This window comes from Elephas maximus, chromosome 22 (assembly GCF_024166365.1).
Source record: "Elephas maximus indicus isolate mEleMax1 chromosome 22, mEleMax1 primary haplotype, whole genome shotgun sequence".
In the NCBI taxonomy this organism is placed as follows: domain Eukaryota; kingdom Metazoa; phylum Chordata; class Mammalia; order Proboscidea; family Elephantidae; genus Elephas; species Elephas maximus.
In genome coordinates this window covers 45,985,341-46,057,429 of record NC_064840.1, presented here as the reverse complement: position 1 = coordinate 46,057,429, position 72,089 = coordinate 45,985,341, and the positions used below count along the sequence as shown (strand labels likewise).

Below are 72,089 nucleotides of genomic sequence, written 5' to 3'. Positions count from 1 at the left end.
ACAAAGAAATATCTAAGGTAAGTCACAACTGAGTAATATGAATCTGTATAGATGAAATTTATTTATGACCTTTACCCCTAAACGACTTCAGACTGTAAAAATTTGTTTGTACACTTGAAGCAGCTAACAGAATATGGCCTCAGATATTTTCTCCCTGCGTTATGATAGAACTGTATGTATAAAATCAAACATGTGAAAAGGGCCTTGAATTGTATCGTAAATCTAAAAAGTAATGACTTTGGAAAGGGAGTTTATCATTCTAGAACACTCTTCCTATATGTAAAATAGCTGAATGTGTAGATCATTGATTCTTATTTAGGCTGATAATTGAAGCCATTAAGCTGATCCACTAAGTATGAAAAAGAGTGATATGTTGATCATCAATGAAATCTCAGAAAAATAGTAATGTTTAATTAAAATATCATAAGTAGAAGCCAACTATCAAGCTTCTAGTAAAATAACTTGAAGTTGTGATCAAAAAGAATCTGTGATCTAACACAAAAAGAAAGACTAGACTTTCTGGCCTAACAGAGACTGGAGAAACCCTGAGGGTATGGCCCCCAGACACTCTTTCAGCTCGGTAATGAAGTCATTCCTGAGGTTCACCCTTCAGCCAAAGATTGGACAGGGACATAAAACAAAACAAGACTAAATGGGCACACCAGACCAGGGGCAAGGACTAGACGGCAGGAAGGAACAGGAAAGCTGGTAATAGGGAACCCAGCGTTGAGAAAGGAGAGTGTTGATATGTCATGGAGTCGTTAACCAATGTCATAAAACAATATGTGTACTTTTTAATGAGAAACTAGTTTGTTCTGTAAACCTCCATCTAAAGTACAAAAAAAAAAGAATCTCTGAGTTTAAGATCAACTGAAGAATCTTTCTTTAAAAAATACTGATAGATAAGTACAATCAGTCCACTCAGCCCACATTATAAGAACAAGACAGGATGGCAACCGACTGAATGGAGGTGATTATGTATGATAAGCACTTTGATGCTTTATTACATGATCACTTTTGAATCTCAAATTAACCCATTGGGTGGATTTTATTATCACCATTCCAGAGATGAGAAAATGGAGGCTCAGAGGTACCTCCCTCTTTCTCACACAGCTTGTAAGGAATAGAAAGAGGTTTTTTAATTTAGATTTGTTTAAATCCAAAGTCAAGAAGAGGCTGCAATATTTGGAGAAGAAACCCCCTTGATAGAAGCAGCATAAAGTTATCCCAAGGAAAGGAGTCAGAAGGCCTCCTGTTTCAATGTCCTTGATGTCCTGACACAGATTTCAAAAAGAGCATTCCCCCATAGTTGTGTAGTGCCTGGGGTCTTAAAAGCTTGCAAGCAGACATCCAAGGCACAGCAGTTGGTCTTCATTCACCTAAAGAACCAGAAGATAAAGGAGAGTCAGGAATAGGAGGAGGATATGGAATGTGTGACTAATTGCCTCCAAGAACAACTGCCTCCTTTGCCATGAGACCAGAAAAACTGTATGGTGCCTGGTTACCATTACTGAATATTTTGATCAAAGATTACATAGAAGAATCCTGTCAAAAGGGAGAAAATGCAGAAAAGCATCTCAAATTCTCATGTACTTCAGACTTTCTGGAGCTATGAAGGGTGAATGAACCCCTGAAACTATTGTCCTGCGATAATCTTTAAACCTTAACCCAAAAATATCCCCTGAAGTCACCTAGAAACCAAACAATAGTTTAGCTTAACTAGTAAAAAAGTTCTGCCTTGAGCATTATGCTCTTTTAAAAGCTATCAATTTGGGATCATATTGACAACCAAAACCCAAAAACCCATTTCCCTTGAGTCAATTCTGACTCTGCCCCACAGCTGGTGGATTCAAACTTCCAACCTTTGGGTTATCAGACAAGCTCTTAAACACAGCGCCACCAGCAACTCAAAAGATTGGTTAGGAACCTTAGGGGGCAGTGAGTTTCCATTAATGGGAGGAATAACTCAGAAAAGGAGGGTGAGAGTGGTTGCACAACTTGAAGAATGTAATCCATGTCCCTAAATTGTACATGCATGAACTGTTGAATTGGTGTATGTTTTGCTGTGTAATTCTCAACAACACAACAAAATAAATAAAATTTAGGGGGAAAAAAAAAACATTTTCTCACGTGTGCCCATGATGTTTTTGTTTGTTTGCTTGTTTTGGGTTTTTTGTGTTTTTTTCCTTTGCTAGCCAGAGTATGTTCAGACATACATCAGATTACCGCGTTTTACATTCTCAGGGCTTTTAATGGGGTATGTTTTATCCATTATAAGCTGATTATTCACAAGGAAAGAAGTGTCTCTCTGAAAAACTGCTAGCAACATACTGATCTTAAAACACTGAAAAAAAGTGATGAAATGGAAAATAAATGGTGAATAGAGGTAAAAAACGCTTAAGCCCTTTGCCCTTTTTAATGAATGTGGTTGTCATCGAATACTCAGTTACACATGATTTATTGCTGATGTCATTGGCCATATCTTGTGTTTGTTGAATCCATTTGTCCACTAAAACTTATGGTTAAAGATCATTTATAAGGAACATTTGCAATTGATGGTATTCATGGACAGATGATTCAATTCAAAAATATTTTGGAGGAGCCCATAAACAACATTTATTGAGCTCCCCTTGTGCAGTAGACCTTTACCAAGACTGTGTTACAGAAAAGAACTCTCCACCTTGTGGAGGAGACCTGCATAAACATATTAAATTATAACTGAACTCATTTTTCATGAGATCTTTGTTAACATTTTAGGAACTAAAGGAGGGTAGATTCTCTAACTATTAATGAATATTCCATTAAAACGGGTTCAGTTGTCACATGAATTTGTGAAAATGAAATGGGACTTCTCTTAACTTTCAATATGCTGTTCTGCATTGTGAGTCTCCAAGAGGATTATGCACGCTATCTTGCCCAAATTTGTTAGACCAATGACACCTTTCTTCACGGATCATGTTTATGAAAACCACCTTGAGAACTGCTAGTGATAAAAATAAAACAAATACAGAAAATGGCAAAAATCCAATCTGAAATAAGATAACAAGCTAAAAGAAGTACATACTGTCACTCTTAATACCCCAGATATAGCCCATAAATCACAGAACAGAAAGAACAGCGACCACTGCAGATGCCACAATCTTAGAGGATTTTCATGACCTTGCTGTGCCAGTCACTGTCCTTGCAGGAAACAATCTGATAGCTCACAGGCACTGGCTCTTGTAAAGCCATAAACATCCCAAGACCCAATCATCCCATCACCATAGCAACCCTATCTGTAATTACCAACTGTAACAGCTTTGGTGTAGCAGCCTCTTCTGTGCAAGGCCACATTATTGCAGAACTAGTGCTCAAGCTCCCAAAATGAAGTAGCAATAGCACCACCTGGTGGCTATCACACTTTCCTGTGCAGTCCTGGCCTGCTTTGAGCCGCCACGCTAAGCAATCTGAATACCAAGGTCTCCTTGCTGCAGTATCCTCCCCATTTTCAGAAACAAAAGCAACACAATTACACAGAATTTGTACAGTAATAAACTTATATTTTTGTCTCAATGGAAAAAAAGCCTCAAATCCAGTGGCAAATTCTCGTAAACATAATAGAAAAGGCAAGGCAGGAAAGCAGGAACTAGAATGTGGAAATAGAATCATGTTTGGTTTTTAAGTTAATGTCAGGAAAAAAAGCCTCCCCATAGACTCCTTTTTAGGATCTACTTTAACTGAATTCAATACTGTCAATGAGTAGTGAGTAAATAAGCAGATAAATGTGATACATGTTTTTGGTAGCTGCTGGGGAGTCAACTCCAACTCAAGGCAACCTATGTACAACAGAGCTAAAAGCCGCCCAGCCCTGTGTCATCCGCACCATCACCGGCACGTTCGAGTTCATTGTTGCAGCTCTTCTGCCAGTCCATCTGGCTGAGGGTCTCCATGTCCTCGCCGGCTCTCTACTTCACCAAATGTGATGTCCTCCTCTAGCGACTGACTGGTCTTTCCTGATGACCTGTCCAAAGCAAGCGAGTCGGACAATGTTCTGCTGTGATCCCCAAGGCGTTCACTGGCTAGTTTTCAAAAGTAGGTCACCAAGCTTCCCAGTCTGGATGCTCCACTGAAACCTGCCATGGGTGGCACAGCTTCCAGCATTCCAGCAACACGCAAGGCATCACAGTATGACAAACTGACAGACAAGTGGTGGATTAATTCTAGTATGTGTCTTAATTCTGGTATACATTTTTATTTTCCTTAAATATTTCTATATTATGAGTATCTCCATATTTCTTTATTCTTCCTCTTAGCCCATTTCATCTTAATCTGTTCTCTTATCATTTTTATCTTTGATATGGTCCATAAAAAACCCAGTGCCGTCGAGTCAATTCCAACTCATAGTGACACTATATGGTCCATACAAATAAGAAAAATAGTTTTTCTTAGCTTCTTGAAATTCATTGAGACAAATCAGATTCTATTTAAATTTCATTTCTCTTTTCTGTGATAAATATTTCTCAAAACTACACCAAGTGTTCCTATGCCATTTGAATGCTATGTGTCATGGATTGAATTGTGTCCCCAAAAAATATATGTCAATTTGACTAGGTCATGATTCCCAGTATTGTATCGTTGTCTACCATCTTGTCATCTGATGTGATTTCCCTATGTGTTGTAAATCCTATCACTATGATGTAATGAGATGAATTAGTGGCAGTTATATTGACGAGATTTACAAGATTAGATAGTGTCTTCAGCCAATCTCTTTTGAGATATAAAAGAGAGAAGCAAGCATAGAGACGGGAGACCTCATACCACCAAGAAAGCAGTGCCAGGGGCCGAACTTCTCCTTTGGATCTGGGGTTCCTGCTCGGAGAAGCTCCTAAACCTGGGGAAGATTGATGACAAGGACCTTCCTTCAGATCCAACAGAAAGAGAAAGCCTTCCCCTGGAGCAGATGCTTTGAATTTGGACTTGTAGCCTGCTGGACTGTGAGAGAATAAATTTGTCTTTGTTAAAATCATCCACTTGCGGTATCTCTGTTATAGTGACGCTAGATGACTAACACACTATGAAAGCCTAATTTTGTGCTAGAGTCTCTTTTCACAGTCTCTGATTTGTTTTTCTTTGTTTTCATATCTTTGAACAAGGACAATCCTACTTTGTCCTGCGTTTGGTGACTTCTCCTTGGGTCCTTCAAAGTCTCTCTAGTATTTGTAGGGTGACTGTCAAATCAAAAGCTAAAAGTCTGGTTGATAATAATCTACATTACCATTCAGTGATACAGCACCCTGAAGTGACTGAAAGGAAAAATCAGTGGAGAGCCCCAGGAGGCAAAAATCTACCCCTGTGTAGTTTCTTCTCTGTGTTTTAAGCTTGTGACATGAAGGAGGAGACTGTCTCTACCAAATATTATCTTTGTTTTGGCCTCACCACAGATGTGCAGGTGGCTGTTCCAGGAGCAGCTGTCCTCTGTGTCAAGGAAACCCGTAAGGCTCCTCTGGCTTTCTGCTCAGTAGAGCTCTAACAGACCCTGGCTTCCCAGTCCCTTCCACTGCTTTCTGATTATGTTGTTCTTCACTGGAAAAAGGAATTCCAAGAGGTGTGTGTATTCCCCAATGTTCACCAGTCTATCATCACCTGTATCCCCTGACCGTCCAAATAAGAATATGCCAGATATGACAAATTGAGGAGCAATGGTGTTGCATTCATCATCAAAAAGAACATTTCAAGATCTATCCTGAAGTACAAAGCCATCAGTGATAGAATAATATCCATACGCCTACAAGGAAGGACAGTTAATACAGCTATTACTCAAATATACCACCAACCACTAAGGCCAAAGATGAAGAAATTGAATATTTTTACCAACTCTTGTAGTCTGAAATTGATTGAACATGCAATCAGGATGCATTGATAATAATTGGTGATTGGAATTTGAAAGTTGGAAAGAAAAAAGAATTGGTAACTGGTGAAACGATGCCAGAGATCTCATGATAGAATTTTGCAAGGCCAACGACTTCTTCATTGCAAATACCTTTTGCAAACATAACATAAGCAACATAAGTGGTAACTATAAATGTGGACCTTGCTGGATGGAAAACACAGGAATCAAATTGACTATATCTGTGGAAAAAGATGATGGAAAAGCTGAACATAGTCAGTCAGAGCGAGACCAGGGGCTACTGTGGAATAGATCATCAATTGCTCATATGTAAGTTCAAGTTGAAGCTGAAGAAAGTTAGAACAACCCCACGAGAGCCAAAGTATGACCTTGAGTATATCCCACCTGAATTTAGAGACCATCTTAAGAATGGATTTGATGCATTGAACACTAATGACCGAAGACCAGACGAATTGTGAAATGACATCAAGGACATCGTACATGAAGAAAGCAAGAGGTCATTAAAAAGACAGGAAAGAACAAAAAGACCACAATGAATATCTGAGGAGACTCTGAAACTTGCTCTTGAACATCAAGTAGCTAAAGCAAAAGGAAGAAATGATGAAGTAAAAGGCCTGAGCAGACGATTTCGAAGGGCAGCTTGAGAAGGTAAAGTATTATAATTACATGTGCAAAGACCTGGAGTTAGAAAACCAAAAGGAAAGAACATGCCTGGCATTTCTCAAGCTGAAAGAACTGAAGAAAAAATTCAACCTCGAGTTGCAATAGTGAAGGATTCAATAGGCAAAACACTGAATGACACAGGAAAAATCAAAAGAAGACAGAAGGAATTCAGAGTCACTGTACCAAAAAGAATTGGTCAACATTCAATCATTTCAGGAGGTAGTGTATGATCGAGAACCAATGGTACTGAAGGAAGAAGCTCAAGCACCACTGAAGACATTGGTGAAAAACAAGGCTCCAGGAACTGATGGGAAACCAGTTGAGAGGTTTCAACAAAGAGATGCAGTGCTGGAAGTGCTCACTCGTCTATGCCAAGAAATTTGGAAGACAGCTACCTGGACAGTTGACTAGAAGAGACTCATATTTATGCCTATTCCAAAGAAAGGTGATCCAACCAAATGTGGAAATTATTGAACAATATCATTAATATCACATCCAAGTAAGATTTTGCTGAAGACCATTCAAAGGCAGTTGCAGCAGTACATCAACAGAAATTCAAAACAAATTCAGAAGAGGACATGGAACAACGGATATCAATGCTGATCTCAGATGGATCATTGCTGAAAGCAGGGAATGTCAGAAAGATGTTTACCTGTGTTTTATTGACTATGCAAAGGTATTCGACTGTGTGGATCATAACAAATTATGGATAATATTTTAAAGAATGGGAATTCCAGAACACTTAGTTGTGCTCATGAGGAACTGTACATACATCAAGAGGCAGTTGTTCAAAGAGAACAAGGGGATAGATACTACATGGTTTAAAGTCAGGAAAGATGTTCATCAGGGGTGTATCCTTTCACCAAACTTATTCAATCTGTATCCTGAGCAAATAATCCAAGAAACTGGACTGTATGAAGAAGAACGGGGCATCAGGATTGGAGGAAGACTCAGTAACAAACTGCGTTACGCAGCTTTACACTAACTTGCTAGCTGAAAGTGAAGAGGACTTGAAGCACTTACTGATGAAGATCAAAGACCACAGCCTTCAGTGTGGATTACACCTCAACAAAAAGAAAACAAAAATCCTCACAACTGGACCAATAACCAACATCATGATAAATGGAGAAAAGTTGCGAAGGATTTCATATTTCTTGGATCCACAATCAACATCCAAGGAAGCAGCAGTCAAGAAATCAAAAGACATTTTGAATTGGGTAAATCTGTTGCAAAAGACCTCTTTAAAGCGTGAGAAAACAAAGATGTCACTTTGAGAATTAAGGTGCACCTGACCCAAGCCATGGTATTTACAATAGCCCCATATGCATGCAAAAGCTGGGCAATGAATAAGGAAGACCGAAGAATCGATGCCCTTGAATTATGGTGTTGGTGAAGAATATTAAATATACCATGGACTGCCAAAAGAACAAACAAATCTGTCTTGGAAAAGGTACAGCCAGAATCCTTCTTAGCAGCGAGGATGGTGAGACTTTGTCTCACACACTTTGGATATGTTATCAGGAGGAACCAGTCCCTGGAGAAGGACATCATGCTTGATAAAGTAAAGGGTCAGCAAAAAAGAGGAAGACCCTCAATGAAATGGATTTACACAGTGGCTGCAACAATGATCTCAAGCATAGCAACAATCATGAGGATGGTGCAGGACTGGGCAGTGTTTCGTTCTGTTGTACATAGGGCTGCTATGAGTTGGAACCAACCCGATGGCACCTAACGACAACAACATAGGCAGATTTCTAAAGATGGCCCCTGACATTCCCATCCCAAGGTTATTCAATCAAACACTAATCTAGGTGCTGCTGCAAAAGGATTTGCAGATGTTATTAAGACCTCTAATCAGTTGCTCTTAAGAGATGATTATTATCCAGGTGATCTTGATCTAATTACACGAGCCCTTTAAAAGCAAAAGGGGAAGTCAGAGAGATATGAAGCACAAGAATGATTCGATGCCTCATTGCTGGCTTGAAGATTGAAGATGCTGCATAAGAAGGAATGTGGGTGGGTTCTTAGGAGCAGAGAGTATGCCCCAGCTATAGCAACGAAGGAACTAGGAACTTCAGACCTACAGCTCCAAAGAACTAGATTCTACCAACAACATGCATGAGCTCCGAAGTGGAGTCTTTCCCAGGACCCACAGATAAGGGTCTAGCCCAGCCAACACCTTGATTTTGGCACTGTGAGACCCTGAACAGACAAGCCAGCAGAGCCTGTGCCAGACTTCTGGCCTACAGAAATGTGAGCTAATGAATGAGTGTTGTTTTTAGCAGCTATGTTAAAGCATCAATAGAAAACTAACACAGTATGTTTGTGGGGTTCTCTAGCATCTCCTCTGACTTCTTCCTGAGGCCGTGCAAATTTCCTGGGAAGAGAGGTTTAAGTCAGTCTTCTGCACCAGCCTTCGATCTAGTCTATCAGCACAAAATGTTGTTATGTGCCATCAGGTTGATTCTAACTCATCACAACCCTAAAGGACAGAGTAGAACTGCTCAATAGGATTTCCTAGGCTGTAATCTTTACAGGAGCAGATTGCCAGGTCTTTCTCCCACAGAGCCACTGGAAGGATTTGAACCACTGACCTTCTGGTTAGCAACTGAACACTTAACCAGTAAAGCTCAGAAATATTAACTAATTTGCACAATATCATATAGCTATTCACTTACAGAACTCAGATTTGAATGCAGGTCCAAAGCCAATCTTTTTCAACAATACTAAGTTTCAGGGATATGATTCTGCCTAAACCAAGAATATCAAATACATGGCAAGCATTTCACCACTTCCCTCTCTTGTACCCGTGGCAGACATCTCCAATCAATCATGGAATTCTTGCATTGAGTCCAGATGAAGACAGAGAATCCTTCTTAAAACAGGATTCCAGGGCCTGAGATTAGCTCCAATGTTTGAAGTTAGTATAAGAAGTGAAAAATTTGCCATTCCAGGCCTGATCCATTTAGGTTGTCCACCATCTTTTTTATCTGTCTCCTCCTTCCCTTCTTCCCCCAGTCCACAGAACACTTCTTTGACCTTCGGTTTTTAGTCATCTATCTAGACGCTTAACCTGAAATACTGCAAATCCAAAAGATCCTCATTTCTGTGACTACAGACCTTAGGAGACTTAAGAAAACAAAGACAACTTTTAGGGCAAACCCAGGTCTCTGTGAGGCGGAATCGACTCAAAGGCAATGGGTTTAGTTTTTTGTTTTTTTTTTTCTTTATTGTAGTAGGGTGAGAGAGCCACACAGAAGGCAGGTATTGTAGTGACACAAACATGCTTCAAGAGCTGCATTTTTTACCAAGACTCACTTAGATCCCAAGAAACTTCTTTCCCCAGCACAACAGTGCATAATCCTTTGCTAGTTTAAGCCCCGCCTCCAACATGGTATTGGAACCACCACAGCATGACAAAGGATGAGCACTAGTACTAGAACAGGTGTAATAAATCAGCCTATCACTGCAGTCCTATCCTCCCACACTAGACTGGGCCTACCAGATATGTGTTCTCATAGCACCATGTCCTTCGCCTCATAGAACTTACCACATTTATTATAGTTCTAATTTTCAGGTATTTGAGTCTATTTCCTTTTCCAGACCCTCTGTTCCATGAATGAAGGCTACCATTATATTTACTCACCATTGTCTCCTAGCACCTTGCAAAATGTCTGGAACATGGTAGACACCCAAAAAATTATTTGGTCATCCTTTATTCTAGATGCTTCATTTTGTCCCTACCCCCCAATTTTCCCCGTGTGAGCTTGGCATATTGTGGTATTATTTCCATAAGCACCGAAGAATCTAGGCTTTTCTAGACAGCTTTAACTTTTCGTCAATAGGCCGTCAGGTAGATTGTTGTTGTTAGGTGCCATCAAGTACGTTCCATCTCATAGCTACTCTGTAGGACAAAGTAGAACTGCCCTGTAGGGTTTCCTAAGCTGTCATTTTTACAGGAGCAGATAATCAGGTCCTCTCACCCATGGAGCCACTGGTGGTTTTGAACGAGTGACCTTCTGGTTAGAAGCCAAGCACTTAACCATTGTACCACTAGGGCTCCTTATATCAGGTAGATACTTAAAATTACTTAAATTTTACATAGCACCAATTATGGAAAAGGAGAAAACAGCGGAAGTACAAGAAGCAGGGGTTATGGCTGAGTGGCTCTTTTAGTAAATGAGAGCCTTTGAACCTGAGGTAGGGGCAGCTCCATGGTTACCAGGTACCCAGGCTCCTTCTCCCTTATTGGTCTGCCATTCATAACGTATTAACTCTCAGTGTAAAATGACTGTTTTACTTCTTGAAGATGCAGCTTGACATTGAGAAATGATTTTTGGATTAAGAGATTTGATTGTTTGAAATGTTGCTTTTGCCACTGTGTGATCTTAGAAAAGGCCTTAGTTTTCTCATCTGCCACATGGTCTCTAAGGTCTCTCCAAGCCCTGAGTGCTGTGATTTAATAAAGGAAATATTAAGTCAATAAATTTGTCAGGATTTTATCTTCGTGTGATTTTGACTCAAGAGTATTGTGTATTCTGGGCTCCCCCTTTAATCAGCACTATCTGGAGTAATAGCAGCTTTACAATTTCCAATCAGCAGGGAATAGTTTGATCACTGTCTAATCCTGACTATAAGAGCTGGAAGCTTTCTTTAATGGAGGAGGCGCTGTTGACTTCCTACTCCAATACCCATTCCACCTGCCGTTCTTGCTAACACCCTGACCCCTACTTCATCCTGATATGGAGGCTAATACAAAATTCTCACTCTCGCAGCCTCCCTTGCAACCAGAACATGGGAGTGTGACCACATGCTGGCCAACATGAGTCTGCAGGTTTGGGTTTGCCTCTCGAATAAAAAGAGGTGTCAAGAGAACTTCTGGCTCTTGTGGACATGGTTATATGAGGCTATACTTCTTGGACTAGCAATGGCAGCCATTTTGTGGCCCTGAGTACACCAACCTGAACAAAAGCTAGCTTGGTAAAGAAGACAAAGTGGAAAGATTGGGGTTTTAAAAAAGGTTTTTAATGATATTATTAAGCTGTTGAAACCAACTCTGGAACTACTTTCCCCTTGAAAACAGAAAAAAAGAAACCAGTTGTGAATCTTGTATCTGGCAAGTTCACACCAGCTAGCCTACTTCTTTTACTACCAAAATTGTGGTCTTTGCTGATAGTTTGGAGTCTACTGGAGAGGCTCAATGTGCAGAGCCACCAAGCTTTGGGGTCTATTAAAGTAAACATGCTTTAAAATGAGTTTCAGCACAGTGTTGTTTAACACACCTATCCAAAACCAGAAAATGGTTATGAGCATGGGCTCTGAGTAGGCAGTTTGGATTTGAAACTTGCTGCCACCACTTATTACTGCTGTGATGGCAGAAAAGTCACTAAACACTCTGTCTCAGTTTCCTGAAAAATGATGAGGCTATTACTGGTATCTACCTCAGGGATTGTTCTGAGGATCAAATGACTTAACATATAATGTGCATAGGACAGTGCCTGGCACAGAGTAGATGCTCCATACAAGCTAGCAATTACCTAATACTACTGGCTGTATAACTTTGGACAAGTTCCTTAAACTCTCAGAGTTCTAGTTTTTCATCTGTAAAATGAGAACAATAATGCTGCACTCAACTCTCGTAAGAGTTAATGATGATATCTAATACAGTGCTATAATGGAGTCAAGCTATAAAAAGTTCCCCATTCTCACTGAAGTCAGGATTTCTCTGTTGGCATATCAACAAAGTGTAAAATATTCTTAGAGAATTATTGTTATCACAGGAGATCTTGTACTGCTGAAAGAATTATGGGATGCATTTTTTTTATATTGTTACATTAAAGGAAATAGGAGGAGTACTTGGGCGATAGAGTTAACACACTTGTGGGCAGTGTAGCTGGAAGAGGAAAGAGTTATAATCTGATTGAGCAGTTTAATCAATGGTCCTCTGTTTCTGCATACTTTTGAACAAGTTACTTGTGACTAGTTTATGCACTGGTTAAAAAAAAAACTGAGAAGCATTCATCTCCTTTATTTTTAGAATTGACATAAATTGTGTATTTGAAATACCTGGAGCATAGTAGGCCTGCTATAAGTCAGAGATAATATTTACAACATTACTTTTAGTAGCTGATTTGGAAATATGGCCAGGAGGTGGGATGTACATAAAAAAGGGATGATGTTCCCTTTAAAATACCTTTTAGCTCTTTATCCCTACAATAGGCCCTGAGCTCATCCTGAAGAAAACCCAAAGGTTAAAGAGAGCTGAAGAAAGAATTGGAGTGTTCTTATCTCAGCCAGGAGCCAGTGAGATGGTCTGGGGCAAGTCACATAACCTCTCAGTTTTCGTATTCATCAAATGCTAACAACAGCACCCATCCTATTTACCAAAAAATCCTAACTTGAGGGTTCAAATGATGAAAGAAAAGGAAGAGGAAAGGAAGGAAAGGAAGGAAGAAAGAAAAAATCTTAGAAAATATTCTTAAACAAGTTATTTCACATGCAACCCCATAGAATATGGGAATTAAAATGATAGCCAGTTCATAAAAACCAAGCAGGATGTATTAATAAACAGAAGAGCCCATTAAGCTCAAAGAAAACAAAATGTTTATTATGTTGTTGTTGCTGTGAGATGCCATCAAGTCGGTACAACAGAACGAAACACTGCCCGGTCCTGCACCATCCTCATAATCATTGTTATGCTTGAGCCCACTGTTGCAGCCACTGTGTCAATCCATCTCACTGAGGGGCTTCCTCTTTTTCACTGACCCTATACTTTAGCAAGCATAATGTCCTTCTCCAGGGATTGATCCCTCCTGATATCATGTCCAAAGTATGTGAGACGTAGTCCCTTCATCCTTGCTTCTAAGGAGAATACTGGTTGTACTTCTTCCATGACAGATTTGGTTGTTCTTTTGGCAGTTCATGGTATAGTCAATATTCTTTGCCAACACCACAATCCAAAGGCATCAATTCTTCTTTAGCCTTTCCTTATTCATCATCCAGCTTTCACATACATATGGGGCAATTGAAAACACCATGGCTTGGGTCAGGAGCACCTTAGTCCTTAAAGTGACATCTTTACTTTTTAACATTTTAAAGAGGTCTTTTGCCCAATGCAATACATCTTTTGATTTCTTGACTACTGCTTCCATGGATGTTGGTTGTGAACCCAAGTAAAGTGAAATCTTGACAACTTCAGTTTTTTCTCCATTTATCATCATGTTGCTTACTGGTCCAGTTGTGAGGATTTTTGTTTTCCTTATATTGAGAGGTAATCCACACAGAAGGCTGTGGTCTTTGATCTTCATCAGTAAGTGCTTCAAGTCCTCTTCACCTTCAGCAACCAAGGTTGTGTCATCTGCATAATGCAAGTTGTTACTGAGTCTTCCTCCAATCCTGATGCCCTGTTCTTCTCTGATGCCACCTTTCTTGACTTTAAACCATGCAGTATCCCTTTCTTCTGTTCAAATGGCTGCCTCTTGATCTATGTATAGTTCCTCATGAACACAATTAAGTGTCCTGGAATTCCCATTCTTTGCAATGCTGTCCATAATTTGTTATGATCCACACAGTTGAATACCTTTGCATAATCAATAAAATTCAGGTAAACATCGTTCTGTTATTTTCTGCTATCAGCCGGGATCTGACATCAGCTATGATATCCCTGGTTCCACATCCTCTTCTGAACCTGGCTTGAATTTCTGGCAGCTCCTTGTCAGAAACAGCCAGGACAGGTTTTTCGGAAAAAACAGCTGCCCAAGGCCAGTGAGAAATTAGAAGTCAGAGTTGCCATCTCTTTGTGTCTCAAGGCATGACTCAAGCTAAAAAATCTTCCTGTAGGTTTATAGGAGGTAACCTAATAGTTGTCTCCTATTTCTTTGTAAACCTTGCAACAAAACTCAGCCTGAAGGCAGATTAAAGTGATCTAGAGCTCAATTTGATGTACAAAAGCAGATGTACTGTAAACTGTGTGCGATGGTATGGATTGCTTTCATATGGCCTTTCTGGCTATGATTTTATGACTCCCACCAAAAGATTGGGTGAGGCTATGTCAATGAGGTGCCTGTGGCCCATCAAGGGGATTGGATAACTTGCTAATAATGCAAATAAGCTACATGGCACACTTGTGGGGGTGGAACCATGCAAGTAAGGTGTACGGAACCCTAATGGGGGGATAGGTCAGTTTTGCCATGTGGCTAGGCTTAAAATGAGCCATCCCAGAGTCAGAAAGGGGGATCTCAATACAACCAAGAAAGAAGAGCTAGGAATGGATCATATTCTTTGGACCTGGGATCCCTGTGCTGAGAACCTCCTAGACCCAGGAGCAAGAGAGTGCTGTAACACTGGAGATGGTGAGAGACAGTGAGAAGCATAGGCAGAGAAATGGCAAAGCCCCAGAAGCAGCAGAACCAGGAGACCAGCAAGAGACAGTGCAGTGGCTTTTTGGCCCACAGAGTGAAAAAGCTGAGTGCCCTCGGGCAGAAGCCTTGCTGGGAGACTGAGGCTCCTCCAGGCACTTGGTGAAATGAGGCTCATGGGGTTAAAGACCTGAGTGCCTTCTGGCTAAGGCTTACTGGTGGTGTGGGGTGCCTCTGAACATTTATTTGTGGAGCTAAACAGCTTTGTAACACTTGTCAGAGCACACCAGGTCTGTAGGCAAGAAAATGATAGAAATCCAGTGTTGAGCATCATTCAGATCTGAAAGATCAGGGTCAGGAGAAATATGATGGTTGGAAATGCTTGAGGAAACAGAAGGCTGACAAAAACTAGGGGAGGAGAAACCAGAAATAAGAAGAATTAAGATAGAGCTGAGCCATAAGGAAGTCATTAAAGAAAAGAGGAAGAGGCAAGGCCAAGATGGCTGACTAGGTAAAGAACTAGCATGGATTCCTCTTGCAACAAAGACTCAGAAAAACAAGTGAATCGATCACATTCATGACAATCTATGAACTCTGACCATCAAACATAGAACTAAGGAGTTGATGTGAGTGACAGGGGAGTGAAAAGCCACGTGGTGAAGCAGCAACCACTTCTGGAACTGGCGCCCCCCACCACGGCCTTGAGCCCTCGCGGTTCCCTGGTGCCAGAGTGGTTGGGCTGATTGCAGCTTACTGAGACAGGGCAAGCACGGGATGCAGCCCTATCCCCTAACCCCCTGGAGTAACTTCGGCAGAGACTCAGCCAGTGCAATCAGGCTGCACACTGACGTGGCTGACAGAAGAATGAGAGCCCATGGGGAAGCAGTGACTGTTTTCAGAGCCTGGAGCCAGTGTCTCAGTCAGAAAACCTTGGCACTGGGCTTTGGACTAAGCAGTGAGGAGCAGATCATGGCTCCTTGAGACGGTACAAGCATAGGATGCAGCCCTAAACCCCTGGAGTAACCTCAGCTGGAAACCCAGCCAGCGCATGCAGGCTGCACACTGACGCAGTGGACAAGAGAAGGTGAAATCATGGGGAAGCAGTGACTGGTTTTAGAGCCTGGAGCACAGTGTCCCAACCAGAAAACCTTGGTGCTGGGTTTTGGACTAGGAGAGGAGGAGATGATCACAGCTTCCTGAGACAGCACAAGCACAGCATGGGTTGCAGGCCCGACCCTCAGGGGCAATCTCAACCCAGCCAGGGCACACAGGCTACATGCCCCTGTGGAATCTCAGATAAAACAGTCTTCACCAAACAAGATAAGCAACTTTGTCAATATTACCATGATACTCTCTCCTATCTATCTGATCCATTCCCTCCCTGCCCCAGGTGGCTTCATTAACATTGGAATTTCCTGGGCCAGGGAGTGAAGTGCTCTGTGGGTTTTTTTTCTTTTTTCTAACCCATTCTCCTGGCCTGAGACAAGTAGCAATTAACCATCTGGGAGAGAAAAATCCTTCCCTGACTTTCCTAAACTGTAATAATAATACACAACCAGCTCCAGCCAAGCAAAAAGATCCACAGTCTCTGGTTTTCATCCCTACAGGGAACCAGGTGGCTATTATAATGCAAAGGCAATAGATCTGACTGTAATTGTTTTAGAGAAGCAGTGGAAAGACAAGTTTTGGAGGTCTGATGTCTCTCTACCTATTAAACAGACCCCTCACTGATCCACAGCAGGGAACTGAGGGCTAAAGCTCCACCCACACCACCTAGCCACCTGCTAAAGGGGTCTGAGGAGAGTGATGCCTACGAATCTTTAGAGGTACAAGCATTGGGTGCCTAAGATACAGCTGCAGAGCCCACTCACCAAAGTGCTCTGGGAATAGAGACACTCCTACCTCACTGGCATGTGGGGAAAGGCTGTCAGCATCCTACCTTCCTCTGAGTGTGACCCCCTGCCGCTACTAGAATCTGGTGAATACAACCATCACCACTACTCCTCTAAGTTAATAGGTGACAGCCTACACCACACACTAGGTGACCCACAATCAGCACACCTAAGCTGATTCTATTCAAGAATAGTGAATGGACTCATAGGCTCATATATCTGGTAACAGCTCAAACCAGCTGGTAATAGGACATAAGTGATTCAAAAGCGACAACAATCAAGATAGCACAATCTAGTAGCCCATCTGGGTATATTGAAACAAAACAAAATAAGAAGATAAGACTCAGTGAGCAAATATAAACTAAATCATTACAATATCTTATGGATGGCTCAGAGACAGCAGTCAATATCAAATCACATAAAGAAGAAGACCATGATTGCTTCTACAAATCCCCAAATTAAAGAATCAAAATCTTTCCCAAATGAAGATACAATCCTGGAATTGCCAGATGCAGAATATAAAAAACTAATATACAGAATGCTTCAAGACATCAGGGATGACCTCAGAAATGAAATAAAGCAATCTACAGAAAAAGCCAAGGAACACACTGATAAAGCAGTTGAAGAACTCAAAAAGACTATTCAAGAACATAGTGGAAAAATTAATAAGCTGCAAGAATCCATAGAGAGACAGCATTCAGAAATCCAAAAGATTAACAATAAAATTACAGAATTAGACAATTCGATAGGAAGTCAGAGGAGCAGAATCAAGGAATTGAAATGCAGAGTGGGGGAGTTAGAGGATAAGGCAATTGACACCAATATAGTTGAAAAAATCAGATAAAAGAATTTTAAAAAATGTAGAAACCCTAAGAATCACATGGGACTCTATCAAGAAAAATAACTTGCATGTGATTGGAGTTCCAGAACAGGCAGGGATAACAGAAAATACAGAGAGAATAGTTGAAGATCTGTTGGCAGAAAACTTTCCTGGCATCATGAAAGAGGAAAGGATATCTATCCAAGATGCTCATTGAACACCATACAAGATACATCCCAAAAGAAAATCACCAAGGCATATTATCATCAAACTTGCCAAAAACAAAGATAAAGAGAAAATTTGAAAAGCAGCCAGGGATAAATGAAAAGTCACCTGCAAAGGAGAATCAGTAAGAATAAGTTCAGACTACTCGGCAGAAACCATGCAGGCGAGAAGGCAATGGGAGGACATATATAGAGCACTGAAGGAGAAAAACTGCCAGTCAAGAATCATACATCCAGCAAAACTCTCTCTCAAATATGAAGGGGAAATTAAGACATTTACAGATAAACACAAGCTTGGAGAATTTGCAAAAACCAAACCAAAGCTACAGGAATTACTAAAGGAAATTCCTTGGTCAGAAAATCAATAATATCAGATACCAACACAACACAAGGTCACAGAACAGAACATCCTGATATCAACTCAAATAGGGAAATCACAAAAACAAAATAAGATAAATTTAAAAAAGAAAAAAATGCTCAAAACAGGGAATCATTGAAGTCATTATGTAAAAGACGACAATAATAAAAAAAGAGGGACTAAATACAGGAGGCATAGATCTGCCATATGGAGAGGAAAACAAGGCAATATAGGATGATACAAGTTAGGTTTTTACTTAGAAAAATACAGGTAAATATTAAGGTAACCACAAAGAGGTCTAACAATTCCACACTTCAAAATAAAAACCAAGATAAACATAATGACTTAGCAAAAATAAATTCAACTACTATGAAAATGAGGAACACAATTTACAAAGAAAAACTTCTCAGCACAAAAAAGTAAAGTAGAAAAATGAAATTGTCAACAACGCACAAAAAAAGCATCAAACTCATACTTATCTATAATGACGCTGAATGTAACTGGACTAAATGCACCAATACAGAGACAGAGAGTCTCAGATTGGGTAAAAAAACACGATCCATCTATATGCTGCCTACAAGAGACACACCTTAGGCTTAGAGACACAAATAAACTAAAACTCAAAGAATGGAAAAAATACATCAAGCAAACAGCAAGCAAAAAAGAGCAGGAGTAGCAATATTAATTTCTGACAAAATAGACTTTAAAGTTAAATGCACCACAAAGGATAAAGAAGGACACTACATAATAATTAAAGGGACAATTTACAAGGAAGATATAACCACATTAAATATTTATGCACCCAATGACAGGGCTGCAAGGTACATAAAACAAACTCTAACAGCATTGAAAAATGAGATAGACACCTCCACAATTATAGTAGGAGACTTCAACACACCACTCTCGGTGAAGGATAGGACTTCCAGTAAGAAGCTCAATACAGACATGGAAGATCTAATTGCTTCAATCAACCAACTTGACCTCAGAGACTTATACAGAACACTCCACCCAAGAGCTGCAAAGTATACTTTTTTTTTCTAGTGCACATGGAACATTCTCTAGACTATATCACATATTAGGTCATAAAACAATCCTTTGCAGAATCCAAAACATCGAAATATTACAAAGCATCGTCTCAGACCATAAGGGCATAGAAGTAGAAATCAATAACAGAAAAATCAGGGAAAAGAAATCAAATACTTGGAAACCGAACAATACCCTGCTCAAAAAAGGCTGGGTTATAGAAGATATTAAGGGGGGAATAAAGAAATTCATAGAATGCAATGAGACTGAAAACACTTCCCATCAAAACCTCTGGGACTCAGCAAAAGCAGTGCTCAGAGGTCAATTTATATCAATAAATGCACACATACATAAAGAAGAAAGAGTCAAAATCAGAAAACTGCCCCTACAACGTGAACAAATAGAAAGCAAGCAACAAAAGAATCCATCAGGTGCCAGAAGAAAACAAATAATAAAAATTAGAGCAGAATTAAATGAACTAGAGAACAGAAAAACAATTGAAAGAATTAACAAAGCCAAAAGCTGGTTCTTTGAAAAAATTAACAAAATTGGTAAACCATTGGCCAGACTGACTGAAGAAATACAGGAAGGGAAACAAATAACCCAAATAAAAAATGAGATGGGCCATATGACAACAGACCCAGCTGAAACTAAAAGAATCATATCAGATTACTACGAAAAATTGTACTCTAACAAATTTGCAAACCTAGAAGAAATGGATGAATTCCTAGAAACACACTACCTACCTAAACTAACACAATCAGAAGTAGAACAACTAAACAGACTATTAAAAAAAAAAAAAGGATAGAAAAGGTAATCAAAAAACTCCCAACAAAAAAAAGCCCTGGCCCAGACAGCTTCACTGCAGATTTCTACCAAACTTTCAGAGAAGAGTTAACACCACTACTACTAAAGGTATTTCAGAGCATAGAAAAGGACGGAATACTCCCAAACTCATTCTATGAAGCCAGCATATCCCTGATACCAAAACCAGGTAAAGAAACCACAAAAAAAGAAAATTACAGACCTATATCCCTCATGAACATAGATGCGAAAATCCTCAACAAAATTCTAGCCAATAGAATCCAACAACATATCAAAAAATAATCCATGATGACCAAGTGGGATTTATACTAGGCGTACAAGGTTGGTTCAATATTAGAAAAACACTTAATATAATCCACCGTATAAATAAAACAAAAGACAAGAACCACATGATCTTCTCGATTGATGCAGAAAAGGCATTTGACAAAGCCCAACACCCGTTCATGATAAAAACTCTCAGCAAAACAGGAATTGAAGGAAAATTCCTCAACATAATAAAGGGCATCTATACAAAGCCTACAAAGCCAGCTTATATACAAAGCCAGCAGCCAACATCATCCTAAATGGAGAGAGTCTGAAAGCATTCCCCTTGAGAACGGGAACTAGACAAGGATGCCCTTTATCACTGCTCTTATTCAGCATTGTACTGGAAGTCCTAGCCAGAGCAATTAGGCTAGATAAAGAAATAAAGGTCATCCAGATTGGCAAGGAAGCAGTAAAAGTATCTCTATTTGCAGATGATATGATCTTATACACAGAAAACCCTAAGGAATCCTCAAGAAAACTACTGAAACTAGTAGAAGAGTTCAGCAGAGTTTCAGGTTACGACATAAACATATAAAAATCACTTGGATTCCTCTACATCAACAAAAAGAACATCGAAGAGGAAATCACCAAATCAATACCATTCACAGTAGCCCCCAAGAAGATAAAATACTTAGGAATAAATCTTACCAAGATGTAAAAGACCTAAACAAAGAAAACTACAAGATACTGCTGCAAGAAACTAAAAGGGACCTACATAACTGGAAAAACATACCTTGCTCATGGATAGGAAGACTTAACATTATAAAAATGTCTATTCTACCAAAAGCCATCTATACATACAATGCACTTCCGATCCAAATTCCAACTACATTTTTTAACGTGATGGAGAAACAAATCACCAACTTCATATGGAAGGGAAAGAAGCCCCGGATAAGTAAAGCATTACTGAAAAAGAAGAACAAAGTGGGAGGCCTCTCTCTACCTGATTTTAGAACCTATTGTACAGCCACAGTAGTCAAATAGCCTGGTACTGGTACAACAACAGACACATAGAACAATGGAACAGAATTGAGAACTAAGATATAAATCCAACCATATAAAAAAAATGAGCAATTAATTGGGGAAAAGATAGTCTTTTTAACAAATGGTGCTGGCATAACTGGATATCCATCTGCAAAAAAAATGAAACAGGACCCATACCTCACACCATGCAGAAATACTAACTCCAAATGAATCAAAGATCCAAACATAAAGTTGTAAATGATAAAGATCATGGAAGAAAAAATTGGGACAACCCTAGGAGCCCTAATACAAGGCATAAACAGAATATAAAACATTACTAAAAATGATGAAGAGAAACCAGATAACTGGGAGCTCCTAAAAATTAAACACATATGCTCATCTAAAGACTTCACTAAAGGAGTAAAAAGACCAGACTGGGAAAAAATTTTCAGCTATGATATCTCTGACCAGTGCCTGATCTCTAAAATCTACATGATTCTTCTGAAATTCAACCACAAAAAGGCAAACAACCCAATTAAAAATTGGGCAAAGGATATGAACAGGCACTTCACTAAAAAAGATGTTCAGGTGGCTAACAGATACATGACGAAATGCTCTCGATCATTAGCCATTAGAGAAATGCAAATTAAACTACAACGAGATTCCATCTCACCCAACAGGGCTGGCATTAATCCAAAAAACACAAAATAATTAATGTTGGAGAGGCTGTGGAGAGATTGGAACACTTATACACTGCTGGTGGGAATGTCAAATGGTACAACCACTTTGGAAATCAATTTGGCGCTTCCTTAAAAAGCTAGAAATGGAACTACCATATGATTCAGCAATCCCACTCCTTGGAATATATCCTAGAGAAATAAGAGCCTTTACACAAACAGATATATGCACACGCATGTTTATTGCAGCACTGTTTACAATAGGAAAAAGATGGAAGCAACTAAGGTGCCCATCAACAGATGAATGGATAAATTATGGTATATTCTCATAATGGAATACGACGCATCGATCAAGAACAGTGATGAATCTGTGAAACATTTCATAACATGGAGGAACCTGGAAGGCATTATGCTGAGTGAAATTAGTCAGTTGCAAAAGGACAAATATAAGACCACTATTATAAGAACTTGAGAAATAGTTTAAACTGAGAAGAACACATTCTTTTGTGGTTATGAGAGGGGGGAGGGATGGAGGGAGGGTGGGAGAGAATTATTTACTGATTAGATAGTAGATAAGACCTACTTTAGGTGAAGGGAAGGACAACACTCAATACAGGGGAGGTCAGCACAACTGGACTAAACCAAAAGTAAAGAAGTTTCCTGAATAAACTGAATGCTTCGAAGGTCAGCAAACCAGGGGCAGGGGTTTGGGGACTATGGCTTCAGGGGACATCTAAGTCAATTGGCAGAATAAAATCTATTAAGAAAACATTCTGTATCCCACTTTGAAGTGTGGCATCTGGGGTCTTAAATGCTAGCAAGCTGCCCTCTAAGATGCATCAATGAGTCTCAACCCAGCTAGATCAAAAGAGAATGAAGAACACAAAGCTCACAAGCTCATAAGCCCAAGAGACAGAAAGGGCTGCATGAACTAGAGACTACATCATCCTGAGACCAGAAGAACTAGATGGTGCCCGGCCACAACCAATGACTGCCCTGACAGGGAACACAACAGAGAGCCCCTGAGGGAGCAGGAGACCAGTGGGACGCAGACCCCAAATTCTCATAGAAATACCAGACTTAATGGTCTGACTGAGACTAGAAGGACCCCGGCGGTCATGGTCCCCAAGCCTTCTCTTGGCCTAGGACAGGAACTGTTCCCGAAGCCAACTCGTCAGACATGGATTGGACTGGACAATGTGTTGGAGAGAAATGCTGATAAGGAGTGAGCTACTTGCACTATCTGGACACTTGAGACTGTGTTGGCATCTCCTGTCTGGAGGGGATATGAGAGGGTAGAGGGGGTTAGTGACTGGCAGGATGGTCACGAAAGGAGAGACTGGAAGGAAGGAGCAGGCTGACTAATTAGGGGGAGAGTAAATGGGAGTATGTAGTAAGGTGTATATAAGTTTATATGTGACAGACTGACTTGATTTGTAAACTTTCACTTAAAGCACAATAAAAATTATTTTAAAAAAAAGAGGAAGAGATTTTAAGAACCCTACCACACAGCTGAAAGGGCCAGCTTTGCCAGGAGCACGATTTCAGCTGCCTTAGGATCTGAAAATCTTCAATGCTGAGAAAACAAAGAGGTGTAAGACGTAATGCTTGTTCTCAAATAACTTAATTAGAAGAAAATAAATTAAGGTAAGGGATGAAAAACAATGTGACGTAGCACAACTCTAAATTCCAAGGGAAAGGCAGATTTTAAGCTACGCGAAGCCTTCATGGTAGAGATGATCTTTGAGCTGTTCTATGAAAAAAAGTACAGCCAGAATGCTCCTTAGAAGCAAAGAGGGCGAGACTTTGTCTCACATACATTGGACATGCTATTAGGAGGAACTAGTCCCTGGGAAAGGACATCACCCTTGGTAAAGTAGACAGTTAGCAAAAAAGAGGAAGGCCCTCAAGGAGATGAATTGACACAGCAGCTGCAACAATAGGTTGAAGCAAAACAACAATTTTGAGGATGGTGCAGGACCTGGCAGTGTTTTGCTCTGTTGTGCATAGGGTCACTATGAGTCGGAACCAACTCAATGGCACAACAACATGAAAAAAGAACAGCACATAGGCAAGGAAATGAAATGAGAGTATATTCCAAACATGAGGGAAGATGCAGAGAAGTAAATACACCTTTTGTGATGGATAAATTGTGAGCAGATTACTATGGTAGGGAAGGAGCCTTTAAAAAGGAATACTAGAAATTAGGATTGGAGAGAGATATGCCAGCACGTGTGCATAGTTGAATTCCAGGCTGTAGGTCAACGTAAAATGTTCTATTTTTCCAACCATTCCTGTTTCTACTTCAGTGCCCTAATAACATGAAAACAGATTTATGCTCATAGTACTATTTCCACCTCAATAGTACTCTGAAATAAGCATGGAGAAAGGGGTGTAAGGAAACTAAATAAGTATTGTCATGAGTGTTAAAATATTTTTTTGAATTTTAGGAGTAAAAAAAAAGATTAATGTTCTGTTTATTTAAGATGTTCAAGACTTCTGAAACAAACTGTTTAAAAATAGCACAGTAATGAGATATTCCCATGGTCTTAAAACTTTCCATATGGATCAGGGGCCTTATCCTTCTGACCTTTTCATCAAAGCATATGGTTTATATGTGAAGAGTTTCAATGACTTACAGTGGCTTAAAGTTGCTCGGTTATTCTTCCTGTTCTAATGAGCTAGGACATTTCAAGTGGCTTCAGAAGACTTTCTTCTGCACAAATTCAAAGGATCCAAATAAATACCAAAAAGAAAAAAAATGTATGGGTAATACATTTCCTTCTCATGAGAAGCTTAGCCTGCAATGACTAGTGTGCCTTATTTCAAGGATATACAACTCGCCCAAATTCTCTCAGCCTGTGAAAGGCGGAGCCAACAGATTCTCGGTATTTTGGAAAAAATAATGGCTCTGGAATCAAACTGATTATAATTCAAAATCCTGTCTCTGCCACTTAGAAATCAATCACTCTACTGGGTCTCCAAGACCCTCAGCTCCTCCAGTAAAATGGGGACAATAGTGCCTACCTCATAGGGTAGTGCCCTGGTGGTACAGTGGTTAAGAGCTCAGCTGCTAACCAAAAGATCAGCCGTTCAAACCAGCCAGCCGCTCCTTGGAAACCCTATTGGGACAGTTCTACTCTGTCCTATAGGTTCACTACAAGTTGGGATTGACTCCATGACAACAGGTTTGGGCTTTTTGTTTTTGTCACAGGGTTATCAGAGTCCCTCGGTGGTACAAATGTTTAAGGTGCTACACCCAGCTGCTAACAGAAAGGTTGGAGGTTTGAGTTCACACCAGAGGCACTTCAGAAGAAAGGCCTGATGATTTACTTCTGAAAAATTAGCCATTGAAAATCCTATGGAACACAGGTCTATTCTGACACATGTAGGGTGACCACGAGTCAGAGTTAACTCAACAGCAACTGCCCCCCCAATAGAGTTATTATGATGATTAAATTAAAAGAGGATATATATATATATATATATGCTAAGGGCCAAAAAAAAAAAAAATTTTTTTTTTTTAAGGGCCAGCCATGTAATAAACACATTGTAGGCACTCCATGTTTTTTTTCTTTTCCTGTCTTCAGTATGAAATGTAATTTTAATATTATGAAATTTTCCTTTGGTATTTATAAAGAATAAATTTGAGATTAAAAAAAGACAACACATAAAATCTGTAGAAACTCAAACAAAAAGATATTAACTTCTATTATTAGTAACCTGCAGAGAAGCCACATAAAATAGACCAAGGAAAAAAGTGTGAAGATCTCATTGCAAATAAATATAGACACAGTTTTCTCCTTCCCTAAGGTGGAAATATTTCACAGTCTTAATTGAACTTTTCAAAACTCATCTTGATTTTTCCTTCCAATCCTCTGAAATCTTTTCTGAAACACAGCCTTCAGGCTTGCTTCTCTCCATTATCTATCATCTGGAGCTTCTATTAAACATGCATACACATACTTACACACATATTCTCTCTCTCTCTCTCTCGCCCTCTCTCCCTACCTTAATTCTTCTCTCTCCATTGTTCTGTCCTTCCTTCCCTTTCATCTCTCTTTCTCCCTCCATTCCCCTTCCATTCCCCCAAAACTCTTGTGAATGTCTTAGAAAACGCTTGCAATTATAATGTATTTCCATAGGGAGGCCTTTTGCTATTTGTTTGGCAACAAACTCTGATGTTCTGAATATGGAACTGTGTGATCTTCACATATAGGCAGTGAATAAACTCCTTGTCTTTTGCAGATTTATGGTTTTTAGTTACCTGTAGGTTTAATCCAAATCTTTTAGTTTGACATTCATGGCCCTTCCAAACAGCCTAATCATTTCAGAATTATCTTCTGCCAATTTCATTGCACATAATGCCCTGGTCACTCTGGGGAACTGACTATTTTCTGGACATATTAGCCTTTCAGAGAACATGCTATGGAAATTGAACATACCATCGCCTTTGCCCATACTGCACCCTCCTTAAAATGCCCTCTCCCCAAATGCCTTACCTACCTGGTGATAGTCTACTCATGCTAAGGGTGCAGCTCAAATGTCACCCTCACTTAGGCTGGGACAATGACCCTCTCTTCTGTGCCCTCTGAACCAATATTAATACAATCTATCACTAATTGTCTTGGTTGAACACGAGTTTTCTTCAGTAGAATACAAGATATATAATGATAGGGTCCTTCTTTTATTCCTATTCCTCATCCCAGTGCTTTTAATACATTATTAAAGGAATCTTTGGATGTGGGTAGGACAAAAATCGTATACTGCTTTTACTAATGATAACAACGATATCCAACAGGATTAGATACAATTGGGACTGACAGAAAAAAAAAAAAAGATAGAAGTTTATTTCTCTTTGTAAAACCTGAGTGTCTTGGGCTGGGTTTTCTAGAGGAGCAAAACCAGTGAAGCATATATAAAAATATGAAGAGAAAGACTTATTTCAAGGAAATGGTTCAAGCAATTGCGGAGGCTGACAAGTTCCAAATCCATTGGGCAGGCTGAAAATTTCTCCTGAATTACATGCACTGATGAACCCAAAATCTGCAGGTCAAGCTGCAAGCTGCTGGCTCATGGTTTTGCAAGGGCTGGGGAATCCCAAATCTGCAAGTCAGGCAGCAGGTGGAAGGTTTCACATGTTCCAAGAACAAGAGGTCAGAGGATGATGAAATGAATGCAGGATCAGAAAGAGAGTGTGATGATTTGCCAGAACATCCATATATATTGAATGCGAGCCACACCCCCAAGAAAATTCCCCTTCCAACAGATTGGCTGCTCACATCAGATCACAAAATGGAGGATGATTACATAATGTCTGCCATACCACTGAGAATTACAGTCTAGCCAAAGTGACAATGACATTAACTATCACAGTATACCTCTTGTTAACTTGTCACCTGTATACATCCCCTTAAACCATAAGTAATCTCTAAATAGAGACAATTATAAAGTCATATTGCACCTAACATGATACAACTAACCTGTGTACAAATGAAAAAGCACTAGCCCCATTTACATCTTATATTTTATAATAAGTAATGGGATAAGGTAGGAAAGAAAACAAAGATATTTTATACACACATACACACGTATGTGCAAACAAGGTAGAAATACCTATAACAACTACAGTCCTCATTTATGCAACTGATCACATGGTCATAAGTGGTATTCACAACTGCCTTCTTCCACCACGCATTCCTTATTCCCTTTGCCTTCAGTAAGCACTTCAGCTGGTCATAGTTCTTTCCCTGGTGGGACGACCCAAACTCTTATTCTTGAAGAGTCTGGCCATTAGTAGTCATGTTGGAATTGGGTTGCTGTAATTTTCCATTTTTTAATCCCAGGGCACGTGTTATGGAATAAATTGTGTCCCCGAAAAATGTGTGTCAACTTGGCTAGGCCATGATTCCCAGTATTGTGTGGTTGTCCACCATTTTATGATCTAATGTGATTATCCTGTGTGTTGTAAATCCTAACCTCTATGATGTTAACAAGGCAGGATTAGAGGCAATTGTGTTAACGAGGCAGGACTCAATTTAAAGCATTAGATTGTTTCTTGAGTCAATCTCTTTTGAGATATAAAAGAGAGAATCCAGTAGAGAGAAGAGGGACCTCATACCACCAAGAAAAGCTAGGAGAACAGCATGTTCTTTGGACCCAGGGTCCCTGCTTTGAGAAACTCCTAGACGAGGGGAAGATTGATGACTTCCCACAGAGCTGACAGAGAGACAAAGACTTCCCCTGGAGCTGGTTCCCTGAATTCAGACATCTAGCATCCTAAGTTGTGAGAGAATAAACTTTTGTTTGTTAAAGCTGTCCACTTGTGGTATTTCTGTTACAGGAGCACTAGGTAACTAAGACAGAATGGTGGTATGAAGAGACACCCTAAGGGATCTCCTGTATTCCAGACGTACTCTACTTCCATTATGTAATATCAATCTGATTTCCCCTTGGTAATCAGGATTAATCACACCAGCCAATATGGTAACTCCCTTCTTTGCCTGTTGATCCAAAGACATGAGGAGCCCAAAGTCGCCGGGTGGCATTCTTAACTTCCATTTAAAAGGCATCAATGTTTTGCTTCCTGGTGGGAACATTCCCCGCTTTGGAACTAAGACCTCTAGGCCACAGGAACAGGAAGCAAAAATTTTGCAAATGGGTCACTAAGGGTAATAGAAAGTGGTGCCACCGTCATTTCCATCCCCTTGATTCCTGAAACAGTGATTTCTGGCTATGGGAGAAACATATTTTAGACACTGGTTTACAGCATATACAACCTCCTGGAGAATATTAATCCAGCCCTGCAAGGTATTAGCACCTCACTGGCACCGTAATTGTGTCTTTAAGAAGCCATTCCATCATTCTATCAAGCCAGCTGCTTCAGGATGATGGCGAACATGGTAAGACCAGTGAATTCCATGAGAACAGGCCCATTGCTGAACTTCATTTGCTGTGAAATGAGTCCTCTGATCCAAGGCAATGCTGTGTGGGATACCATAATGGTGGATAAGGCATTCTGGAAGTCCACACATGGTAGTTGGATGGTAATGTTGGCAGAAGCATTGTGTTCAGGGAGGGTAAATCTGTATCCAGAGTTTCTATCTTAGTGTCATGGATTGAATTGGGTCCCCCGAAAATATCTGTCTACTTGGCTGGGTCATGATTCCTAGTATTACGTGATTGTCCACCATTTTGTTGTCTGGTGTGGTTTCCCTATATGTTGTAAATCCTCTGTGATGTTGATGGGATGGATTGGTAGGAGTAGTATTGATGGGTTCTACAGAATTGGATAGTATCTTGAGCCAGTCTGTTTTGAGGTATGGGAGACAGACGTGAGCAGAGAGGCCGGGAGACCTCATACTTCCAAGAAAGCAGCAACGGGAGCAGAGTGCATCCTTTGAACCTGGGGTTTGTATGCCTGATTGATGACAAGGACCTTCCTCTAGAGCCAACAAAGAAAGAAAGCCCTCCCCTGGAGATGTTGCCCTGAATTTGGACTTGTAGCCTACTAGACTGTGAGAATAAATTTCTCTTTGTTGAAGTCATCCACTTATGATATTTCTGTTATAGCAGCACTAGATAATCAAGACACTCAGTAAGAAAAAAATACTGCCATTTCCATGATGGAAGTGGTCCAACATAATCAACCTGCCACCAGGTTTCCAGCTGAACACGTTGAGGAATTATGCCATATCAGGGTCTCAGTGTTGGTCTCTGCTGCTGGCAGATTGGGCACTCAGCAGTGGCTGTAGTCAGGTCAGCCTTGGATAGTGGAAGTCCATATTGCTAAGCCCATGCATAACCTCCAACCCTGTCACCATGGCCACTTTGTTCATGAGCCCAATGGGCAATGATGGGAATGGCTGGGAAAAGAGAAAGACTGGTATCCACAGAACATGCCATCTTATCCACTTGATTATTAAAATCTTCCTTTGCTAAGATCAACCTTTGGTGAGCATTCACATGAGACACAAACACCTTCACAACTTTGGTCCAGTCATGGGGGTCTATCCACATACCTTTTCCCCATACCTCCTTGTCACCAATTTTCCAGTCATGTTCCTTCCAAGTCCCTGATCTTTAAGCCAAACCATTGGCCACAGCTCATGAGTCAGTATACGATCGCACATCTGGTCATTTCTCCTTCATAGAAAAATGAACAGCAGGTGCACTGCTCAAAGTTCTGCCCATTGGGAGGATTTCCCTTCACCACTGTCCTTCAGGGAGGTCCCAGAAAGGGGCCGCAGTGCTGCTGCTGTCTGCTTTCAACTGGTGCCTGAGTATCACATAGAACCATCTGTAAACCAGGCACAAGTTTTTTCTTCCTGAGTCAACTAATCATAAGGAACTCCCCCATGAGGCAATAGGTGCAGACTGGGAGAGGAAAGGTAATATGATAGGAGTGGGACCATGGGCATTTGGGCTGCTTCCTCATATAGCTTACTTGTGCCTTCAGGTCCTGCTTGAACCCGAGCTCATATATACCACTTCCATTTAATGATGGAGTGCTGCTGTGCATTTCCAACTTTATGACTCTGTGGGTCAGACAACACCCAGTTCATGATGTGCATCCCAGGCTGCATGGTAACTTGGTGGCCCATGGTTAAGCATTCAGTCTCTACTAATGCCCACTAACAAGCCAAAACCTGTTTCTCAAAAAGAGAGCAGTCATCTACAGAGAATGGCAGGACTTTGCTCCACAATTGTAAAGGCCTGCTCTGTGATTTCCAACACAGGCTTGCCAAAGACTCCAAATAGCATCTCTACCTGCCACCGACACTTCAACCACCATTGGATCAGCCAGATCATACAGCCCAAGTGGCAGAGCAGCTTGCACAGCAGCCTGGACCCATTGCAGAGCTTTCTCTTTTTCTGTGCACCACTCAAAACCAGAAGCTTTTCAAATCACTTGACAAATAGGCCAGAGTAGCACACCCAAATGAGGGATATGTTGCCTCCAAAACTGAAAGAGGCCATTTAGGTATTTTGCTTCTTTTTTAGCTGTAGGAGGGGCCAGACAGAACAACTTTTCCTTCACTTTATAAGAATATCTAGACCCTCCCAACACCACTGGACCCCTAGAAATTTCACTGAGGTGGAAGGCACATGAATTTTTTTCTGGTTAATTCCCCACCTTCTAGCATGAAACGGAGACCTGGTGGTGCAGTGGTTAAAAATTTGGCTGCTAATCAAAAGGTCAGCAGTTCAAATTCAACATCTGCTCTTTGGAAACCCTATGATGCAGTTCCATGCTGACCTACAGGATCGCTGTGAGTCGGAGTCGACTCAACGGCAACAGCAATCCATTTTTGATGGGTATAGCAGGCAAATGTCTTACCAGTAAGTCTAGAATCATTGATGGTTCTTCCTTACTAGATCTAATCAACATAATGTCATCAGTGTAGCAGATCAGTGTGTCATCTTGTGGAAGGGAAAGGTGATCACATTCCCTATGGACTAAATTATGAAGTGGGGCTGGAGAGTGGATATACCCCTGAGGTAGGAGTAAAGGTATATTGCTGGCACTGCCAGCTGAAGACAAACTGCTTCTGGTGGTCTTTCAAAACAGAGGTGGAGAAAAAGCATTGGCCAGATCAGTGGCTGCATACCAGGTACCAGGAGATATATTAATTTGCGCAAACAATGAAATTATATCTGGAACAGAAGCTGCAACTGGAGTCACCACCTGGTTAAGTTTACAATAATTCACTGTCATTCTCCAGGATCCACCTGTTTTTTGCACAGGCCAAATAGGTAATTTGAATGGGAATGTGGTGGGAATCACCACCCCTGCATCCTTCAAGTCCTTGATGGCAGAAATCTCTGCAATCCCTGCAGGAATGCAATATTGCTTTTGGTTCTATTTTCCTAGGTAAGGGCTGTTTTAATGGCTTCTGCTTGCCTTTTCCTACCATAAAAGCCTTTACTCCACATGTCAGAGATCCAACATGGGGATTCTGTCAGTTGCTGAGTGTCTATTCCAATTATGCATTCTGGGGAAATCACTGGGAAAATCACTACAGGATGGGTTCAGGGACCCACTAGACCACTGTGAGAAGGACCTGAGCTAAGACTACATTGATAACCTGATCTCCATATTCCCCTGCTCTGACTGGTGGGCCACAGTGACATTTTGGGTCTCCTGAAATTTGTGTCAGCTCAGAGCCACTGTCCAGTAATCCATAAAAAGTCTGATTATTTCTTTTTGCCAATTTTTGGCAGTGTAGTGGAGTCCTTCCTCAAGGGGACCTGGCCTCTCCTTCATTCAAGGGATTATGGGTCTATAAACTATCTCAAGTCTGGGAATTAATTGAGGGGCCATAACTCTATTCTGGCAATTCAAGTCAGATTGCTATTCACTTGCCTTTGAATTCCTCTGGTTATACAGACTAAGGAAATATTTAGTAGATTTCCAATCTATTTCACTCCTAGTGATACCATTTGAAGTTGGGAATTTAACTGCCATTGTAATTCAGCCACTTTTAGGATAAGACTCTGGTTTTGGTTTCCTGCAATATCAGTACTGTTATACAAAAAAAAAAAAAAAGCTTTCTTTCAGAGAACAAGTGGCAACTTTCAGGTCTTTTATGTGGTGCTTGAGCTGTGACTCTGAAATCTTAGCTCATTCCTTTCTTTCACGATCCCTTTCACCATTTTGTCTAGTGAAAACAGGACCAACCAACCTACCTCCATATACTTCTCAGTTTGACAGAAATGTTGAAAAGTATCTAATACCCAATCACCCAGAGCCTTGTTTCTCACAAATATTTGATCCAATGGTGGTGATATATTACATATTTCTATTACCATCTCATGCTATGGATTATTAGTTTCTTCTCCACTACTGGAATTAGAGTCATCAGAGCTTTTAAGTCTAGTCATACTTGAGAACCAATTCAGAAAACTCATCCTTAAGATTTTGTTCTAGAACCACTCTCAGTACAAATGTCTTAGGCTAGGTTCTCTAGAGAAGCAAAACAAGTGAAACGTATATATAAACACATAGAGATTTATTTCAAGGAAATGGCTCACACAACTGTGGAGGCTGGCACATTCCAAATCTGTGGCTCAAGCAGCAGCCTGGAGGCTTCTCCTGACTCACATGGTTGCAGGGTCTGATGAACCCAAAATCTGCAGATCAGGCAGAAAGCTGCTGGCTCACATGGTTGCTGGAGCTGGTGAATTCTAAATCTGCAGGTCAGGCAACAGGCTGAAGGCTTCTTACATCCTGAGAACCAGAGGTCAGAGGATGACGAGTCAAATGGAGGATCAGAAAGAGAGAGAGGAAGCTTTGCCAGAACCTGGGCTTCAACTGGTTTGAAACGATTCAGTCATGGCTGTAGTAAACAAGGGCAGCAGACACACTGCATAGCAACCAAATCTGTTGCCCATCGGATTTTGACACGAGTAAGAAACAAACGACTTGTCCCATTCAAAGACGGTGGCCAATCATGACTCTTTAAATATCTCAGGAGCCTGGTGTGGGAGACTGGATTATTGGCAGGACTGTGGAGAGCAACACACACTCAAAGTGGCACAGTCAGCTACCGTCTTTGAGCCAGGCATCGCTGTTTGTTTCTTACTTGGATCAAAATCCAACGGGCAACAGATTCGGTTGCTATGCAATGTGTATGCTGCCCTTGTTTACAATGGCCATGGTTTTAATCACTACACCAGGACTTCCCAAGTTTTTCCTCAGAATCTACCTAATAGAGAAGACTGAAAGTAGATGTTTAGGGGCTCTGGGGTATAAACAGAGCTAGTCCTTTCTAAGCAAGGGAATTCCTAGAAGACTTCATTTTTTTCTTTAAAAATCTGTGTACTTTTTTAATTCTATTTGATTTTTATATTGATTATAACAATATTTTCCCCCAACTTGCCAATAAAAATTATCGTCCAGGAAGATACACAGTTTTTGTCTTGTAGTTTTTCATATCCGTACATATCATGTGCTCAGTTTGAGAAGCATTATTGTTCATCACACTTCCAAGAAAGCCAGTCCCGGGTTTATCCATGGGGTACTGTGATCTTTATACCTTCATCCAGCCATACCCTTTGATTAATACCAGTTCTGACATAGATTAACTATAAGATACAGGTAAAGTTTTTCTTTGTACCCTTTTCAGTACCCTTTCTTCCCTCTTTACAAAACCCATTTTCGGGCATTGATTCATTGTCCATTCTAACTTTCATTTCATTTTAACTAAACCTTGTAATAAAAGGAAAATAACTTTAATGTCAGGCTTGAAAACGGCACCTTTCAGGAATAACTGAATTTTTAAAAAGAAAATCCTTTAAGATTAAATTGCTTCAGACCATAAGCAATGAAGATAAACCAGTAGGATGGGAAGTTGTGGAACTAACATTTCTGGCTTCTCTTTAATTACAAAACATGGATTCATACCTTCCCACTGCTTACCAATCAGCCCTTGTCTGATACAAGTATAAGCTGAGTGTTCTGTCAGTAAACCATTTATTTCATCAGTGCCTTGGGTGAAGACATTGAGAGCAAGCTGGTAGCCATGTGGAAGACATGAAGTGGGAAAGATGCCAGTACTAAGTTCTAAAATGACCTTGATAAGATGGAATGATCGATTGGATTTAAATTCAATATGAAATTTATAGGCATGAATGTAAATTTCTGTATTTCTGTCAAATAAAAAAAAGAAAAAATTCACTCAATAGATCCAAGATTGCCAAGCCCAGGGTAGCATAAGAATTCTATTAAAATAGAAAGTAGTAGAAAATGGGAAAGAGGAGCTTCCAGAAGACCCCAGAATTTCTATGGCTTTTCTTCAGACCTATGCCTTAATGGTATAAAAATCACTGAGACCATCCTATTAAGTGCCTGATGTTTTAGCACCTCTATTTCTCTCTAAGTTTTAAATATTTAGTATTTTTGACATTTCCTATTTTCAAATCTCAAAATATGTGTATTTATATAGTTAAAATGCCTATAGGCATTTGTTTGCAATCAACAAAGAGAAATCAAACCGAATACAGGTAGTTTCCAACTTATGACATATTTGAATTATGACAAATTGCACTTACCACCTTCTGGTTTTGTTCATTGTACATCTTACAGTTAGTAATATGTACTATATACAATGTTGCAGCACATAATTTGCTGATGTTCTCATTCTCAGATGTTCACTCACAGATGTTCAAATAACAGGTTTATAAAGATACTGATAATAAAAAGCAAACAATGAAAACAGAAAAAAAAAGAGTATTCGATTTAAGTCAAAACTGACTTACGAAGGAGTCAGAACAGAACCCCGTTGTAAGTCGGGGACCACCTACAATTCACAACAGAAAACATCCTATCTATATAGGAAATAAGAGGATAAACTCCCCTTGCCTACTTTTTTCCAGCCTGCCTGGTGACCCTAATATTAGACTTGGATGTTTCAAGGGTAATTCATGATGTAGCTACAAGCGCTTGACCCTCACTTCTTTGCTATGGTTGTAAAAGATATTGTCCTCAGATACTTAACAGACCCTTGCAGCTAAAGCCAGAATCCCCAGAAACTATTTGATTAGGCATCAGCACAGTTCCAACTTAGAGCAGGATTCCCATCAACAATATTCTTTTCCTTTTGAAGCCAGATTAAGATTTTTATCTGGGAAGCGACAATACATGTACACCAATGCTCGTGGCAGCACTATTCACATAACCAAGAGATAAAACAACTTAAATGCCCATCAACAGGTGAATGGATAAACAAAATGGGGCACATACATACCATGGAATATTATCCAGCCATAAAAAGGAATGAAGTGCCAATACACGTTATGATATGGACGAACCTTGAAAACATCATGCTGAGTGAAAAAAATTAGTCACAAAAGGAAGATTATAATATTCTTCTATGTATTTTTCAAGCCAAAGTTGATTAGCAGTTAGCAGGAGTGATAGGAAGGAGGGGGGAAGGGGATGCCTTGCTTAGGGAATACTGAGTTTCTATTAAGAGTGATGGGAAATTTTGGAAATGGAGAGGGGAGGAGCCAACATGGCACTATAGACAAAAGCACCACGCCATCCTTCCACAGCAAATACTCAAAAAACAAAGTAAAACAGAGACAAATATCAATGTTGGAACCTTAAGTGTCAAAAGAAGGAGTAAAGAACGCAACCAAGGAGCAAATAAAGTAAGAAACTGACAGAGAACAGAAAGCAAGGAGAGCTACAGAGTGCAGATTCCCTATCAGCTAACACGGCATGGATTCACCATCTTGGACCCTTCAGCCACCAAGAACGGCAGACAGGGAGTACGGGAAGGCAGTGTCATGGAGTACCCAGCAGGAGACAGAGCACCAATAATCAGCGAGACGTACTTTCCCACCTTCCACTCTTCTTCAATCTGCTTGGCCTCTGCCAATTCCTGGTGGGCCATGACCCTCCACTGGGCAGGTGCCAACTTTTTGCCACTTGGATTCTCCCTGCCTTCAACAGCCAACTCCTTCAGTGCCACTTTTTGTTGCTGTTACTGCTTTTTTTTTTTTTTTTTGGCTTCTTCTCTCTCTCTCTCTCACCCCCTTCCTTACCTTTCTCTCAAATACCTGGTTCCGTGTACCATCTCCACTCTTTTTTGACAGGCTGTGGAGCACTGCTCAGCTGGGGAGCCACCTCTCTGGTCCATGCCACCATGTCAGTGGGCTCCCAGGGGGAGGTTTTTTGTTTTTTTTTTCACTTCTTGATTCCTTGTCTCTACCTTCCTTCTTTTCCTTTCTCCTGAATACCTGGCATTGTGTCCCATCTCTGCCCCTTCTAGACAGGCTGTGCAGCACCACTCTACTGGGAAGCCAGTTCCCTGGTTTGTGCTGCCAAGCCAGGGGGCTCCCTTGGAGACTTTTTTTTTTCTTTTATCAATTTCTTGTCTCTCTCTACCTCCTTTCCTTTCCTTTCTCCCAGACACCTGGCACTGTGTGCCATCTCCACTCTTTCTTGATGGGCTGTGCAGCATCACTTGGCATAGATCTCCTTCCCTAGTCTGCACCGCCACACCAGTGGGCTCCCTCAGGATATGTTTTTTCTCTTCTTTTCTTTTCTCAGTTTCTTGACCCTCCCTACCTTCCTTCCTTACCCTTCTCCTGAACACCTGGTGCCGTGTGCCATCACCACTCATTCTTGAAGAGCTGTGTGCCGTGCTGCTCAGCTGGGGACCATAGCTGAGGGACTGGATCCACCCACTGGGCAAGGTGGAGAGAAGTATCATGCCCACAGATGAGAAAACAACTAAGAACACTCAGCCCGCCTGCTCAGACCTAACCAAATAAAACAAAGCAGGGCGAAACAAACAAATTTACAATCAATAAAAGAAGAAAATAATGACTGTCCCAAAGACAGCAGACAATGTCAAAACATAAAAAACAGGATGGGATGATTCCAGTAAGCATTCAAAATAAAACACAGATGATCTTCCAGCAGACGAAAAGACACTGTAACTACCTGATAGGGGATTCAAATCTCTAATCTTCAGGCCCATTCAAGAGATGAAGGAAAAAGCAGACAAAAATGAGGAAAAAATAGACAGAATCATAGAAAAGACAGACAAAATCATGGAAAAGACAGGCAAAACAATTGAAGAATTCAGAAAAATAATACAGGAACAAAATGTTAAAATAAACTCACAACTAGAAATCATACAAAAACAGCAATTAGAAATCTAAAAGATAAACAACAAGATTTCAGAAATGGACAGTGTCATAGGAGGTTTGAGAAGCAGGTTTGAAACAATGGAAGACTATGATAAGCAAAATTGATGACATATCCTTGGATGTCACTGTGTTAGAGGAAAAATCAGAGAAAAGGAAGAAAAATGAAGAAACTCTGATAATGATGTGGGATGCAATCAAAAGCAAAAATTTGCAAGTGGTCAGAGTTCCAGAAGAGGGGGAAAAATGGAAAACAAGAGAGGGTCATTGAAGAATTGCTAACAGAAAATCTCACTAATTTCATGAAAGATGAAAAGCTGACCATCCAAGAAGCTCAATGACCCCATATATGACAGGCCCCAAAAGAAAATCACCAAGACATATCAAAATCAATTCACTAAAACCAGGGACAAAGAAACAATCCTGAGAGCAGCTCAAGAAAAATGAAAAGCCACATTCAGAGGGGAAACAATAAGACTAAACTCTGATTACTCAGCAGTAACCATGCAGGCAAGAAGGCAATGGGATGACTATATAAAACCTAAAAAAAAAAAAAAACTGCCAACCAAGAATAATATGCCCTGCAAAACTCTCACTCAAATGTAATGGTGAAATTAGAACATTTTCAAACAAACAGAAATTAAGGGAATATGTAAAAACCAGGCTAAACTTACAAGAATTACTAAAGGGAGTCCTTTGGTTAGAGAACAAACAACATCAGACAACAGCCTGAATCTAGGATTCAAGACCACATCGGCCAGATGCCAACCTAGGTAATAAACTCTCAAGGAAAAAACAAACATAAAAGATTTACAACAGGGAAACAGAGAAGTTAATCTGTAAATGACAAAACATCGGAACAAAAAAAGAGGGACTAAATGGTGTAGGTATAGAACTTCCAGATGGTGAGGAAGGCAAGGTGATACTAAGTAATAAAAGACTGGTTCAAACTTAGGAAGATAAGGGTAAATTTCAAGGTAATGACAAAGAAAGCTAACAAAGCTACTCATCAAAAAGAAGAAAAACGTAAAGTCTCAGTAAACACAAAATCTACCAAAACAAACGAAAATAAAATCCACAAACAAAAGGAATTCAGCACGGCAGAGTAAAAGGAACAAAGAAAATGTCAGCCTCCCCCCGCAAAAAGCACTACAAAAAACCAGCAATAAACTCACACCTATCAATAATTATGCTGAATGTAAATGGCCTAAATGCATCCATAAAGAGACAGAGAGTGACAGAATGGATTTTTAAAAAGGATTCATCAATACGCATCTACAAGAAACACACTTTAGAAACAAAGACATAAATTTATAAAAATCAAAGGGTGAAAAAAATATATCAAGCAAACAGCTACCAAAAAGAGTAGGAGTGGTAATACTAATCTCAGATAAAATAGACTTTAAAACAAAATCCATCATAAAAGACAAAGAAGGGCACTAGATAATGATTAAAGGGACAATCCCTCATGTAGACATAACCATAATAAATATCTTTGCACCCAATGCCAGGGCTCCAAAATACATAAAACAAACTCTAACAGCATTGAAAAGAGGAAATGATAGTTCCACAATAATAGTAGGAGACTTCAACATACCACTTTTGGTAAAGGACAGAACGTCTAGAAAATACTCAACAAAGATACAGATCTAAAGGCCACAATCAGCCAATTTGACCTCATAGACATATATAGAACACTCCACCCAACAGCTACAAAGTACACATTCTTTTCCAACACACATGGAATGTTCTCCAGAATAGACCACATCTTAGGCCACAAAGCAACCCTCAACAAAATCCAAAACACTGAGATAATACAAAGTTTCTTCTGTGATCACAACATCATCAAAGTATAAATTAATAACAGGAAGAGAAAGGAAAAAAATCAATTACATGAAAACTGAATAACACCCTGCTTAAAAACCACTGAGTAATAGAAGAAATCAAAGATGGAATCAAAAAATTCCTGGAATCAAACAAGAATGAAAATACATTATATGAAAACTTTTGGGACACTGCAAAGGCAGTGCTTAGAGGTCAATTTATAGCAATAGATGCACACATCAAAAAGAAGAAAGGGGCAAAATCAAAACATTAGCTACACAACTTGAACAAATAGAGAATAGCAAAAGAAGACACAAATAACCCAAATAAGAAATGAAATGGTGTTCATTACAATAGACCCAACTGAAATTAAAAGGATCATAACAGAGTACTATGAAAAACTACAACAAATTTTAAAACCTAGAGGAAATGGGCAAATTTCTAGAAACACACTACCTACCCAAAGTGACACAAACTGAAGTTGAAAATCTCAACAGACCCATAACAAGAGATTGAAAAAGTAAAGAAAAAAAAAAACTCTCACAACAAAAAAAAACCCTGGCCCAGATGACTTCACCAGAGAATTCTACCTTTCAGAGAAGAGTTTACATCGGCACTACTCAAATTATTTCAGAACTCAGAAAAGGAAGCGATGCTTCCAAATTCGTTCTATGAAGCCACCATAACCCTGATAACAAAATCTGGCAAAGACATCACAAAAAAAAAAAGAAAATTATAGACCAATATCACGTATGAATATAGATGCAAAAATTCTCAACCAAATCCTAGCCAATAGAATTCAGCATCATATCAAAAATAATACACTACAACCAAGAAGGATTCATATCAGGTATGCAAGGATGGTTCAACATTAGAAAATCAACAAACATAATCCACCACATAAATAAAAGAATCACATGATCATCTTAATTGATGCAGAAAAGGCATTCGACAAAGTCCAACACAAATTCCTGACAAAAACTCTCAATAAAATAGGTATAAAAGGGAAATTTCTCAGCATAATAAAGGGCATCTATGCAAAACCAGCTAATGTCATTTTTAATGGAGAGAGGCTGAAAACATTCCCCTTGAGAACAGGAACAAGAAAAGGATGCCCTTTATCCCGTTCCTATTTAACATTGTGCTAGAAGCCTTAGCAAGAACAATAAGACAAGAAAAAGAAATAAAGGGCATCCTAATTGGTAAAAAAAAGAAGTAAAACTGCTTCTATTTGGAGATGATATGCTACTACACATAGAAAACCCAAAGACCCCACAAAAAAACTCTTGGAACTAATAGAAAGATTCAGGAGAGTGGCAGGATATAAGAAAAATATACAAAAATCAGTTGAATTCCTACACACCAATAAAGAGAATGACGAAAAGGAAATCAGGAAAACAATACCATTTATAACAGCCCCCAAAAAGAAAAAATACTTAGGAATAAAACCAGGAATGTAAAAGACCTATTCAAGAAAAACTACAAAACACTACTGCAAGAAACCAAAAGAGATCTACATGAATGTTCATGGATAGGTAGACTCAACATTGTGAAAATATCAATTCTACCCAAAGCAATCTACGAATAGAATGCAAATCCTATCCAAATACCAACAGCATTCTTTATAGAGCTGGAAAAACTAATCATTAACTTTATATGGAAAGGGAAGAGGCCCCAGATAAGTAAAGCACTATCGAAGAAGAAGAATAATGTAGGAGGACTTGAACTACCTGATCTCACAACCTAGTAATACAGCTATGGCAGTCAAAACAGCCTGGTACTGGTACAAAGACAGATACATCGACTAATGAAACAAAATTGAGAACCCAGATGTAAATCCATTCACCTACAGTCACCTGATCTTCAACAAAGGCCCAAAGTCCATCAAATGGGGGAAAAGAAAGGATGCTGGCAAAAAAATGAAACAGGACCCATACTTCACACCATACACAAAAACTAATTCAAAATGGATCAAAGGCCTAAACATAAAACCAAAAACTAAAAAGATCATAGAAGAAAACATAGGATCAATGTTGATTTCTGAGAGTTTATACTTCAATCAAATTTTGAATATTCTGACCATTATTTCTTCAAATAAATTTCTTACCTTCTCCCTACATTCTCCTCTACTTCTGGTACACAAATTTCACTTACGTTAAAACATTCTGTCTTTTCCCACAGGTCACTGATAACCATGTTCATTTCTTTAGCCTTTTTTCTCTCCATGCTTTATTTTGGATATTTTCTATTGCTTTGTCTTTGGTGATATCTAATCTGCTGTTAACCTCATACAGTGTGTTTTTTTCAGACACTGTATTTTTTACTCTGTAAGTTTCATTTTTTTTTTTTTTAAGTTTCATTTGGGTTATTTTATATTTTCAATTTCTTTCATGTTTTCCACTACTTCTGTGAACATATGAAGCATATTTATAGGGGCTGTTTTAAAATCTGTCTACCAAGTCTGTCTTGTCTGTCATTTCTATATTTGCATCCATAGAATTTTCTCCTGATTTTTTATTTTCCGCTTTTTTGTATGCCTGATACATTTTCATTGGATGTCAGACATTTTGAATTTTACATTGTTGGGTCCTGAGTTTTGTAGGATTCCTTTAAATCAGTTTGGACTTGGTTGTGGAATGTCTTTGTTTAGCTGAAATCAGTTTATTTCATGGCTCACTTTTAAGCTTTGTTAGGATGGGTCTAAACTAGTATTTTGACTGGGGAAAGATGATGAGTAGGGGATGACAGGGACTGAGAGTGAATGGAGGGGAATAGGACCAAGGAGCCAAGGAGAGCACACAGAACGATGAACCAGGTCAGGGGAAAAGGCTGAGCAGAGCTGAGGAGTTGCATTTCTGGAAAATTCGATGTATATTCAAAATGGGGGTGGGAAGTTTGTGTCTATGAAAAACTGAGTTAGGTTCTATGCTTAGATAATCATGAATAGACTTGTCATTTACATTAGAAAATTGAGCATGAAGTGAGGCATTTTCTCCATGCACACCTAGCATCCTTGGCTCTACCCACTCAGTGGAAGCACTCTGCCCTCCCCTTTTGTATTAGACAAATCACTGCCACACATTTCCAAAATGCTCTCTTGGTTTTTGGGGTCTCAGAAATTTAAAATATGTCTCTCTTACACTCTGCCCTTCATTGGCCCCAACTCCTCAGTTTATCAGTCATCAGAGGAATCCAAAAGACCCATTTCTTCATACATTCTTCTAGGATAATGAATTCATGCACTTCTGTGGCTGTAGTGATTGCACCAATAGTCATGGCTCCCACACCCACATCTCCAGCCCTGCCCTTTTGCCCCTGCCTCATCCTCTATGTTCTGCCTGTTCATCCTTAAAGGTTTCTCCAAAGACTCCAGTTAACAATACCTATAAACTCTATGGGGCAGTTCTATTGTCCTATAGGGTCGCTAGGAACTGGAATCAACTTGACAGCAGTGGCTTTATTTTTTTTTTAATCCCTTCTCTAAGCTGCTCTTGCTTTTGGAGAGACTGTGTGAGTCTGTTCTTAACTGTACAGAATTCCTCAAACTTTTGTGTGGTCATGATTGGGAAATGGCTTGTTAAATCGTAGGTTCTAGGGAAACAAGCTCAAAAGATATTTCAATAAGCCTGGTCAATTACCTTCATTTACAAACACCAAAAGCAAAGGAAACTACATTTTAACAAGCTCCCAGAGGGATTATAATATAAATTGAAAATTTAAGAACCTTTTCCTTACCAGTTTCATGTGTCCCAACTGTATTAAACCCTTTTTTTAATACAGGAATTTCATGTGTGTGGCAGGGGAGATTGGGGAGCTTGGAAGCTAGCCCCATGCTGAGCATATAATTGGAGTCTTTAGTTTTCAGTGTCAGGCACTGTGGGACCTGGTAGGAGAGGAGGTCTTGGAGGAGGATTTTAATCTTCTGGGTAATCATGATCACATGCCTCCATGTTTTGGTATGTGTAGTTGACAAAGTCTTCTCAGTCTTGTATACAGTGCTTATATAAGGTGCTTTATAATAAAGCTTCGAGACAGGTCCCCTGTCCTTTTTTCCAACCAGATTGTTGCTCCTAATTCTATTCTATACAGAAATTCTACAGGAATCACTGCCAGAGGCCCCAAAATTAATAAAACTAATTACTGTTTTCAAAGAACTTCAAGTCTAGTAGAGGAGACAGATACGTAACAAATAACTATCCAGTAATCAAAGTATATAAGAAGTTCAGAAGGACTAGTGGAGTCAGGGAACTTAATATCTGAGCTGAGGTTAAAAAAACTAAAAGGGATCAATTCAGGTAGTCAAGGAAGAGCAATCCAAGCAGAGAAAACTGCATGTGCAAAGGCAGAGAGATGTAGAACAACACTGTCTGGGTTTGTTGGCAAATGAATGCATGTGGTGGGAGTGGAACTTCCTCCCTGGCCATGAGTGGAAGGAATGAGACTCTGATGGGGTTAATTTGTGAAAATATACCCTTTATGCCACTCTCTGTCTCCTGTTTGCTCAGAAGATAGTTCTTGATGCCACGGCTACAGCCTCTTGCTTTCTCAAGCACAGCAGCTTCTTGAAACCCCCAGGGCTGCAACCTGGAGTCCTGGCTCTGGCCTCCATCCTTGTTCTAGAACAGCACCTTTCAAAGGGTTTTGACTGCAATCCTCATCAATAAAAACATTTTATGTTGTAACCTAGAACATACATACACAAATATAAATAACACTTTCATTACTACCTGCAATACACTTTGATGTCTTATGTCCTATTCTATTGCATCCCCCCTACCAAAAAAAAAAAAAAAGTTGTGTGACAGCCACTAAATCTCACAAATCTCGTGAGTCACCACTTACAGTTCGAGAAACAGTGCTCTAGGACTCACATCTTGTGGCTGATTCCAAGTCAAGGAGCAGTACAGTGCAGTGGCTAAGAGCGTGGACTCTGGAAGCAAACCGCTGAAATCCAAATCCTTGTTACCCACTTATTATCTGTGGGACCTTGGGCAAGTTACTTACCCTTCCTATACCTCAGTTTCCTAGTCTACAATATGGGATAATAAGAATACCTACCTCATAGCGTTGTAGTGAGGATTAAATGAGATAATATACATGTAAAAGCCTAGGAAATTGCCAGGCAGCTCCTAAGTGCTGCGTAAGTGTTGTTGTTGGTGTTACTAGTTGCTGCCAAGTTGACTGAGCCTCATGGCAACCACATGTGTGCAGAGTAGAACTGTTCCCTAGGGTTTTCAAGGCTGTGATCTTGCAGAAGCAGATAACCAGGACTGTTTTCCGGGGTGACTCTGGGCTGGTTCAAACCGCCAACCTTTCAGCTAGTAGTCAAGCGCTTAACCATTTGTGTCCCGCAGGGATTTCTGCTTAAGTATTAATGCTGCTATTATTATTATTTTACTATTATTATTTTTGTCTCTGATCCCTCCTGTAATACCATTCTAAAATAAAGCTAAATTGTGGTACCATTCATGAAAAAAATATTTTTGGGGTTGGGGGTCATGAAAAAAATATTAATACCAAAGGGTTTATTTGCAAAGCTGTACAAAACTACACCGTATGTGGGGCAGAGTGGGGACACCCCCTGTGGATCCTGTTCCCCGCAGACTATCCCACCCCTTCTGTTTGGGGATGGGGTAGCCTTCTTCCCCAGCCACGGCTCAGTGTTCTGGTGAAAATGGATCTGAAATGTCCCTCCCTGCTTTCCACTAACAAATACTTCTTCACGCACTTTTTGCGACCCACCTAGAATCCCAAACCCCCAAAGTGAGGAGGACTTTCTTCTGACTATGCATCTTGGGGACCGTATTAAAATGTCAGCCACAAAAAGGACAATTGGATTTCTAACCTCATCAATTCAGTGCACTCAATCCAACAAGGGAAAGCACACACACACACACACACAAAAAAAAGGAGTTCCAAAAAACAGTGCACACCTTTCAGTGACACCAAAGGCTGGCAGGGCTCAACCCACCCCTCTCAGCCCCTCAAGTGATCTGATGGCAAAACTAAAGGAACAAAAGTGGTATCGAGAACATTCTATTAATCATCCAAAGGACAAATTCAGGAAATAAAGAACTGGAGACTTGGAGTAAATGTTTCATTTGTCATGATGATCAAAAATGGATGGTTAAAACACACACACTCAGACCCTGGCACCCCAACGCTTCATCCCACATGTTCCAGGGTGGAAATGCCTCCAGGTCCCACCCCCCACATCCTGCTGGACTTGTGCGTCCATTGCTCCACCCCGGACTCTGCACTGCACCCCGAACTTCCACTGCTCCAGTTTTCAATTTCCCTCAACATGGCGCCTGGATGCTCAGTGTCCAGGCAGTGTGAAGAAAAGTAGAGGACGTGACCTGAGTCTGCAGTGGGCCATGTGGCAATGTCCATGAGTTCTTCTCCATCTCCGTTTTCCAACCTGTCTCCTGCTCTTCCCTCTCCCACCCCATCACCGTTCCCCCGAAACAAATAGGATGGCTTCACTGGTCAATTCTTCACGTTCACAAACACCAAAAGCAGAGGAAACGCCCCTGGGCCACCCTCCCCCTCCCCCCAAACCCCAGTGCTGGGAGAGCAGCCGGCGTCACAGGGCTGCCTCGGGGACTGCGGAGCTGCTGCTGCTGTCCGTCTGTCCTGGAAACTTCTTTGGCCTCTGGGCTTTACCTGGAGGCCTCTTCCTTCAGCTCCTTGTTTTTCCGCACCTCCTCCGCGTGCTTGTCCTGGGAAGAAATGGAGGGGAAATGTTGGGTCACACAAGCCTGCCCCTGGATAAAGGGAGGCGGAGGGGTAAGAGAACCGGAAGTAAAGGATGACCCACACCGGAAGTGGAGAGCAGTGTCTGCAAAGGCGGCCTGAGACAGGGCAGAAGGTGGTAGGCAAGACTCACAGGAGGCAGGTGGGCGAGGCCTGCTGGTGCAACTCCAGCAGAGCTCCGCTCATTGACTTGGGGCTAACCCCCTGTAAGGGGACCCTCTCTCAGTGCTCTCAGGGCCCACCAATCTCTCCCTCCTTCTGGCCCTTCTGGGGTTTGGAGACTGATTGTTGCGTGACTTGACACAAGAAGCTGCTCATGGCAGCTTGTGCTAGAGGAGCAGGTGGGGAGCGCACAGGCCTCATTGCAAGCTCCCCAGGCAGTTTGACTGCAGCTTTTGTTTCTTGACTATCTCCTTAGTAAGAGTTGTTTTAACCCCCTTGGTGAAAGGTTAAAGCAATCGACTGCTAACTGAAAGGTCAGCCGTTCAAAACCACCACTCTCTGGGGGAGAAAGATGTGGCAGTCTTGCTTTCATAGAGATTTGTAGCCTTGGAAACCCTATGAGTTCACTATCAGTCGGAATCAACTAGATGGCAGTGGGTTTGGCCAAAGGTGAAGGCTCTTCAAGTATGAATTGCCAGAAGAATTTTTGGAAATTTTGCCCAGCTCCGAAGAGTGGACTTTCTTACAAGTGTTGTGAAAAGAACCCTCTTTTGTTCCACTGCATAATGAAGCTCCAAAGACTGGAGATCTGAGTTGAGAGGCCTACCAGTTGTGTGACCTTGAGTGACTCACCTCATCCATCAAATCTCACTGTTCTGGTCTTTAAAAGAGGGGGATATATGGAAAGCTCTTTTACCTCTAGAATTCTGTGGCTTTAGTGTTCAGTTCAGGAACTTACTATGGTCTGCCTTACATTACTCCTCATTGTGCAACATCTGTTTCTTGTATTAAGTGGTCTGTTCCTTAAGGGTAGGGACCTTGTCTTTTTCATCTTTGTACCTCCCATTTTCTAATGTGGCTCCTTGCACATGGTGGGTGCTCAATAAATGTTATCTCTATAGAAGGCTGTCATCATTCCATCCAAATGTCAAGAATTAGCCTGGAGTAGACCCACAGAGACAATCCAAGTTCCCAGGGTATACCCTATGCTACAAACCTGTCCCTGGAGAAGCTCTAGAATTTTCCATAACCCAAATACTGGCACAGAAGGTATTGTTGAAGGTGTCCATGGCCTGGTATGGGGCAAAAACAGCACGCTTAGCTCCCATCCCACCTCCCACCTTCACCAGACTGAGTAGGGATCAGTGCCCCTGAGAAGTGATGCCCACTAAAATGTTTGCTTCAGACACCTTGCTTCTTTGAGTCTTAACTCACCTGCAAAGCTATTACTCCACAATATGGGCCTTTACAATCACTCCAACTCTAAATCTACCTCCATTTCCAGGTGAGCTCTATGTATAAATCCTAAAAGGTTTTTAGACTCCCTTTCCTTGGCTTCCAAAGCCCCCTGACAAAAGTCTAGTGGGACAGTTGTGTACTGGTCTCCCATGAGGCACTGAAAGAGCTCCATAGACTTGGAGCAAAAAAAGCTGTGTTTCAGTACCAGCTCCATTGCATATTAACTATGTGGCCCTGGGAAAATCATTTTACCTTCTCTGACATGGTTTCCTAATCTGTCAAATATGTATAATATTGGGTTTGGCCTCAATTATTTGTTTTGAATTTTGACTGAGAGTCCATGACTCGTCCTATCTCAACTGCAGTTTTTTGTTTTTGTTTTCTCCAAGAGTTTGCTCCAAATCATCCTTCAAATAGCTGGGGAGGCCTGCAGTCAGACCCAGATCACTTCCCTTTCATATGATACATTGCTTCCCCTTGGAGGACAAGCATGGGGGTGGGGGCTGCCACACACTGGCCAACTCCAGGGTCTATGTAACATTCAGATCCCTTGTGAAGAAAGACAGGTCTTTCTAGTAACTATTGCCAAAGGTCTAAGACTATTGGTAGATGGGCAGAAGGAGTAGGGACCACGCTGCTCACCATGGGACGAGGCCACCGATCGGGTCCCGGGAGTCACCGCGCAGCAGGCGGCTCCTGGAAATAAAACACAGAGCTGGAGCTCTCCCAGGAGCTGCAGGAGAAACTGGGGCAGCCTTGAGACTGAGGAAATGAGGCCAGCGTGTTCTCAACAGAATGGGCTGTTATTCTGCTGACATGTGGGACCAACCCCAGTCTCGCACGTTTCTCATATTTAGGTGACACCATTTGGTTTATTGACAAAAGGGAGCATATTGGGAAGACCTGTGCCTCATTCAGTCCATGTCAAAAGGATTGTAGAGAATCATATTTCCTGCTCAATGGGCAACTCAGCTCATCATCCCCTTGGCATAGAGCCAGAAACTCATGTCAGCATGTTTCATTAAATCAAATCAGTCCATTCAAGGATGAAGCTAGGAATGTACCATGCTTGTCTATCCCTGCTGCGTTGCATTATGCAGGCTTCCTCTAGAAGATAAGAGGTATAATTTCCCTAGGACAGTGAGAAGTTTCAATTATGTAACTGGACAGAGTGTACCCCGAGGAATTCTAATGGTCAGTTCACATTTCTTGCCTATGACCTCCCAAATCATTCCCTGGAACTCTCTAAGAATTCAGCCTAATAGAAATATCCCCATTCCTGCCTGAAGCTGCTTCCTCCCAAAATGACATGTAGATCCATGTATACTTGCCATGAAAGAAAGACAGAGTGGTCCAGGAGCCTCTTTTCTGCTCTGGGACTGCTTACCTTCTCCTGCAGGCGTTCCAACATGGCGGCAAGGTGGGCCTCCCGGTTCTCCTTATTGGATTCCATCTTCTGGGCGAGTTTTTCCTTAGCCATCTTGATGAAGTTGTTATTTTCCTCAATGGCTTTTTGGATCACTTCCCGCTCATGTTCTCGTTTTTCTGCCAGGTGCTTCAAGAGTTCAGCTTCCTGGTACTAGAGAAGCACAAAGGACGAAAGAGGCCCTTGAGGGTGAGCATCCTGGGGTATATTTTGATCATCCTGGCTTAAAAGCTCCACACCCCCAACACAGTCCTCCCTAAGCCTGGTCCCTAGCCCATTAGCAGAAAGCAAGGACACTTCCTGGATTCTCCCACAACCTTCTCAGCCTCGCACACTATTTGATTTTTCTCAGCCTTCTTTTAAATGCCCTTGGATTTCTTTTTCTCATCGCCTCACTTGTTCATTCATCTAAAAACACTAAATGACCTTATTATATGTGCCAGGCACTATTCCAGCAACTTGGAAAAGACAGTAAGAATAAGTTATATGTAAATAACTATAACCCAGAGTAGCATGAGACATAAGCCTTAGAGGCAGAGATAAAGTGCTATAGCAATCCAGGAGAGGAGATTATTTTCTGCTGAGGAAAAGCTTACACAAAGATGGCATCTGAGTTGGGCCCTGAGGAGTCAATAGGAAACATCAGAAATCATGCTAAACCAAAAAAACCAAACCCCTTGCTGCAGAGTTGATTCTGACTCATAGCAACCCCGTGTGTTATGGAATAGAACTGCTCCATACAGTTTTCTTGGCTATAAGCTTTACAGAAGCAGTTTGCCAGATCTTTCTTCCATGGTGCCACTGGGTATGCTCAAACTGCCAGCCTTTTTGTTAAAACCCAGCACAAACTCTTTGCACCATCCAGGGACCTAGAAGTCATGCTAAGGTGGTGAAAATATACTAAACCATGTCCTTCTCCTTGCATTCCTCAATTAAGGAACACTTTCTTTAATTGTGTAGCCTTTCCCTAATTCCTTAATATTTTTCAATGTCTTATTCTTATCACTGTGCATATAAAGGCACCTCTTGGTGGCGTATTGATTAAGAGCTATGGTTGCTAACCAAAAGGCTGGCAGTTTGAATTCACCAGGTGCTCCTTGGAAACCCTATGGGGCAGTTCTACTCTGTCCTATAGGGTTGCTATAAGTCAGAATTGACTCAACAGCAATGGGTTAGTGGGTTTTTTTCTTGGAGTTATGTAGTGCAGTGTCTCACCCACTAAACTGTAAGCTCCTAGAGGAGACAGGGCTTTTACTTCTTTGTTTCCCTCAATTATGCCTCATTTTCTGCCCTGCACATAGGAATTACTGTTTAAACATAAGTCGATGGTGACTGAACCTCAGCTCAGGGCCATTGCCTCTCTTTTCCAACTGTCTCCCCTTCATTCTGGGATGGAGGAAAGAAAGGGCAGCCCTTACCTTCCGTCGCTCTTCAGCTGCTTCTAGTTTCTTCTGGATCTCCTCCAGTGATGGATCTCGTCGCCGCGGCAGGGAGGCATTGAACTCAGGCACCCCATCAAAGGAAGGTGGCTTCAGGATGACTTCAAAGGACTGGCCTGAGGTGCATTTGTTCAGCTCAATGACTTCCATGTCAGAAATTACACACCAGTTCAGGTCCACTGTGTCTGCTGCAGAGAGCAGAAAAGGTGCTGCTCAGCCCCTGAATGAGATGTAATGTGGGTACCCGTAAATCATGCTCACCCTATGCATGGGAAATCTGGGGACCCCCAGGAAAACCTAATGACCAGGGTCCTGGGTCAGTCCTGAACATCGGTACCTAAAGTCAGTGGGCCCAGTTGTCTGTTGGCTCTGAGAAAGCTGAAGGAGTTTGTAACCACATAAGGCTTCAGGCTCTAAGAGAAGGGTTCCCAGAATATGTAATGTTTGAGAACAACTAGCTGCTTCGGCTTTTGTTTCTGCAGCAAGCCTCTTCCCATAGTTGAGCTCTTGCTCAAATTGTAATCTATGGTGACAAACAATGGTGGCTTTTATCCACCACCCACCACCCATCCACTCGTTGTTCAACTACCAATCTAATTGCTCAGCCTGTTTATATCTATCCCCTTAATTTCTCCTACCCTGCTCTCTTCTTTCTCTCCAGTCAGCACTGTCTTTCCGCTGGCTTTGATCTTTTCTCCTACACTGTCTCCCACACCAGCCTAAACAGAAAAAACAATCTCAGGTAATCAGAGCACTCCCATCTCTCATTTCCAGACCAAACCCATCCCTTTTCATTAACCTACAGGAAATTAAGAAGGGACCTCTTCCCTGATTTGGAGCCCTGGTGGCGCAGTGGTTCAGAGTTCTGGTGCTAACCAAAAGGTTGCCCGTTCAAATCCAATAGCCGCTCCTTGAAAACCCTAATAGGGCAGTTCTTCTCTGTCCTATAGTGTTGCTATGAGTCAGAATTGACTGCAATAGGTTTTTTTTCTTTTTTTTGGTTTGTTATCTAATTGGAGTTCATGGGTGGTTCAAACGATTAACGTGCTTGGCTGTTAACTCAAAGGTTGGAGGTTCAAGTCCACCCAGAGCCTCCTGGGAAGAAAGGCCTGGAGACATACTTCCAGAAAATCAGCCCTTGAAAACTCTATGGAGCACAGTTCTACTCTGCCACTCATGGGATCGCCATGAGTCAGAGTCAACTTGAGGGCAACTGTCCCCTACCACCCCCCGCCCCAATCATCCCTGATGAGGACATTGCCATTTTGTGCTTCCTGCCTTTGGGATTCTCCCTGTCACAAAGTCACCCACAGCATCACTATCACAGAGCCTCCTTGGGTTGCTGCAGACAGAAGTTCTCTTCCTACCTCTGGCCTCTCCTTCAGCATTATCTACCCATCACTGAGGAAAATGTCTGCCATGTAATCTAGCTATTTACACTGTTTTATAAGGTTGCTATGAGTCAGAATCAACTCGAAGGCAATGGGTTTTTATCTTCTTTTCTAGTCTAAGTGTTCCCTGAGGGCTGAATCCTTGTCTGGTTCATCCCTGCATTCTCCACAGCATTGATTTGTTAAATGAATGAACAAAAGTTAAGCTAAGATCAAGAGTACTCTGTGGAGGGTCTGACGCAGATCTTGAACTTGGCTGCCTAGTCCCCTAGGCTGCCGCCACACACCCTGCCTTCATCACTGTGCTTAGACCCTCAGAATAAGATGTGATGATCTTACTGGATCTGAGAAAGAAAACGTGACATGGGAAGGGTTTCATGAAATTGGGATAGAGGATACCGTCTGTACTCATGAGTATAACACACAGGAGACCTTCACCCCTTATTTTCCTAGTTTTTTTTTTTTTTTTTTTTATGGTCTTCACTTACCTTCATATTTATAGGATGACTTATTCAGAGGATCAGCCAAGAAACAGGAACAAAACAAGGACACCAGGGGGAGCTCTTTCATCTTCTCCTTGTAGGCTGCAGACACACCCCAGACAGATGAAGATGGTGAACCCCCCAGACTCAAAAGCCAGCATCTGTGTGAGTCTGGGTGCCTGGGCACCCAGGACTCCTGACACCACACAGGTGCCCAGACCACCCAGACCCATGCCTGGGCTAGGGATCTAGCCGCTCCGTTTGCCCCACGTTGCCCTGTTTAGGTTTTTTGGTACGATTCAGACCTACTCTGTTTACATACTAAAATTTTAGCCTTCCAGAACACCCAGATGACCTTATCTTTCTGCCCAGTTCATCTCTTCTTCTCATAATACCATAAGCAAAATGTCCTCAGAGAAAGGCCCCAAGCACCAGTGCCCTCACTCTACCCTGTCACCCTGGACTGAGCTCTCTACTCCCCACACTTGCCCCAGGATATCCACTTCTTTTGCTCCATGTTGCAGAAAATCGTACTTCATTTCAGTCAGAGTGCTTAGCATCCTGCCCCAAGGGTAAAGAAGCTGGCGGGGGAGAGGAGCCATCCTTGCCTCTGGGCCCTTCCCCCTCACCGGGTGGCAAAGTCAGGCTGTGTGCCTTCTCTGACCTTCCCAGCACAATGATCAAAGCCAGAGGGGCTGGTGTCCTCAAGGGCTGGGGTAATGTCCCCACCACCATCTATTGTGTCTCTATTTGGGAACATCATGAAAACCAGGAGGCTGCAGGTAAGAGCTGATGGTTTGGTGTCCTGACCCCCCTGCCCTGCCCCAGGTGTTTCACAGCCAGTTTTGTGTGTTTCTGTGAGTTAGTTCTCTTCCCATCCTGAGGTCACTGTTGCTTGTGACATGCTTGGCACTGCAGGCTCCTTCAGCGGAAGCTTACTCACAGCACAGTGGCCAGACTCTCTCCCTCATTTCCTTTTACAAATTTGAAAATAAAACTAACTGCAAAAATAATACATGCTTATTATAAAAACATTAAAAAACACAGATGAGCAAAATGAAGAAAAACTCAACTGTAATCCCACCCGCCATCTAGAGATAATCTTTTTTAACTCTTTGATGTAGTTCCTGTCAGTTGTTTTTTTTTTTTCCTGAGCACATATAAGTACATACAGGTATGTACAGAAGTACCCTATGCTACGGTGCCCTATCACAGAAACAGATTTTGTACCTACCAGCTAGGGTCATGTTTTCTGGGATCTGGTGGTTGAATCTGGCTGAAAGTCACAGAGTGGATCTGTCACCACCTCAAGAAGCTGCACACACCTGAGAAAAAGAAAGTATTTTACTGCTGGCAGGTTATTCTCCTAAGGAAGTTCTTTAAGCAACAGGGAGAGGATCTCCCACCTCAAGGCCCTCTCCAGACCAACTCTCACTTCCCCAAACGCTGATGCTCAAAGGAACTCAGACAGCCCTTTTCCACATTACACCAACCAGGCTCTGTTTCCATGCATTAATGATGGCTTCATAACTGACTTCCCAGTCTCAAGTCCCCCCAAAACCAAAAGCAAAACCTGTTGCCATCAAGTCAATTCCAACTCATGGCAACCCCATGTGTTATAGAGTAGAACTGCTCCATGGTTTTCTTTTGCTGTAATCTTTATGGGAGCAGATTGCCAGGTCTTTCTTCTGGGACATCGCTGGGTGAGTTCAAACTGCCAACTTTTAGGTTAGCAGTCAAGTGCAAACCATTTGCATCACCCAGGTGCCTTCATGCCACCCAGAGTATGCAAACATAGGTTTCCCAAAACTGCATTGGACAAGGGATATTCACCTGTCTCCCTGTGTAGCTCAGTGGCCTAGTCCAAATTAAGGATTGGTGTGAGAGACAAAATCCTAAATCAGAGTCACCTGAGAGTTTTTCTCAAAATAACTGTGTCCTGAATTTCTCCCTATATATACCCTAGGCCACTTCCCAGCCAATTCTGATATGGGGTGGTAGAGAATTGCCAGTTACTATAAAGGTGATCCAACCGAATGTGGAAATTATAGAACAATATCATTAATATCACATGCAAGCAAAATTTTGCTGAAGATTATTCAAAAATGGCTGCAGCAATATATCGGTAGGGAACTGCCAGAAACTCAGGCCAGTTTCAGAAGAGGACGTGGAACCAGGGATATCATTGCTGATGTCAGATGGATCCTGGCTGAAAGCAGAGAATACAAGAAGGATATTTACCTGTGTTTTATTGACTATGCAAAGACATCCAACTGTGTGGATCATAACAAATTATGGATAACATTGTGAAGAATGGGAATTCCAGAACACTTAATTGTGCTCATGAGGAGCCTTTACATAGATCAAGAGGCAGTAGTTTGGACAGAACAAGGGGATACTGATTGGTTTAAAGTCAGGAAAGGTGTGCGTCAGGGCTGTATTCTTTCACCATACCTATTCAATCTGCATGCTGAGCAAATAATATGAGAGGCTGGACTACATGAAGAAGAACAGGGCATCAGGATTGGAAGAAGACTCATTAACAACCTGCCTTATGCAGATGACACAACCTTGCTTACTGAAAGTGAGGAGGGCTTGAAGCACTTACTAATGAAGATCAAAGACCACAGCCTTCAGTATGGATTACACCTCAACATAAAGAAAACTGGACCAATAAGCAACATCATGATAAATGGAGAAAAGATTGAAGTTGTCAAGGATTTCATTCTACTTGGATCCACAATCAACAGCCATGGAAGCAGCAGTCCAGAAATCAAAAGACGCATTGCATTGGGTAAATCTGCTGCAAAGGACCTCTTTTAAGTGTTGAAGAGCAAAGATGTCACCTTGAAGACTAAGGTGCGCCTGACCCAAGCCACGGTATTTTCATTCACATCACGTGCATGTGAAAGCTGGACAATGAATGAAGAAGACCGAAGCAGAATTGATGCCTTTGAATTGTGGTGTTGGCGAAGAATATTGAATATACCATGGACTGCCAAAAGAACGAACAAACCTGTATTGGAAAAAGTACAACCAGAATGCTCCTTAGAAGCAAGAATGGTGAGACTGCGTCTTACATACTTTGGACATGTTGTCAGGAGGGATCAGTCCCTGGAGAAGGACATCATGCTTGGCAGAGTACAGGGTCAGCGGAAAAAAAGAAGACCCTCAAAGAGGTGGATTGACACAGCAGCTGCAACAATGAGCTCAAGCATAACAACGATTGTGAGGATGGCTCAGGACCGGGCAGTGTTTCATTCTGTTGTACATAGGGTCACTATGAGTCGGAACTGACTCAACAGCAGCTAACAACAACATCATCAAGTTGATTCCAACTCATGGCAATCCCATATGTGCACAGTAGAATTGCTCCATAGAGTTTTCAAGGATGTGACCTTTTGGAAGCAGATCATCAGATCTTTCTGCCAGGACGCCCCTGGGTGGGTTCAAACTGCCAACATTTCAGTTAGTAGTTGAGCACTTTACCATTTGCGCCACCCAGAGACTCTGAGAGAGAATTAGACAGAGGATATTAAAATACCTCTTCAGGTGATTTTTATCCTGCCCCCTCCTTCAACTTCCCACAACAAACCACTAACCTAAGATCTCCTTGAACCAATTTAAGACAGCCTTGAACTATGAGAAGAAGTAAACATTAAGGAACAATGTCATCATAATGTGGTTAGTGCAGAGGTAGAAATAAGAATGCATAGGTTATCACGGGAGCATGGAGAAGGGGCTCCATTCTCAGCATGAGGCCTGGGGAACCAGGAGGGCCAACTGGTATTAGTGGTGCCTGGACTGAATCTCAAAGGTTGAGCCAGAAGGAGGCAGGAGGCTGCAGGGAAGGCATCCTGCCAGGGAACAATGCATGCAAGTGCGTGGAGGTGAGAAAGCATGGTGTGTGATGTTGGACCATAAAGTGTGAAGAAAGGAGGGGGGAGGAGAAAAGGAGAGGCAAGGGGAGAAGAAGATCTGCAGTGGCTGGGAGAGGGTAGGCAACAGGGCTCCACTCAGAGTGAGGAATGGTCACTGGTGAGTGACTGTCATAATGACACTTGGTTCTTGACTACCATGCCTACAGAGGGTGGTATGAGACAACATCCACACTCACTGCCAGTGTCTTCTGAGGCCCACTTCAAGCCCTTTTCCTTCTCATGATGAGCGTGTTTGTCCTCTGGGGACCAGGCTCCATGCTGGCTTGGGACTGGAGTGAGGAGGGCAATAGGAGTAGTGGGCTTAGCTCTCCTTTGGGACTAGACCAGTGTGGAGTCCAATATAGACTGTGAGTCCCCTACCAGCTGTCGCTAGTCACTTCACACTTCTAAAACTCTTTTTCCCCATTGTAAATCTTCAGAATTATACAAATTACATGAGAATAGTGTATGTTTTGCATCCAGCAAATAAGAGGTGCTAGATAAATGTTAGTTTTCTTTTGCATCAATGTAGTCAAAAAAAAAAGGTTGCCGTCAAGTCAATTCCGACTCAAATGACTATAGAACAGAGTAGAACTGCCCCATAGAGTTTCCAAGGCTGTAATTTTATAGAAGCAAACTGCCATATCTTTCTCCCTTGGAGCAGCTGGTGAGTTTGAACCATTGACCGTTTGGTTAGCAATCAAGTGCTTAACTGCAGCTCTGCTAGGGCTCCTATTAGTGAGCTACCAGGTGCCAAACCCCTGTTTCACAGTCATTATCTCTGGTCCTCACCACAGCCCTGCGGGTTAAGTATAGCTGTCCCCATTTACCGGTGAGGGAACAGAGGCTCAGAGGGTTTATGTGACTTGCTCAGAGTCACACACAACTGAGTGAGACAGCTCAGATTTGACCCAGATCTAGCTGGCCTTAAAGTGCTCTTTTCTCTACAGCATCTCCTTGTTCTTCCCATTTTTGTGTTTTTGGACCAGGGGCCCCTGCCACGCCCCTCCCCTCATAGCACAATGGACCTTCTCTCCTTGGGAGTCAAGCTGATCCTGACACTACCAGTGCATCCCTGGATGGGGGGATGGGCTCGGGTGCCTGGACGTGACAGTCCTAGTCTTGAGGCTGCATTCTGCACAAGCCATGCTCATGACCAGACTGATGGACCAGTCAATTTGTGTGGAGTGAGCAAGCCCCTGCAGGAAGGCAGCTGGCCTCAGACTTTAACCTGCGTGATGGATCAGAAAACCAAAACCAAACCCATTAGCGTAGAGTCGATTCTAACTCGTAGCGATCCTATAGGACAGAGTAGAATTGCTCCATGGGCTTTCTGAGGAGCAGTTTTCTGGGTGGATTCGAACTGCTGAACTCTTAACCACTACCCCATCAGGGTTTCCAGTGAGGTCTAAATAGGTGGAAAAAGAGTGGGGGAGAGACAGAGGACACCCTGAGAAAGTAGGGGAACTTAGCTGGGCTTTTCCTGTAGAAGCAGTACTTGGAGTCAGGGAATATGCCCCTCAGCCTGCACTGGAAGTAAGACCTTTCACACATAGAACACTTTCACCTACATTATCCCAGTTGGTCTTTTCAAGAGTCTATGCCAGGCTGACAAGACAGGCATCATCAGCTGCACTTACAGATGAAGAACCTTGGGCTCAGAGAAGTTAAGACTCTTGGCTAAGTTGGTAGTAGAACTAACTCTAGGGTCCAGGTTTTCTGATTTTTAAGTTCTTCTTTTGTAGCCAATGGAGGAACTGGATGCTAACTAGGATTCCTCCATGGACCTTGGAATTCAGGGAAAGCCATTCCAGCCCGTAGATATGACTCAATAAAAAAACATGGATGAAGCACCCTCTAAATGAAAGATAGGAGTCCCTGGGTTGTGCAAACAGTTAACATGCTTAGCTGCTAACCAGAAGGTTGGAGGTTTGAGTCCACGCAGACGCACCTCTGAGGAAAGGCCTAGCAATCCACTTCCAAAAAATCAGCCATTGAAAACCCTGTGGAGCACATGTCCACACATGGATCACCATGAGTCAGAGTCACCTTGATGGCAACTAGTACTGGTTATATGAAGATAATATACTAGGACTTTTAGGAGCCGAAGGAATTAAGCAAAGAACAGAGATCAGAGAACACAGAGAAGGAAAATCAGGGCAGGGAACAGGAGACATCCTAGAGGTAGACACAAGTACACATGGTCAAGGAATTTGTAATTCAGACTTTTCCATTTCACAGGTTGGATTCTGTATAACTAAAAATACGTATTTGTGGAACACCTACTGGGTAACAAACTCATTTTGATTTTCATAATAATCTTGTGAGGTAGGAATTATTATCCCTATTATATAGATGAGCAAATTGAGACCCAGAGATATTGTGTGTGATATTTCAAAGGACACTCAGTGAATGAATGTGCCAGGGTACAAACCCATGATCCTTTCACCATATCTTAACTACCAGCGTTTATACATGGTCTGATTTGTTCCTCAAGACAATCTGTGCACCTGTGGGTACACGGGACCCTTAAATCCTCATGCCCACAGTCAAGTTACTTCTATTGCACTCTAGATCCAAAAGATATTGTTGTCAGGCGACACTCTGACAAAGGATATAGGAGATAACGAGGTGGCAGGAGGACAAGACTCTTATGGAGAGGTCAGCAATACAAAGGGGTCCTAAGCCATTGGGTGGTGGCAACAATGGCAGGGAGCTTGACTTTATTCCTAATTAGCCTGTGGCATCAGCCTTTAGTGAGGAGCTTTACAACCACTTCCCTAGCACTCAGTCTGGATGTATAGACTCTAGGTTATCTTGTGGGTTAGACCCTGATTGGACACACACCAATGGAAAGAGTTAGTTATTGGAATCTGTGGACTTCAAGGGCTTCAGAACAGCTCTGAGGTCTCTGTTCTTCCATCTTAGACACCTCTAGCCCAGGCCATTCTCCTGGACACATCCAATCTAGCTTCAATGCCTAGTATGATCCCAAGGGTCCATATACCAGCTTTATTCCTAGAGGCATGGACCCTCCAAGCTTCTCACAGTGTTACAGTGTTGGTTAAATAGCTTCGTAGTTTGGTCATGTTGTCATGCACAACAGAACATAGCCTGAAACCAAGTGGGGGCCACCAGGCCTATCATAGACTATCAGAGAGGGACAGTAAAGGGTACTATTGCCCAAGGTCAGAGAAGGCAGAATGACAGGAATTCAGATGGGGGAATAAACATTAAAAGAAAATAGAGGTCAGAGTAGGCATGAGGCCATGAGTTCAGGCCCATCAGGTAGGAGAGTCTATCAGACATCATCAGAGCATCAGAAGGCAAAACCTAGTACTGGGGCAAACCTCTGGCCCTCCCGGAGGTTCCTCGCTTGTTTTCTGTCGAGGCGGTGAAGGAGTTTGCGCTTCATCCTCTGTTTAGTAGGGAGTAGTTGCCATCTTAATTTATTTATTTAGTTGCCATCTTTTCAATAAAAGAAGAGGGGAGTGGTGATGCTGCTGATGATAGCAATAATAATAGCTACCACTTCTCGAGCACCTACTTCGTACTAGAAAAATCATAGGCATTACATCAATTTACTCTATGAGATTCTTCTGTAATGAGGAAATTGAAGTGCAATGGAGTTAGGTAAATCACACCAACTCAAATAGTTAGTAAGGGGTAGAGCTGGGATTTGAATCCAGGCGGAGTCCCTCGGTGGTGCAAACAAATGGTTAACAAGCTCAGCTGCTAACCGAAAGGTTGGTGGTTCCAGTCTACCCAGAGATACCTCAAAAGAAAGGCCTCATGCTCTATTTTTGAAAAATCAGCCATTGAAAACCCTATGGAATGTCACTGAATTGTACATGTAAAAATTGTGGAATTGGTATGTGTTCTGCTATGTGTATTCTCAACAACAAAAATAATTAAAAAAAAAAAAAAGAAAACCCTGTGGAGCACAGCTCTACTCTGACACACATAGGGTTACCATGACTCAGAATCAACTCGATGGCAACTCTTTTGTTTTGTTTTGTTTTCTTTCTTTCTTTTTTTTTTTTTTTTTTGCATTTAATTTAAATCCCATCTCTGTCTTTAAGTTATACCACCAGTTTGGAAGACCTGGGTTTGATTCCTGGCCAATGCACCTCACGTACATCCACCATCCGTCTGTCACTGGAGGCTTGTATGTTGCTACAATACTGAACAGGTTTTAGCAAAGCTTCCACATGAGGCAGACTAGGAAAAAAGGCCTGGTGATCCATGCCTAAAACTCAGCCAGTGAAAACCCTGTGGATCACAATGTTCCAATCTCCAACCGATCATGCGGATGGCATAGGACCAGGCTGTGTTTAGCTCTGTTGTTGCCATGAGTGGGGGGCCGACTCAACAGCAGCTAACAATAAACAGTACGAAAAAATTCATCTAGCAGTGTCAGTTTGGGAAAAAGATTAGGAAGGGAAGGCACACAGTGATGGAGGCCTGCCTAGGACCTGCCTAGTTACACTCTGGACTTCTTATATCACAACCAGCACTGTTTTCCCATTTGCAAACTAATCCATATATTTCCCCCAGCTCCAGCATATAAGAGTCTGTGCATGGAAAAGCAAGTAATCGCACATTTTTGTCAAAGGACTCTATCATTAGCATAATTGGTAAAACAAATGAGTTAGTGATAAATCCACAAAGTAGAGATCTAAGCAATAAGGAGATAAAGATACAAAATGAGTAAGTTTTGATTAGGGGCAGGATTGGCTGGTCACAAAGGTCTAGAATCAAGGTTGTTGGCTAAAGAGGGATTTCATGGTGGGATGGTGGGGGAGGAGAGGACAGTCAGCAGATCACAGTGGGTGCTCAGGTCACCTGACGATAACGATAAGCGGGTCTAAATGAAGAGATCGGAGCCCCCAGTTTCCCCTAGAACATCAGAATGTCAGAAAAGGAGAGACCTGGTAATCAGTAGCCAGTGGTTTGCAACTAGAGGCAGTCCACTTCCAGGAAATACATGAGACCTTTTGATTATCACTAAACTGAAGATGGAGTCTTTGGGTGATACAAATGGTTAACATGCTAGGCTACTAATGGAAAGGTTGGAGGTTTGAGTCCACCCAGGGGTACCTCAGAAAAATAGCCTGGTGATGTACTTCTGAAAAATCAGCCATTGAAAACCTTATGGAGCACAGTTCAACTGTGACACACATGGGGTCGCCATGAGTCAGAATCAACTTGATGGCAACTGATTAGACTGAGGGTGCTACAACCAAGTGCTTAGTGGGGACGAACCAGGTATGCTTATTGTCCGTCAAAGCATGCAACAAGTCCAGACAATGAACAATTGTCCCTTCCAAAATGCCAATAACCTTCACCCCAAGGACCAGAGTTCCTTGAGGTCACACAATGAATTGGTGGCAGAGATGCTACCACAGACCAGCTTCTAGATTCTAGTGTCAGTGCCCTTCTTCTTCATACTGCCCTCCTGCATACCTGCCTGGATGAGAGGGACAGCCCACAGGGGCACTGGAGCAGCTTCCAATGAAAAGATGGGTATGTAGAAGGGATTTCAAGGTAGAAGAACTTTGTGACCAGAATGGGGACCCCTACTCCCAAGCTTTCTGTAATGTGATTTATGACCAGGGAGCAGAGAGAGAAGACCACCCAGCTCTTTGATGCCACATGGCCATTCACTGGGGGCACTACTGACCTCTGACTGCTTATGCAGCCAGAGTGAGCAAGCATGTTATTTGTCACTGTAAGAAATGCCCACATAATGCCATCAGAATCTCATGTAGACTATTTTGGAGGGATAAGAAGCTAATGGACTTCCAAGTGGTTTGAATAGAATGGTCCCTGGCAAGAAAAAAAAAGCAGGGGTTTTAGAAAATAAATATAGAAACTTTGGCAGAGAATCAGGATAAGTATTTATGGGTACGGAAGCAATGAATTCTAACCCAATTCTGACCCCAAGCAGTACAGGAAGGCATCACTTTAAGTCCGTGCACTATTATCCGTCTCTTAAGAAGTCCAATTGAAGGCGTACACTTACTTAAAATAAGCTGCAAGAGCTACCTAAAAGTCACTTTTCTTTGCTTTTGGCTGAAATCATATCATCTCAGTATAGTAACTCTGGTTATTTCATGTTGATCAAAGGCCTCTGATTGGCAGTCACATGCCTTATTTTGGTCGAAAATAAGAAGGTAAATAATTTTTTCATGAATGTGGTTTTAATCCTTTCCTCAGTGTTTATTAAACATTCACTTCCATGCCAAGCCCTCTACTAAAAAAAAAAAAAAAAAAACCTGTTGCTGTCAAGTCAATTCTGACTCATAGGGACCTATAGTAGGCTCTAGGATAACCACAGGGGTTTTCGGAGGTGAAATAGTGAACCAGACCTCCAGGGTGGGAATTTGGAGGCCTGGGACCTTTGGAAGTACTGCAGATGTTTTCCCACACTTACATTAGCCACGTCATAAAAGGGAGAAGGAGAGGCTATTAGAGCACAGCCGAGAAGAACAGGTGAGACACACTGAGAGAAACTGGAAACTGGGCAACACAGGATATTGCTTGATTTGCTGACTTGGGGGAGCTGGTCCTCTCACATCACCCCCATTAGGTTTGCTTTCAAAGACTTCATAAGGAAAAGATGGTGGAGACAGTGATCAAGATTAACTTCAGCAGAGTACCTAACAGGCTTCAGGAATGTGGCTTCAATTGTGCTTCTAGGAAATCAGGAGGTGTCACCTGTTGGCAACAGGAAAATCCTAGAGGTCTCAGGAGTCCAACATAGTTTGCAACAGTGTTAGGTTCCAACAGTGATGTTGGGAAACTAGCCAGAGAAGTAAAATTAAGCCTGGAAAATAGACCACCCAAAATAATCCACAGTGATGGGCCTTTGGCCCATTTTTATTTTTGATTCAATATATACAAAAGAATCAACATATCAGAAGTAAACTTCAGAGACATGGACTTAATTCAGGGTTGTTGGGTAGCGAGTGAGGTATAGCGACCTGGTAACCATGTGCTGGTGGGAACAGTTACTGGAGTCAAATACTCATGGAGGCATTGGCATACAAAGCAAGCCCTTGTAATCTTACTCCTAATACCAACAGTAATGAATACTTTAGGACTTGATGTTTATAAAAACACTTTCAAGTGCATCAGTTTTCTCTTTTATAGATACAGCTTTAATTACAAATATATTGACATCATATTTCAGAAAATCTGTGTGACAGAAAAAAGAAAATAAATCCCTGTAGCCTTGAAACCCTGGTGGCGTAGTGGTTAAGGGCTATGGCTGCTATCCAAAAGGTTGGCAGTTTGAATCCACCAGGCGCTCCTCGGAAGCTCTGTGGGGCAGTTCTATCCTGTCCTATAGGGTCACTATGAGTCAGAATCAGCCCTACAGCAACGGGTTTGGTTTTTTTTTAAGTCTTGCTGCTTTAATGCTACTGACATTTCTTTCTAATTTGTTTTCTCTATGCCTGTTATTTTACATAGCTGTAACCAGAGCATATACATTTTATCATTATATTCGGCCAAAGTCCTATGAAATAGATATCATTATATCCATTTAACAGATGATCAACTCAGGTAAGTGACCTGATTTGCCCAAAGTCATACAAGTAGTGATACAGTTGGAATTTGAACCAAAGTCTTCTTATATTAAGCCCATGCTTATCTCCAAAAATTCCATGTTACTTCCTCATATCCAAGGCCATCCCTAAATGTAAGCAAGACAGATGAGTGCCTATGGCATGTGGGTAATGGCACACAAAGCCTTTCATGACCCGAATCTGTCTTCATGGGGTAGCCTCAGTGCTTAAAACTCTTACCATTAAGCTCTCATTTAGGCCAGGTATTGCCTCTGAAAAAGCCCCTGTTAAAATGCACACACATGACCTATCAAGTGTAACCAATTAAGTCATTTTCCTATCACCAGAGAACAAGTAATAGAACTTGTAGGCATTGTCAGGGGGTCAAGTTCTCTGATCATTCTGCAGTCCCATAGATGGAAGGAGCCACGATGATCTCTAGTGTTTCTGTTCCCCATCCCTTTTTAGATAAGAAGACAGAGACCCCAAAGGGCCTGGTGCCTTGCCCAAGGTTAAGTAGTAATAGCAAAGCCAGGCGTCCAGTCCATATTTAGCCACACTAAGAGGAGTTTCATATCTTGCAATGTTGTTCCTGTTTTCTTTGTTCTTTCATCTTTTTCCAATGCTCTGGAAGTTTTACATCTTTTTAAAAATGTTTAAGTTAAAACCATTTATTTATATATTTCACTACCTTAAGAATAAAACAGAACCCTTATCCATTGCTGGTGGGAATGCAAAATGGTGCAGCCACTGGAAAACAGTTTGGCAGTTCCTCGAAAAGCTGAACATAGAGCAACCATATTACCCAGCAATCCCTATATGAGGCGTATGCTCAAAAGAAGTGAAAGCAGGAAGGCAAACAGAAACCTGCACACCAATATTCATTGCAGCACTTTTCACAATAGCCAAAAGGCAGTAACAACCTAAATATCCATCGACAGATGAATGGATAAACAAAATGTGGTATATACATTCAATGAAAGACTACTCAGCCATAGAGAGAAACAAAGTCCTGATACATGCTAAAACATGGATGAACCTTGAAAACATTATGATGTCAAACAAGTCATCACAAAAAGACAAATAGTTATGATCTCACTTATATGAAATAGCCAAATGCATGGAGACCAAAGCTTATTAGTGGTTACCACTGGTGGGAGGGAGGGGGAAAGGGGGAGTCTTGGTGAGTTTCTGTTAATGGTTGTGGAATAATTTGGAAACTAAGATAGTGGTAATTGTACAACATGCATGTCAACAGTGACACTCAATTATACATATAAATACGTTGAATTGGCAGATGTTTTGTTGTATATATATATATATATATATGTCATGTGTGGCTTAACATCCACAACACATTCTGTGAAATAGGATATTCTGTGATTTGTACACTGTGCAAACAACATTTTATATACTTAGCAAAGCTATATGGGATATCTTTTGTTTTACTTCCAAATCAATACTTCTCCTTTGCCCCTTGCTGCTGCTATCACTAGCCCAGGTTTTGCTGTGTTTGGGAGCCATGATGCACTTCACAGTAGTATTTTCAAAAGAAAATTAAATAGATAATGCTACAACATTCAAGAAATGAGTGATACATGAGACTGAATGCTGCTACCTACGAATCAAAGTATATGCTGTTATATGGTAAACTTTTTATTTGTAAGTAGGGAAAGTTCACATTGACATAATGATAGGAAGTACAATATAGTGCGTACATAAACCAGTAACATAGGTGTTTATTATGACCATCAAGACATAGGTGTTATAGTGTACTGTACCATTGTATACCTGGTAGCTCAATTGCTTTGTATACAAGAGACATGAGATACACATTTTGCATTTGGGAAGCTGTTACATCTGCAACTTCCTGTTCTCCAGTCAGGATTTCTGAGCTCCGTTATAACTTTATGGGACTAAGGATGTATATGTGATCAGACATTGCCCAAACGGACATTAAGCAGCGCATGAATATCTATGTGTATCTGTGTGTGTGTGTGTGTGTATTTACCAAGGAGCCCCGGCAGCACAAGGGTAGGCATTCAGCGTCTCACCAAAAGATAGGCAGTTCAAACCTACCAGCCACTCCACGGAAGAAAAAGCTGGCAATCTGTTCCCATAAAGATTACCAAAAAAATCAAACCCGTTGCCTCTGAGTTGATTCTGCCTCTAGGACAGAGCAGAACTGCCCTCTAGGGTTTCCAAGGCTGTAATCTATACAGAAGCAGACTGCCAAATCTTTCTCCCTCTGAACAGCTGGTGGGTTTGAACCTCTGACCTTTCTGGTAGCAGCCCAGCGTTTTAAGTACTGTGCTACCAGGGCTACTTCTGTAAAGATTACAGCCTAGGAAACCCTATGAGGCAGTTCTACTCTGTCCTATGGAGTCACCATGAGTTGAAATCAACGCAACAGCATACAACAACGACATATATTTACCACAAGAAATAAAAGAATAAAACAGCGTCTGCTGGATTTCTTTGTGTGAGATGAGAGATTTCACATACTTTTACTTCTGGATTTTCTGTTCTGAATTAATATTATTGATTTCTTTCTTATATTATTCATTCAACACGTATTTATTGAAAACCTACTATATGCTGTATGCTAGATGCTGGGAACACAGTGATGAACATAATAGATATTTTTTAGCCTCAAGATACTTGACATCTGTATTCAGCTTTATAAGTATGTTAATAACTCTAAATTCTAGTGTTTTCTTTATTCACAACCCTGTATTTATACCATGTTTGAGGTTTTTAATCTAATAATTCCTTTGGTTAACTGAAGTACTTCTTGGGGTAATTTTTTTTTCCCCCCAGACAGGTTCCTGGTATGTTTGTGGAGTCCTTACATAGCTGGGTTTTCAAAAGCAGGGCAAATGACAGGCACTGTTCCAAGATCAACAGGCAAATAGTGCTCGTGCTGTCAGATGGCAGCGCTGCCTAACACATGCCACTCCCAGCCCACCTGTTTCCACTTACTCGAGTTGACCTTTGCTTCCTTTGAGGTCTGGATTTCTGAGCACAGACACTCAGATTGTTTGCTGAAACTCTGTGCTCTGCCCACTCCCCATCACCACTGGGTCTTCCACCCTACAACGTGAGCTCAGTTCCTGTCTCTGGACTCATGTTTCCTGATTTGTCCTCCGACCTCCTACGTTGCCTTGTCATAAATCAGGCCAATCCACCCCAGGACCCCGCTCAGGTCCCTTCTGACCTGTCCTGTTCTCCTGCCTCCCACGGCAGGACCCCAAGGGAGTAAACGCACAGCTACCAGTTTTTAATTTATGGAAAAGACCAGTGAACTTTGGCAGGTACAAAAGATGTGTTAGGGAGTGGGGTGAGAGGGTGCATATGTCTTTCTGTCTTCCTAGTGGGACTAGAAATGTAAAAACCTGGAAAAAATGCTTTTTAGAAAATGGCAGGGGAGGTTTTTTGCCCCTACTCCCCTGAAAGAAAAACAGAAGTAACCATTTTCCCAGACTGGCACATATCTAAATATAGCAAATGATAATTTAACAAGTAAATCTAATATACATGATGTGTATTTACTTCCCAAGATTTAAAAAAAAAAAAAAATTCCTTCTCTAAAGGGCACTATAAAAATTCGATTTTTCACGCTGCATAATTTTTTTTACAGAATTTCTAATCCCAAATAATGTCCCATTTCTTCCCACAAATGACTTTAAAATCTCTGGGATTCTATGTCTCCAAATGACAGTCTCTAGGCAAATAGAAAAAAATACAAAGATATCAGTGGAGGCTTGGGGAGAGAAGCTTAGGGCTTTTAGAAAAAATAAAGCCCTTCGTTGGCTATGATCTTGATTCTTAAATATTCAATTATTTATAATCAAAAGCACAAATATTTAAATTTTTCAGTTTTTTCTATATGGTTGGTTTAATGCAGACACTATCATTTTCTTTCTCTCTCTCTTACTTTCCTGATCTTCTTTGCCCTGTGTCCCTCTCCCCTGTTCCACTGCCTTCCTCTCTGGATCCCAATGTATCAATCTTTGTTGTCCTATTTTAAAGTTTAGCAATCAGCACACTTCTCTCCTATAGGCCTAATATGGATTGAATTGTGTCCCAAAAAAATATGTTTTAAATCCTAACCTCTATGCCTATGGTTATAAGCCCATTTGGGAATGGGAGCCCTGGTGGCACAGCAGTTAAAGCACTCAGCTGCTAACGGAAAGGTTGGTAGTTTGAATCCAACAGACACTCCGCAGGAGAAAGATATAGCAGTCTGCTTCCATAAAAATGTCAGCCTTGGAAGCCCCATCCTAGAGACAGGGTCACTGTGAGCAGGAATCAACTCAATGGCAATGGGTTTCATTTTGAGGGGTTTGTCTTTTTTTGTTAATGGGACAGGATTAGTGCAGGATGTGTCTTAAACCAATCTCTTTTGAGATATGAAAGAGGCTAAACCAACAAGCTAGGAAGCAGAGATGGGATCAGATAGATGCCAAGACGCATGGAAATCTCCAAGGAACCAGGAAGCAGAAGCTGAAGAGACAAGGATCTTCCTCCAGAGCCAAAAGAGAAAGAAAGCCTCCCCCTAGACCAAGCGTTCCGAATACGGACTTCCAGCCTCCTAAACTGTGAGAAAATAAATTTCTGTTTGTTAAAGCCATCCGATCGTGGTATTTCTCTTATAGCAGCACTAGATAACTAAGACAAGGCCAAATGTAGTTAAAATAGCCTAGTGAGATGAGAGAAAGCAACCAGTGTCTCTGGGCCCCTGGATTTCTCACATTGAGCCAAAATAGAACCTAGATATTAAGCACCTACCCATGCAATCATGGAAAACATCCCCACCACCCCACCACCGATAGTAAGTCTGTCCAGTAATCTGCTCAGGACGCCCTCACTGTATGAGATGTTCTCTGTTTTAGATGGGTCCTTCAGAACAAAGTATGTCCCTAAAGAAACATAGTTTTCTCTTTAAAAGAACATTGTTGTTGTTGTTGTTAGGTGCTGTTTTCAGGTCAATTCATAGTGACCCCATGTGACAGAGTAGAGCTGTCCCAAAAGGTTTTCAAGGCTATAATTTTTATGAGAACAGATCACTAGGTTTCTCCCTCAGAGTCACTGGGTCACTTCGAACCGCCAACCTTTCAGTTAATAGATGAGCATTTAACTGTTGTGCCACCAGGGCTCCTTTTTAAAAGAATACTAAAACCAAACCAAACCCATTGTCTTCGAGTTAATTCCAACTCACAGTGACCCTATAGGACAGAGTAGAATTGCACGTACGGTTTCCAAGGCTGTAAATCTTTATAAGAGCAGACTGCCACATCTTTCTCCCACAGAGTGGCTGAAGGGTTCAAACCTCCAACCTTTTGGTTAGCAGTTGAGTGATTTAACCACTGTGCCACCAGGGCTCCTTTTTAAAAGGATACCTGGATTTAATGGTATCTTTTGGGCAAAAAAAAAAAATTTTTTTTTGGGGGGGGGCACCTATTTTGTGCCTGGTACTGGGACACATATGAATGACAGTTTTCTCTTAGTCCAGTCTAGTAAAAGTTTTCCATAAGCTTATAGTCTTGGGGGACCCTGGTGGCACAGTTGTTAAGTGTTTGGCAGCTACCCAAAAGGTTGGCAGTTCGAATCCACCAGCTGTTCCTTGGAAACCCTGTGGGGCAGTTCTACTCTGTCCTATAGGGTCGCTATGAGTCAGAATTGACTCAACAGCAATGGGTTTGGGTTTGGTTTATAGTCCTGAAGTAAGAAGCGATAGAGGTCACTTAGCCCAATATTTCCCCAACTCTTTTGACTGGGACCCGTAATAAGAAATACACTTTATATCATGATCCAGTATGTATATGTGCTGTTATTAACGCACATGTACTGTATACATATGGCTACTGATATACATATATGGAGCACTGGTGGCGAAGTGGTTAAAGTGCTCGGCTGCTAACCAAAAGGTTGGCAATTCGAACTCACCAGCCACTCCTCAGGAGAAAGATGTGGCAATCTGCTTTCATAAAGATTTATAGCCTTGGAAACACTACAGGACAGTTCTACTCTGTCCTATAAGGTCATTATAAGTTGGAATCAACTTGATGGTACACACACATAAATATACTTGTAACTGAAAATATAGAACTACAAAAAGACACAGGAAAAATTATTTACCCTACTATATGGGACTTGCTCTGATTTTTTTTTCTACTCTATCTTATCCCATTTTGTTTAAAAAATTACCAGTTACAACCCACAAAATTGATTCATAATCTAGTAATGGGTCCCAATCAGTAGTAGAAAAACACTAATCTAGACCAATTTCCAACACAATGCAGAAATCCTCTCTATTGTCTCCCTCCTGGGTGGTCATCCAACTTCTTTAACGTCTTTAGTGATGCAGAACTCGTCCTACAAGGCAGCAAGCGTGGCCAATGGTGGACTGATCTAGTAGTTAAAGATCCTCACTGACTCCAAATGCGTTCCATGAGTGGCCTGGGTAGAGCTGAGGATCCCACGAAGCCTGAGACCAGCTGACAGGTGCTCAGCAGCTGGTGATGATAAGTGGGCTTCGAAAGGGGGTGAGAGCACAGTTCCTAGCAGAAAGCTGGGAGAGGGGTTGGGATGAGCTGAGGAGAGGGGTGGTTGCCCAGACCTAGAGCATAGGGTAGACTCTACATCCCTTCTGTGACAGCAGCTGATGAGACCTGTCACCCTCTGCCTTTCCACCACTCCAGCACTCTGATTGTTTCCTCATCTGACTGATGATCTCATTCCCCCTAGCACCCTGACTCCCAGCCTGTGGGAGAGGTTTCCTCCCTCTAGAGGGGGCCTCAGCCTCCCGTTGAGGCAGATTCCCCCACATTATCTCTCAACCTCCCCCCCACACACCTCTTAGGACTCCAGCAGGCCACCTCTGGCCATCCCCACCTAGTATTCTCCTGGGGGTACCCCTTGAGACATGGGAATACCCCTGCCTGGACTACTGAGAGAAGGGCTGCATGAATGTTTCTGCACCCCAGGGATCCTGGAGACCCGCCCTTTTTCCCCTGGACAATGAGACTCCTCCACACCTGATTTTGTCTTTCTGGAGAAATAAAACAAAGGCAGCACCACCATGTGGAGACAGAGCCAGCCACTGGCCGTCAAATCTCCGAGTCCCCAGGGTGAGAAAATGACAACACCTAAACTCCTGGTGAGGGCAATGGGCTAAGTGACAAGGGGGCCTGGTCTCGGCCACAGTCAGGGACAGGGCGTGGCAGTTCTGTGTGCCCTCAGTTTTCAGCTTGAGCACCAGTGATCCCTGCCCCAGGTAGGATCAGCTTGACCTCAGAGTGGGGTGGGGCAAGGAAGAGGTGGTGATCTCATTGTGTCCTCAGAACCATGAGGACAAAAGTAATCCAGTGAAGAGATAAAAGAGAAAGAAAAGCAGATGATAAAAATGAGAAAGGGAGGCAAGGAAAGCCGGAGCTGAGAAAGAAGGATGTAAAACCCAGGGCAGCTTCTAGCTTGAAAGGGATCTGGGGGTCAGAGCCAGCTCCAGGGGAAGCCAGACTTGAAACAAAACCTTTCTTCACCAGCAATAGAACATTTTTATGTAGAAATAACTCACCATGGACATTTGACCCCAAAGAAACCCTAGTAATTCCTACCCATCCTGTCTGTACTGAGCTCTGGAATAAAACACTGGCAGCCCACCCTTGCCTCTCTGCAGAGAACCATTCTTTTTGCCTCATTCTATTTCCCCCAAGATTTGACAAAGTTTAATTGATTGAGTGAAATCAAAGGCAACACAATAGGTACACTCAGTTTCTTAGACCCCTTGCTTCCCTGCTCTGCTGCAGCCTTTTTTCTTTTTCAAAAAGCCTCAGATAATTTGCATCCCGTTTCTACTTACCTGCAGTCCAGTTAGAAGCGAGCTGCGAGCTGCTCTCTTCCTCACTCTCTCAATTAGTGGTACCCTGGGCTTCTCTCAACATCAGCACCACTGCTGGGCTCTAGCCATGACATCATCTCCAAGCTCTGTGATTGGCCAGCAGTGGGTTGCTTGGCAATTGGACAGTCTCCTCTGGTGGAGCAGGGATTGCCTGAGTGAGTAACTCTTCGCAGGCCAGGGAGTGGAAGGATGATGTCAGACAAAGAGCCTACTTTCTATGCCGCCTGTGGAGCTGGGGAGCCAGAGAGTGAGGGTGGGATGAAGAAGGGAAGGGGGAGTGGTATGGAGAAGGTAGGGGTGAGGCACAGTTTACAAGCTGAG

The 72,089-nt window shown here is 41.7% G+C and overlaps 1 protein-coding gene across 4 annotated transcripts; it reads right to left on the bottom strand.

Annotated features, from left to right (window-relative positions):
- Positions 1-46,031: 46,031 nt before the first annotated feature.
- STMN4 (stathmin 4) lies at positions 46,032-71,799 on the bottom strand. Of its 4 annotated transcripts, XM_049865888.1 has the most exons (8): positions 71,730-71,799; positions 53,609-53,699; positions 52,381-52,476; positions 51,140-51,220; positions 50,481-50,689; positions 49,024-49,215; positions 48,279-48,332; positions 46,032-46,201 (listed from the first exon to the last, which is right to left on the bottom strand). In XM_049865888.1, the coding sequence occupies exons 2-7, from the start codon at positions 53,619-53,621 to the stop codon at positions 48,312-48,314; spliced, it is 612 nt and encodes a 203-aa protein (XP_049721845.1). In that variant the 5' UTR covers positions 53,622-53,699; positions 71,730-71,799; the 3' UTR covers positions 46,032-46,201; positions 48,279-48,311. The 4 variants fall into 4 exon arrangements, with proteins under 4 accessions (XP_049721845.1, XP_049721844.1, XP_049721847.1 ...); XM_049865887.1 differs by lacking the exon at positions 48,279-48,332; XM_049865890.1 differs by lacking the exon at positions 51,140-51,220.
- Between the last annotated feature and the right edge of the window lie 290 nt (positions 71,800-72,089).

Bases quoted from the DNA above. Each gene is read 5' to 3' on its own strand.
- STMN4 (XM_049865887.1), bottom strand. The intron at 50,690-51,139 runs GTAGGAGAAATT...TGCTCTCTGCAG, and splicing joins GAGAGAAAGAAGAGAGCAGG to CAGACACAGTGGACCTGAAC. The intron at 46,202-49,023 runs GTAAGCAGTCCC...ATTTCTTCCCAG, and splicing joins TGGAACGCCTGCAGGAGAAG to GACAAGCACGCGGAGGAGGT.